Genomic DNA, 72089 nt, shown 5'->3' on the forward strand with positions numbered 1-72089 from the left:
AACTCCAACCCAGTGCCGCCACCAGGATAATGGGCCATTATGTTACGTTATGGGCCAAGTTAAAGCTCTTAATATTTTTATTTAATTTCGGATTTGAAGGGTACAGGATGTCGCCTAAATCGTGGCAACTCTTATTTACTGATTCAGTGTGGTCCTCTGTCATACACACTTGTACTTCGTAAGATTGTGCCTAATGTATAGTCGGATTGTCACTGAACTGTATGCAAAAGAAAATTCACTTTACTGAGATACACATGACAATAAAGTACAAACTGAACCATTTTCTCCTCTATTTTATCCAATTTATTTTGGTTGAAAGCATTCAATGCTCGATCCTTCTTTCAGGCCTGCTTTATCCAAAATCCTTCTCCTCCCCACATCATTCTACATATTCTTTTAAGTTAATGCTGTCTTTTCTTGCTTTCATCTTAATTACATGACCTCCTGACCCTTGTTACTTCCATTTGGCACTTTAGAATAGATATTCATTTACAATTATTGCCTAGGAAAGAAAACTGCAGATGCTGGTTTAAATCGAAGGTCGACACAAAATGCTGGAGTAACTCAGCAGGTCAGGCAGCATCTCTGGAGAGAAGGAATGGGTGATGTTTCTGGTCGACACCCTTCTTCAGACTCTCCTAAGAGACAATTATTGTCTCTTAAGTATCTCATTATGATGTTTCTGTTTGGCTTTCTACCACTGCTATTCTCAGCAAATTATCTCAGTTCCATGACTTAGCAACAAATGGGGAAGTCAGTCTGCCGACATAACACTGTGCCATTGTTGATCCAGTTCAAGTTCATATGGAAACAATTTGAAATGGTGAGTTAAATTAATGTGATTGAATGTAGAGCAAAGAACAGTACAGGACAGGAACAGGCCCTTTGGCCCAAATTGTCTGTGTCAAACATGATGCCAAGCCAAACTAATCTCATCTGCTTGCACATGATCCATATCCCTTCGTTCCCTGCACATTAATGCACCCAACTAAAAGCCTCTAAAATGCCACTATCATATCTGCCTCCACCAGTCACCCATCACACTGTGTGTGAAAAAAAATCTTGCCCCGCTCATCCCCTTTAAACTTTGCCCCTTTCACCTTAAAAATGACGCCCTCTTCTTTTTAACAATTCCAGCCTGGGAAGAATATTCTGACTGTACCCGATCTATGCCAGTTGGTGCTGCGACCTTTGGATGAAGCAGGTAGCCTGGCTGTTCTCTCCAATGGGTATTCTAAATACCATGGCACTGTCTTGACATGGGTCTAGCCCTCTTGACATGGGTCTAGCCCTCTTGTCATGGTTTCAACCAACATCATTAAAGTAGGTTATCTGGATCTTGTGGAGCCCAAGGAGCACTAATTATTCAACACAATTCTCATATTACAATGATGGCATGATTCGGGACTAGTTTCATCCGCTGCCCGCAGTTTGGAGATTTTCTATATGGTAACATGCTCAGCAGCTGACTCTGCTGAGAAACCTTTAGTGCTGGGGGGGGGGGGGGGGCCAAGATGAGAGGGAGTGTGTTGTAAACAATGGTGTCTGGATGCAACCCTTTATTTTCCATCTCATGGTATCTAATACTTTAATATAATTTAATTTGCTTGATTTGTATTCTAACGCCCTTAGAAAATCTTCCCATTATATTATGGCTGACTATGGGTGCTTGGTAGTACGGAGTTTGTACGTTCTCCCCGTGACCTGCGTGGGTTTTCTCCGGGATATCCGATTTCCTCCCACACTTCAAAGACGCACAGGTTTGTGGGTTAATTGATTTGGTATGATTGTAAATTGTTCCAAGTATGTGTAGGATAGTATAAGTATGGGGGGGGGTCGCTGGTTGGCGCGGACTCGGTGGGCTGATGGGCCTGTTTCCGTGCTGTATCTCTAAACCAAACTAAACTAATTATGCAATATGCAACAGAATGTGCCTGTGTGGGTGAGTTCAAACAAAGTAAAACACGCATTAATGAGAAACATTAAAGGCTGGAAATGATAAGCAGTTCAGGTAACATGCAAAGATCAAAGTGGAGTTAATGATTCAGATCAATAACTGTTCGTCATGAATAGTCGTAGGTTTGAAACCTTTGCTCTTAACACCGTGCCGATTCATATACATTTGAAAACAATTTGAAATGATGAGTTTAATTGAGGTATTTATTCACAAAATGCTGGAGTAACTCAGCAGGTCAGGCAGCATCTCGGGAGAGAAGGAGTGGGTGACGTTTCGGGTCGAGACCCTTCTTCAGACTGCCGAGTTACTCCAGCATTTTGTGAATAAATACCTTCGATTTGTACCAGCATCTGCTGTTATTTTCTTATACAGTTTAATTGAGGTGATTGAACATAGAACATTGAAAAGTATGGCACAGGAATAGGCCCTTCAACCCACAATGTCTATGCCAAGCATGATGCTCTCTCTCCTGTTTCTCTCCCCACCAATGCAATCAGGAGTATTTCTTGGACTTTTGTTTTTATTTCAGACTTACAGCATCTGCAGTACATCATTTCTACGTAGCAAACGTCTACTTGAAAAACATATTCAGTTGGATGGTTTAATCCAATCTATTGGGCAATTTGCATCAAAAACTACATTTGCCATTATTGAATTAACCAATCTGAGTATTAACTTCTTTAAATAGCAGTTAATGCCTTAACCTGCATCATAAAATCAACAATTCACTTCAATGATGTACTCAGTGAGGTGTGTAATAACGTAACGAGTCCATTGAGTCTTGCAGGTAATGAATTTTTGATTAACTGACCTGAATTAAGCTGGAAAGGCAGAGCTCCAGAATAAAAATAAGGGATTAGGGAAACTCAGGACCATGTTGCAGTTTTTTCATTAGTTGGTTAGCAATGGAAAGTGAGTAGTTTCAAATTCCTGGGCGGCATGGTGGCGCAGCGGTAGAGTTGCTGCCTTACAGCGAATGCAGCGCCGGAGACCAGGGTTCGATCCCGACTATGGGTGCTGTCTGTATGGAGTTTGTACGTTCTCCCCGTGACCTGCATGGGTTTTCTCTGAGATCTTCAGTTTCCTCCCACACTCCAAAGACATGCAGGTTTGTAGGTTAATTGGCTTGGTAAATATTAAAAAATGGTCCCTAGTGGGTGTAGGACAGTGTTAATGTGTGGGGGATCGCTGGTTGGCTCAGACCAGGTGGGCCGAAGGGGCCTGTTTCTGCCCTGCATCTCTAAACTAAACTAAACTTCAGATGACCTGTCCTGGGCCCAACAAATAAAGGGTGGACAGACACAAAATGCTGGAGTAACTCAGCAGGACAGGCAACATCTCTGGAGAGAAGGATTGGGTGACGTTTCAGGTAGAGACCCTTCTTCACACTCTGTTTTGAGTCGAGACCCTTCTTCAGACTCCAGAGATGCTGGCTGTCCCGCTGAGTTATTCCAGCATTTTGTGTCTATCTTCGGTGTAAATCAGCATCTGCAGTTCCTTCCTACACGTAAAAGGTGTGCCTGTCTCAGGGTATTTTCTCGGTTATTGACATGAAATGTTAATCCTGTTCCTCGTTTCCCAGCTGTTGTCTGACCAGCATTTTCTGTTTTTCTCCCTGTCCACAGAGTCTGGTGTAGTGATCGCATTTGTAATGATTGCTCAACCTTTGCAATGGTCCTCTCTCAGGTCCCAAAATCAAACCCTCCCAACCACAATTCACAAGACAAAAGAGCAGAATTAGGACATTCAGCTCATCGAGTCTGATTCACCATTCAATCATGGTGGATCTATTTTTTCCTCTCATCCCTATTCTCCTGCCTTCTCCCGGTAACCTTTGATGCCCTTACTAATCAAGAATCCGTCAAGCACCGTTTTAAAAATACCCAATGACTTGCACTCTTTTCCCAACTTATCCTCTTTCTTCAAGCACTGATCCATTGGTCATCCAATCTCTCCCACATGATCCTCTCCCCACCCCCCCCTCTCCCCATTACCACTCTAACGGCCACCCCTCCATCTTAATTTTTTCTGCTTCCAATAATTCTTCTGCTTAACCCCCTCCTTCAACATAAATTCCCAATCCACAACCAATTGGCCATTGGTAGAAAGGCAAGAGATGCAGCAGCAACTGTAACTCATAGTCTTACAGATCGTAGGACAGTACAACTGGGATAGTAGACAAACCAGAAAATACCCTGCAACCTCAGAATTTCAATTGCACTAAAAAGCAGACATAGAAAAAAAATTATTCCCAAAGAAGCAGCATTTTTTTTATCAGCTTTAAAAACTCTTTGTTTTTCTAAAAAAGAAAAATCCAACATTCTCAATTAATAACACCTTTCAGAAACAAAATATGAAGTGGCAAACAAGGCATAATATTCATTTGACTGTTTACATATGAAAGTTAATAAAACATATTAATAATTCCAATAGTACATTAAATTGTATATTAAAATTTACTGGTGACCATTTTATTCCAGTTTTATTGATGCCAAGAAATCAGGATTATTTTATGATGGAGGGGATGAATTTGATGTTGCCTGGTTACTTTTTATGTATTTTTAATCTGATAGTGTAGACAAAAACACCACGCTGCCTGGAGGTTTTATATTCCTGCTTGACCTAAGCTTAAATTGATTTCATCTTGGTGCTCCTTGCTTGGAAACTACTGCTGGAAAGAAAGGAAACAAAGAGAAATGATAAACTTCATCCACTGGGGGAATTTGTATGCAAGAAGTTCTAAGCAGGCACAGTGTCGTTCTTGGTTCTTGGTTCTTGGTCCTCCAAATTATTCCAAATGGAATTTAAACTGGAGGTGGCGAAGTATGGACTTGAATCAATTCAATTTCATGATTATTCAACAATCTAATATGAAGATATTTAGTTTAGTTTAGTTTAGAGATACAGCGTGGAAACAGGCCCTTTGGCCCACTGAGTCCACAGCAACCAACAATCACCTATGCACCAGTTCTGTCCTACACACTCGGGACAACTTACAGCAGCCAATTAACCTACAAACCCGCACATCTTTGGAATGTGGGAGGAAACCGGAGCACCCGGAGGAAACCCACGTGGTCACAGGGAGAACGTGCAAACTCCGTACGGGCAGCACACATATTCAAGATCAAACCTAGGTCTGGCGCTGTAAGGCAGTAACTCTACCGATGTGTCACTGTGCCGCCCTATATTTTTCAAGATCAGTGAGTGAAAGGAAAATCTGAACTTAATTAAAATCTAAACCTGCAAATAGCGATAACCTTCTGGCCTGGCAGAAAGGAGATGTTTGAGTATATCCTTACTCAATGAAGCTTAGTGCCTGCACTGCTATAAGAGACTAAAACTGATGCCACGCACATTATTTATATATAGCTATCCTCCCCTTGATTTCCTGAGTAATTACTCTCCTATTGCTGGGAGACGCTGGTGTGCTTTCAGTTTCCTCCACTCTTTAAAGCTTGTTACCTGAGTAAATTTAGTTTGTTTGCTGTGCAACAGACCATTTGATGTGAGCCAGGTGCCTTGGCCACCTCCAACATATTTATTGACAAAATCACGTGAGCCAAAGCTCAGGAAAAGGGTTTCAAGGGCTCTCAGTCATGCAAAAAGCTCTGAAAGCTTTCAAAGGGCTAACAAAGCTATTGGCAACTCCGGTTAAAGCCAATAGATGGAGAATTAAGTGACAGGAAGATGACAAAAAAATACCACATGCAGGCTTCAGGTTGGTGCCGACTCACAATCATTGCATCATCAACCTTATGCTTCATATTCATTCAGCAGCTAAACATTATTCCCTGCTGACTCATACACATTGGGACCACTTTCCCACAGTTGCCAATAAGTAGAAAAGATCTTGACTTTAAATGTAATTGATACCTAGGTGGAAGGTATCACAAAATGCTGGAGTAACTCAGCAGGGGGTCAGGCAGCATCTAGGAGAGAGGGAATGGGTGACGTTTCAGGTCGAGACCCTTCTTCAGACTGATCTTCGTCGAAGAGAGGAGGAGAACCTCTTCAAAGTAGACATACCTTGAGGAGAAATCGCAGTGGAGTGGCAAGTTGTGTAGGAAAATAACTGCAGATGCTGGTACAAATCGAAGGTATCACAAAATGCTGGAGTAACTCAGCAGGTCAGGCAGCATCTGGGAGAGAGGGAATGAGTGACGTTTCGGGTCGAGATCCTTCTTCAGACTGATGATACCTAGGTGGATGCAGCCGAAGATGGATCGGGCAGATATTCGGGGGCAGAAGCAAGGAGTCTACCTGGACAGTCCACCATGGTTCATGGGCAGAAGGTAGAAGTGAACAAGACTTACAATAGACTTTAGACTTTAGAGATACAGCAAGGAAACAGGTCATTCAGCCCTCTTGGTCTGCACTCACCAGCGATCACCCCATATACTAGCACTGTCCTACACACTAAGGTTAATTTACAATTATACCAAAGTCAAACCTGCGTGTCTTTGGAGTATGAGCAGCCGGTACCCACGCGACACAGGGAGAACATTCAAACTCTGTACAGGCAGCACCCGTAGTCAGGATCGAACCCGTGTCTCTGGCACTGTAAGGCAGCAACCGTATCCTGCTGCGCGTTCTGATAAGCCTATAATATGGTTCCAATAAATGATTCAGTATGGCATCTGGCAAGGTTTTTGCTCATGTTACTGACATCAGACCATCATCAGCAGGGATGTAATGCTGAAGCATTATGAGGTATTGGTCAAACCGCATTTGGAGGACCACTGCGCATTTGGAGGACTATTGTGAGGAGGAGTTTTGGAATGTCTGAGGAGGGATGTGCTGGTGTTGGAGAAGGTCCAGAGTAGGTTTACCAGAATCATCCTGGAGATGATAAGGTATGATGAGTGTTTGACTGCTTTGGGCTTGGTCTCGCTGGAGTTTAGAAGGATTGGGGGGGGGGGGGCTCATTGAAACATACCACATAATGAAAGGTCTGGATAGATTAGATGTGGAGAGGATGTTTCCACTAGTGGGAGAGTCTAGGACCAGAAGACACAGAGAATAAAAGGATGTATCTTTAGAAAGGAGATGAGGAGGAATTGCTTTAGCCAGAGCATGGTGAATCTGTGGAATTGCTTTAGCCAGAGCATGGTGAATCTGTGGAATTGCTTTAGCCAGAGCATGGTGAATCTGTGGAATTTATTGCCACAGATGGCTGTGGAGGTCGTTATTGGGTATTTTTAAAGCAGAGATTGACAGGTTCTTGATTAGTAAAGGTGTCAAAGGTTATGGGGAGAAGGCAAGAGAATGGGGTAAAGTAGATCAGCCATGATTGAATGGTGGAGTAAACTCGATGGACCGAATGGCCTAATTCTGCTCCCATGTCTTATGAACTTATCACAACCTACCTTCAGGGTTGGGCCACGGACTCTGTGGACTGCGAGTGGCATGTAGGGGGTACAAGTAAGTGAGCACACAGCAGTTTTGTGTATCCTGTTCTCTCTAGTTCACCCCCTGTTCCTACCTTCGACTTTCCCAGCCCTTCTTACAATGGGAATCATACTGGGAAACTGAATTATGCCATTTATAATGTCAAGGGCAAAAAAATCCCGTAAGATGGATACAGAATGAAGAAAATGGAGACTGCACATTCTCCCCATGGGTTTTCCCCGGGTGCTCCGGTTTCCTCCCACATTCCAAAATGTTCAGGTTTGTATGTTTCTAGGTTAATTGGCTTTGGTAAAATTGTTAAAATGCCCTGAATGTGTAGGATAGTGTTAGTGTTTGGGGATCACTGGTCAGCGCGGACTTGGTGGGCCGAAGGCCTGTTCCATGCTGTATCTCTAAACTAAAACTAAACTAAACTAAAAGTGGAACAGAGTAGGGTCAAACCTGTCAAATACATATTACGTCTGATGTCTTAAGGTTGAGGTTGAAAGGTTGCAAAGTGTTATTGAATATATCAGTCTATCTTCGGTGTAAACCACCAACTGCAGTTCCTTCCTACACATTGAGCGGCACGGTGGCGCAACGGTAGAGTTGCTGCTTTACAGCGAATGCAGCGCCGGAGACTCAGGTTCGATCCTGACTACGGGTGCTGTACTGTAAGGAGTTTGTACGTTCTCCCCGTGACCTGCGTGGGTTTTCTCCGAGATCTTCGGTTTCCTCCCACACTCCAAAGACGTACAACAGGTATGTAGGTTAATTGACTGGGTAAATGTAAAAATTGTCCCTAGTGTGTGTAGGATGGTGTTAATGTGCGGGGATCGCTGGGCGGCGCGGACTTGGTGGGCCGAAAAGGCCTGTTTCCGCGCTGTATCTGAAATATGAAAATATATATATAAATAAATTATTATTATTAAGAATGGCGTGGTGGCGTTGTGGTGGAGCCACTGTCTTACAGCACCAGAGACCCGGGTTAGATCTTGTCTACAGGTGCTTGTCTGTACGGAGTTTGTACGTTCTCCCTGTGACCTGCGTGGGTTTTCTCCGAGATCTTCGGATTACTCCCACACTCCAAAATAGGTTAATTGGCTTGATATAAAATGTAAATTGTCCCTCGTGTGTGTAGGACAGTGTTAGTATGATCACTGGTCGGTGTGGATTCGGTGGGCCAAATGAAGACAATTCCGTTGACAATGATCACGGTGAATGGCGGTGCTGGCTCGTAGGGCCGATTGGCCTACTCCTGCACCTATTGTCTATTGTCTATTGTCTATTGTCTATTGTCTCTATACAAATAAAATTATTCTAATGATATCGTGCAAAGAAGCCTACATTACGAATATTTGGGTGATGTCTGGAATGCATTCATATGCTTCGATAAAGAAACTGAGCACTTTAACTCCCCCTCCCATTCCCAGTCTGACCTTTCTGTCATGGGCCTCCTCCAGTGCCATAGTGAGGCCCGCCGGAAATTGGAGGAGCAGCACCTCATATTTCGCCTGGGCAGTTTGCAGCCCGGTGGTATGAACGTCGACTTCTCCAACTTCAGATAGGTCCTCTGTCCCTCCCTTCCCCTCCTCCTTCCCAGATCTCCCTCTATCTTCCTATCTCCACCTATATCCTTCCTTTGTCCCGCCCTCCTGACATCAGTCTGAAGAAGGGTTTCGACCCGAAACGTCACCCATTCCTTCTCTCCCGAGATGCTGCCTGACCTGCTGAGTTACTCCAGCATTTTGTGAATAAATCGACTCTTACCTGTTTTAACTTACTCGCCCCATCCATTTGACTGGCAGAAATATGGGGGATGGATAGAAGATGGAAGGTGAAGCCTCTGGTCTTTGCTAAATAAAGTAGATCATTTATTGTATAACGAGGTGTCATAGGTGTCACATTCAGTCCTTTTCTTTTTGGTTTGCCCATGAAAAGGTGCTACATTGCAGCGAAAAGACAATTGTACCACCAGAACGAACAAATAATGGGAATGAGAAGGCATTAGTTTACTCTCCGTCTCCCCTGAAGGAATAATTGATAAGAACGGGTTTGCCTGTTTGTCAAGGAAAGGTCAGAATTTTTCAAAATAAACCATTTTTTCAAGGAAGTGATAGGTTTGTTGAAAGAAGCAGCTCGGATGAGTTGTGTCTGAATAGCGGCCCTAGGCTTTTCAATTTATTCTTTCTAACTATATTCCCATGTAGGGTGAGGTCTCAGTGAAGCCCAAGTATTTGCTTTCATTTAAAAAAGTAATCTTCAGTGAAAGATTCTGAAAAAGAACAAGATAGAATCCCAATATATTTTTACTATTTTTGGCACAAAAAGAGCGTTAGGTGGCAGAGTGCATTAGTCATTTGGCAATCTAATTTATCTTATCTTGCTTTTCAATACATTTTATTTACCTGATAAATTTCCTGCTCAGCTTGGAGAAGAGATGAGAGTGACTAAAAATAAGGTAATATTTCACTGAATGTAGGTGTCCAGGTAATTCTGATGTCAAAGGAAAATGTGGTCATTGTTGGAGGTCAGTTAAACCAGCCCCAAAGACATTGTTGGCAGGAGTTTCTCAGGAGAGTATTTTCCGAGTCCATCCATCTTCATCTTCTTCATCGTTGAACTTTATTCCGTGACAAAGTTATGAACAGGGATGTTGGTTGATGCCTTAATTCCATTCACAACTCGGCACATGTTTCTCAGCAAATCTTTGCCACGACTAGAGGCTCTGAACTATAGGGAGAGGTTGAGCAGGCTGGGACACTATTCCTTTAGACCACAGGATGATGAGGGGAGATCTTATAGAGGTATATAAAATCATGAGAGGAATAGATCAGGTAGAAGCACACAGTCTCTTGCCCAGAGTAGGTGAATCGAGCACAAGAGGACATAGGTTTAAGGTGAAAGTGAATAGATTTAATAGGAATCTGAGGGGTAACTTTTTCACACAAAGGGTGGTGGGTGTATGGAACAAGCAGCCAGAGGAGGTAGTTGAGGCAGGGACTATCCCAACATTTAAGAAACAGCTAGAAAGGTACATGGACAGGACAGGTTTGGAGGGATATGGGCCAAATGCTGACAAGTGGGACTCGTACAGCTGGGACATGTTGGCAAGTTGGCAAGCTGGGGCAAGTTGGGCCGAAGGGCCTGTTTCCATGCTGTATGATTCTATGACTCTATAAATGAACCAGTCCCTACCTGCACTGTAGTTCATTGCCTAGAGCATTGCAACAGTATCTACAAAACGCACAACCGCTGCCACTAAGTAGAGCAATCAGCACATAGTAGGTTCCACTCAGTCCATATTCCCCGCCATGCTATCTTGCAAATATATAGCCATCTCTTCATCATCACCATCATACTACACTTGGGAGTTCCGTCATCTGTAAATGGTTCAAGAATGTAGCTCACCACCATTTTCTCAATGGCCATTGGAGATGGGCAATCAAGGCCCAGTCCCTGAAAGTGATGAATAAATAAAGAAAAACATGAAGAATAAATGAAGAAAAGTGACATTAGTGTTTTCCTTTTTAACCCATCATAGAAATCGGAGATCCACATGTTTTTTGTATATATAACTCAAAAAGTAGATTGTAAGCCCTGACAACCATTACATCCCACCCAATCCAGATATATTATTCAGAATGTTTGTTGGATTTGTATCCTTCTTTTGGGCAACTACAGGCAAAAACAAATTATGAGAGAACCATCTGAATTTTTAACAGCAAGTGTGAAGCCATACAAGACAACCATTTTATGGTTAATATAATCTTACCTATTAAAAGAAATTAATTTACAAGAAACCACCACATATTTCTGAGCAGATAATCAAACATGTGACTGGCCCTTTCTCATTTTCTTAAAGGAGTAGAGAGGTATAAGGGTCGCATTTAAACTAGTCTAAATCTCTAGTGTTAGATCTAGTGCCAGACAAGTGCCATGCCTGTAGTGATTGCCCTTGCACTGTGTGAAAAAAATAAATGACCTGTTAGGGGCAGCATGGTGGTGCAGCAGTAGAGTTCCTGCTTTACAGTGCCAGAGACCCGGGTTCAATCGTGACCACGGGTGACGTCTGTACAGAGTTTGTACGTTCTCCCCGTGACAGCGTGGGTTTCCTCCCGCACTCCAAAGACGTGCAGGTTTGTAGGTTCGTTGGCTTCGGTAAGAATTGTAAATTGTCCCTTGTGGGATCGCTGGTCGGTGCGGACTCAGTGGGCTGAAGGGCCTGTTTCCACGCTGTATCTCTAAACTAAACTAAACTAAACATTATCATTGGACCGAGTAGTCACGTCGCCTATTTGTAAATGATCCAAAGAATTGTAGCTTGAAACTTCATTTAAAAAATGGCAGGTAAAATGAGTTAACAAAATAGCATTCATATAAAATAGGCTCATCAAAATCTTCATCTTAATTATTAAAATTGGCTTCATATTTAAATACACCTTCACAGTCAGTGCTGCTCAAGCCCCCTTATTTTGAAATATTTCCTTCATGAAATGAAACAAAAGATAGATTGTGCTTCAGAGAGGCACAATCGTACAACAGTGAGTTGAGAAAGATATTGATAGATGTTCGTATTTTATCAAATTAACATTGTCATAATCTTCCCTTAGTTGCTTAACACACTAATAGACAAAAAGAGTCACACCAAAGATCTTTACAGAGATTGTCTCAAACAACTGGACTGAAAATGAAGAGTTGACCGACGAGGTCGGACCAAGTGGAATGAGGACTCCGCTGCCGAGGGAAGGAACAATGGAGGACCCAGGGTGGAGGGACCGCCGTGAAGGATGGGGAAGAATAATGGAGGACCCGGGGTGGAGGGACCACTGTGAAGGAAGGGGAAGAACAATGGAGAACCCGGGGTGGGGGGGTTGCCGTGAAGGAAGGGGAAGAACAATGGAGGACCCAGGGTGGAGGGACAACCGTGAAGGAAGGGAAAGAACAATGGAGGACCCGGTATGGAGGGACAACCGTGAAGGAAGGGGAAGAACAATGGAGGACCCGGTATGGAGGGACCGCCGTGAGGGAAGGGGAAGAACAATGGAGGACCCGGTATGGAGCGACCGCCGTGAAGGAAGGGGAAGAACAATGGAGGACCCAGGGTGGAGGGACCGCCGTGAAGGAAGGGGAAGAACAATGGAGGACCCGGCATGAGGGGGGCGCCGTGAAGGAAGGGGAAGAACAATGGAGGACCCAAGGTGGAGGGACAACCGTGAAGGAAGGGGAAGAACAATGGAGGACCCGGTATGGAGGGACAACCGTGAAGGAAGGGGAAGAACAATGGAGGACCCGGTATGGAGGGACCGCCGTGAGGGAAGGGGAAGAACAATGGAGGACCCGGTATGGAGCGACCGCCGTGAAGGAAGGGGAAGAACAATGGAGGACCCAGGGTGGAGGGACCGCCGTGAAGGAAGGGGAAGAACAATGGAGGACCCGGCATGAGGGGGGCGCCGTGAAGGAAGGGGAAGAACAATGGAGGACCCAAGGTGGAGGGACAACCGTGAAGGAAGGGGAAGAACAATGGAGGACCCGGTGGGGGGGTGGGGGCGCCGTGAGGGAAGGGGAAGGGAGAAAGCTCAAAGGTAGACCTGGTGCGGGATACTTGTAACTTTGTAAGTGCTCTTAAGATGGCGACTATTTGCATACCTTGGGCATGGAAGCAAAGTGACAATAAAGTATTCATTCATTCATTCATTCATTCATTCATTCATTCATTCATTCATTCATTCATTCCATTTCTCTCTCAGTCACAATCATGTCCCAAGTATGTGCGCTGTAGAAGGCTAATGAAATAATGTCAGCGGATTTTGCTGAGATTTCCAAACCCGATGTTGTCATCAAGTGTCGTCTGAAGAAGGTTATGAACTGTCTTTCTCTGTTTGCTGAAGATTAACTTTGGCACCCCTCCCCTTATCGCAAGAGCAGCTGCAGTTCCCTTTTGCCGTCTTCCAGTTTCAAAACAATACCATCCAGTGAAGCACTAATTTGCCCCTGAGCCAAGGAACACTGCAATGCTGTTCCTCTGATGCTTGGTATCATTCAGTTACTGAGGGCTTGAATTATTTAGCACGATTTGACCTACATAGAATCATTGCTTTGCCGAGACATTATTTGCAATCCTCAGGCTGTGCTGCTGAGTAGTTTAATTTCAACTTGATGAATCAAATATTTATTTTACGGATTGGCCCAGGAATTCTTTATTATCTCAGAATATTAAACCCATTCATTTACATTTACATTTGAAATATGCATATGTAATCTAGACCTGGAACTCTAAGTTAAAATATCACCATGGCAGCTGGGGAAATTATATTGTTAATTAAATAAATCAGGGATGAATAGCTAATATTAATAATATTAACCATGATAAGGTCAGAATTACATCTGTTTTACTAATGGCCGTTAGGTAAGGAATTCTACTAGCCTTATCTTTTCTGGCCTTTGTATAACTCCAGACAACCAAAATGGTTGTCAACCAAAATGGTTGGAGATAAATGGGTCTACTGTGGATAGGGTGAGCAGTTTTAAATACTTGGGAGTCCACATCACAGAGGATCTGACATGGGCAACGCACATTGCCGCACTGGTGGGTAAGGCAAAGCAGCGCCTTTACCACCTTAGACAGCTGAGGAAATTCAGAGTGTCTCTGAGGATCCTTCATTGCTTCTACTCTGGGGCTGTAGAGAGCATCCTGTCCGGCAACATTACAGTCTGGTTTGGGAACAGCTCTGCCCAGGACAGGATGGCCCTGCAGAGAGTAGTGCGTTCGGCAGAACGCACCATGGGAACTACACTCGCCCCCCTGCAGGACCTATACATCAGGAGGTGCAGATCCAGAGCAAGTAAGATTATGAGGGACCCCTGCCACCCCAGTAACGGACTGTTCCAGATGCTACGGTCAGGCAAGCGCCTCCGCTGTCACGCTGTGAAAACGGAGAGGATGAGACGGAGTTTCTTCCCACAGGCCATCAGGACTGTCAACTTTTATAACTCCAGGGACTAAATTTTGTCTACACTATATTAACTTTATTAACTTTATTTATATGCTGTAACTGTAATTCTTTTTTGTGCACAATCCGCAGGCATTGCCACTTTCATTTCACTGCACATCGTGTATGTGTATGTGACAAATAAACTTGACTTGACTTGATGAAAATCCAAAAGAACTACAGAGGCATCATGGAGGCTCAGCGGTAGAGGCATCATTGGGGTACAGTGGTAGAGGCATCATCGGGGCACAGTGGTAGAGGCATCATGGAGGCACAGTGGTAGAGGCGCTGCGTGGGTTTTCCCTGGGATCTCTGGTTTTCTCCCACTCCAAAGAAGTACAGGCTTATTAATGATGTCTCTTAATTCATTGTTGTCCTTTCTTGATATTGAGAGGACCCTACTGAACCTCCCACATAGTTTAAAGTTGTGTTTAAGGTTTGAAAGTTGCTTCAGATTAAGGAAATCGTGAAAAGCTGACTCCGTTGGTTTCAATTTTGAAGATAGTCGACTGGATATATTTGTGAAATGGAAAATCCATCTGAATAATCACTTGCACTGAAGGAGAAAAGGATGCAGCGGGATTGTGAAGCGTTGTGAACTGTAAGAGTTCATTGCTGAAAATCTATTTGGGGGGTTTTCAGTAAATAGGCAATCTCCTGCTTCAAGTCTTCCAGTGACTGGCAGTTAGATTAAGGAATGGAAGTGAAAGGCATTGACCTTAAATTTAAGCTTTCTTTTTGTTCCTAGTTCTAACTTGCCTTCACTGGATTGTACTGGATTTCTAGAGAGAATTACAAATGCCAGAGCCGTTTTTATTTTTCTTTACCATTGAAACACTGAAGGAGAGAAATGTAAAAACTAGCACAATTGTTGACATTATTATTACCTCCCTATCTCAAATTGACTCAATTATTTTTGTCACTGAATTCAACCACGACTGTAGACATTCTATAAGCAAACCATTGTAAAGAGTTTTCTCCTCATGCTGTGAAAATATATTCACTGATAATATACATTTAACAAGTCTATTGCCTATTTTGCAATGATTTTCACGTGTTACTGGGCAAGAAGAATCAAATATCTAAGCAATTCTTCTTCTTCGGAATTCCCTTGGGATTGCAGAAGATGTCCTTCCCTTCCGGTTTAATGGGTTCTGCCGTGGCTAATGTGGGAACCACAGATTCCACCAAGGATGGGCAGGAGGTGGGATGAGTAGGGAGTTTGTGAGGTGAGGCACTCCCTCTGCCACTTATGCAGGGCTTCTGTGTGCTCCCGGTGCATGGAACCAAGGTTCTCAATCCCATCACAGAAGCCATTTCTCCACTTCGTGTTTGTAAGCCAGAGGCTCCCAGAAGACAATGGAGATGTTGTTTGAGCACATCCTTAAACGTTGAGCACATCTTTAAATTATTTTCTCTGTCAACCTGACAATCTCCTCCCTTGACAGACCTCAGAATACATTGTCTGTGTCAGAAAGCTGCAGTCACTTAAGATGCCTTGGCCAACTGAGAGTAACTCAGCAGGGAAGGTGGCAGGAGGTGAAAGCTGACATTGATTTATCCCAATTATTTTGTAGAGGTAGAGTTGATGGTATTTTTCTATTGCCTTGAGATGCATGGGACAGGTAGTCAAGATAGAGTCATATAGCGTGGCAACAGGCCTTTCAGCCCAACTTGCCCATGCCGACCATGCCCGATCTACACTAGTTCCACCCTGACTGCTTTTGGCCCATATCCCTCTATACCTCACGGGCATCCAGTCTGAGAAGCAACATTCCACCATTACCCTCTGCGTCCTTCCATGAAACCAATTTGCTATCCATTCAGCTATCTCTCCTTGGATCCCATGCGATCTAACCTTCCAGAGCAGCCTACCATGTGGAACCTTGTCGAACGCCTTACTGAAGTCATGTGTGACCTGCGTGGGTTTTCTCCGAGATCTTCGGTTTCCTCCCACACTCCAAAGACGTACAGGTATGTAGGTTAATTGACTGGGTAAATGTAAAAAATTGTCCCTAGTGGGTGTAGGATAGTGTTAATGTGCAGGGATCGCTGGGCGGCGCGGACTTGGTGGGCCGAAAAGGCCTGTTTCCGCGCTGTATATATACGATATGATATGATATGATATGATACACAACATCTACAGCTCTGCCTTCATCAACCTTTTTGGTCACGTCTTCAAAAAAATCAATCAGATTTGTGAGACACGACCTCCCACATACAAAACCATGCTGACTATCCCTAATTCAGCCCTTGCCCATCCAAATGCCTGTATATCCTAGCCCTCAGATTACGTTCCAGTAACTTACCAACTACAGATGTTAAGCTCACTGGCCTATAATTCCCAGCATTTTTCCTGCAGCCCTTTCTTTGCACAAGATTTACTGCAGCAGCAGTAATCATATTGATTTGCCTTCACAGTTAAAGCTTGTCCCTAGGTATTTCACAAATGTGTAAACAAAAAATGCTGGAGTAACTCAGCGGGTCAGGCAGCTTCTCTGGAGAGAAGGAAAGGGTGACGTTTCAGGTTGAGACCCTTCACAGATGCACAGATGCATAAGGTGAATGGATGCCAAGAGAAAAGGTAAATATGAAAATAACGAAAAACTTAATCAAAAGAGCTTTTCCAAGGAATGCCTGAAAAAGTGAGGTAGACAGGTAGTGGCTGAAGGATTGACCATTAATGGTAGGGCTGAAGGGGCAGAGGATGCATTGAAGCAAGTGAGATGAGTCTCAAAGCCATGAAATGAACTGGTCCGAGTCAAAGGTTGCAGAGCATTCGAAGAGAAAATGGAGTCGTCACCAATTCAGATGGGAAAAGCACTGCATGGGTGCAGTTGAGAAAATTGTGCTTCTGCAAATTGCACTCTCAACCTACAATTCTGAAACATGTCAAGCAATTTAAAGTCTTTATAAATGCTTACGCATGATAGGTTTCAGGTGAAATCATTGTAAGAACATTTGCAATAGTTAACTGGTACTTTAAAAAAAAATGAATAAACACTTCGGAATGTTAAAACCAGACAAAAGTCTGACGAGTTCAAATAGCCCGAATTGCCACACATTGGTGGTCAATAGACGAAAGTCCTGGCCATTATACTTGATACCGTCATGAGAGGCAAAATGGGAAGAGATCCTTAACATGCAAGGAAGCTTGATGCTGCAGTGTAAAAAGGAGTAAATGCAATTTATTGCAACGTTTGCCTCATCCCATAATGGAGAGAACATAAAATCACACTGAGCAACCATGCAGATGATTAGTAGATGGAACATGTTCAGTGGCTCTGGTTGAACTTTGGGTGCAGCTGAGGATATTTGACAAACGGATGTAGTGAGCAAATAAAGGTTCTTATATATCATCCGCAAGAGCAGACCTATGAACTGCCCATCGCTCAATTTCTTCTGTTCCAGCGATCATCTCTCCATGGAATCCCTTCCGCATCAGAGGCCTGGCTGTGAGTAATTACCTTCTGAAACAAACAAGGGTTCAAGACATTGCATAGATACAGTTGCTGTCTGATTCGTCTTCCTTTCAAATTTACCAGGGATTGCTTCCGTCAATTCATCTTTCATTGCATTCACTGTCGTTAACACAAAATACACCAATGCTAATCCACGGGTCAAATCCCATTCAAGAGTTGCTCTGCTGACAAATAAACCAAGTGATTGGATAAGTGTAAACATCATCTATGCTCAGAAAGAAAGAGTTGAGGGGACAAAAAGAGTGTAGATTGAAAATAAATCAAAGACGAGGGTGTAATGTCCCGTCAGATCTGTTAGTCTTGTGTCATGTTCTGTGTTTAGATTCTCATTTCAGGTCCCTTGACTTCCTGCCATTGTAATTGTCAGCCCCGCCTTGATTGTTTCCACCTGTGTGCCCTTACCTCATGTATATATAGTCCACGCCTCCCTTTGTCCTGTGCCAGTTCGTATTGTGATTCATGTGCTCTCGGTCGTAGTATAGCTAGTAAGTAAGTTTTGTAACTAATGTTTTTGTAGCTGAGTAAGTTTAGAGTTTTTGGTTCGAATCGCAGTGTTCTTTAATGTGAAAATTAAAGAACGCCTTTATTTTCTCCAAATTGACTCTTGTGTGTGAGTCGTGCGTTTGAGTCCAGTTCCTGTGTGCCCCAGAGCATAACAGAACGAACTGGCCCCAATATGGACTCAGCCGACTCTAAGATTTGGAAATCAGCCCTTGCCAACCAGGGCACTAAGATCCAGCACCAGGAGGAGCAGCTGCGCTCAGTCAGTCACGGGGTGCGCGAGCTGAACGATAGACAAAGCGAGTTCCAGTCATCAGTGACGACCCAGATTAACCACCTCGCTGTACAACTCCATCAGGTTCTGGCTCGTCTCGACCCAACCTCGGCAGCTTCTCCACTGGCTCACGTTGAACCTTCAGCCGGCCATCCGCCTGCTGTTCCGGCCACACCTGCGAACCCCACGCTGATTCTACGCCTGGCTTCACCAGATAAGTTCTCTGGAGACTCGGAGAATTGTAGATCATTCTTTGTACAATGTGATCTCCACTTCAAGCATAACCCTGCACACTTCCCCTCAGACCAGGCCAGGGTAGCATTTATTGTGTCCCATTTGACGGGACGAGCCGCAGCATAGGCCACTGCGGAGTGGTCTCAGGGCTCCACAGTCTGTCAGGATCTAGACCTCTTCCAAAGAACATTTAGCAGTATTTTTGATCACACTTCCTCTGCTAAGGAAGCTTCCCAAGTCTTACTGCAGCTAAAACAGAACACTCGCCCAGTGATAGACTATGCCATTGACTTCCGAACCCTTGCAACAGACAGTGGGTGGAATATGCCTGCACAAGTGGATGCATTTATGAATGGGTTGTCGGAGGCTATAAAGGACAGACTTTCACCTTTTGAGTTACCCAGTGATCTAGAGACATTAATTACCAGGGCTATTCGTGTCGATAACAGGATAAAGGAAAAGGAAAGACACCAGGCTGCTGATCGTCCTCCCAATCACCAGGGGCGCTCCTCCGGGTCCTTCACACCGAAGAAGTCATCGTTCCCTGTCCATCGTTGGCCGGAGAAAACAACGTCCTCTCAGCCGTCGGAGGAACCCATGCAGCTAGGACGAACCAGGCTGACTCCGGAGCAGCGACAGCGCCACCTGAAGGACGGAGCCTGCTTTTACTGCGGTCAACAAGGACACCGTCTGGCCGACTGCTCGGTAAAAGGGGGTGGCTCACCAGTGAAAAGGAGGACACTGGTGAGCCAATTCCCCGTTTCGGACTTACCTCCTCGACCTCTGACACAGGCCACCCTCACTCTGAATCAGCAAATTGTGACTCGGGGGGTTTTGATCGACTCCGGAGCCGACGAGAGTCTCATGGACTGGACTCTAGCTCGATCGTGTAAGGTTAAATCTGTGCCCTTGTTGCAACCTATTGTGGCGAGCGCTTTAGATGGACGTCAGTTGTTTGAGATAACTCATCGTACAGAACCTGTCAAAGTCATGTTCAATGCTAACCATGTGGAGATAATGTCTTTTCACTTGTTTGACTCAGCTCAACATCCCTTGGTCTTTGGTTTCCCTTGGCTGCAGAAACACAATCCTCAGATTGATTGGCGATCTGGTAAGATCAGACGATGGGGGGTTGAGTGCACACAATCATGTCTTGTTGAACCAGTGAACAAAGGGGTGAGTTACGGGAAGATCGGGGCGGTTTTGGGAATAAATGTTCTTAAATCTGAAGAAATAAAGATTTCTAATGATGATGATGACTATCCCGATCTGTTGAAGGTTCCACCCTGTTACCATGAACTGAAGGAGGTGTTCAACAAGTCCAGGGCCACCACCCTACCTCCTCATCGACCTTTCGACTGCGCTATCAACCTGCTGCCGGGGGCCCCTATTCCCAAGGGGCGACTGTACTCCATATCCGGCCCCGAGAGGAAGGCGATGGATGAGTACATTGAGTCCTCCCTGAGGACGGGCATTATTCGCCCGTCCTCCTCGGCAGCAGGCGCGGGGTTTTTCTTTGTGGGCAAGAAAGATGGGTCACTTCGTCCCTGCATAGATTACAGCTTCCTAAACGAGATTACGATCAAGAATCGTTACCCACTTCCTTTGATGTCTTCTGCTTTTGAACTGTTGCACAAAGCCAAAGTATTCACTAAACTAGACTTAAGGAATGCATACCATCTAGTGAGAATCAGAGAGGGGGATGAGTGGAAAACTGGGTTTAACACCCCTAACGGGCACTACGAGTATTTGGTGATGCCGTTTGGGTTAACCAATGCCCCCGCAGTCTTCCAAGCTTTTATGAACGAGGTCCTCAGGGAATTTCTCAATGAGTGTGTTTTTGTCTACCTTGATGACATTCTTATCTTCTCTCCAGACATACAGTCTCATGAGCGTCATGTCAAGTGTGTGTTGCAGAAGCTATTAGCTAACCGTCTGTATGTGAAGGCCGAGAAGTGCGACTTCCACGCAGACACAATGTCCTTTCTGGGCTACATTATATCGGCCGACCACATCCAGATGGACCCTGGTAAGGTCAGTGCGGTGGCCGATTGGCCCACCCCCACTAACAGAAAGAAGGTGCAACAGTTTCTCGGATTTGCAAACTTTTACCGACGTTTTATTAGAGACTTCACTGCTGTTGCTGCTCCTCTGCACTCTCTCACGTCTTCCAAGACCCAGTTCCAGTGGAATCCTCAGGCCGAAGCCGCCTTCCAGCGCCTCAAAACATTGTTCACCAACGCTCCTGTTCTGACCATCCCAGATCCCCAGAGACAGTTCATTGTGGAGGTGGATGCCTCCAACGAGGGGATTGGGGCGGTACTTTCCCAGAGAGCGGAGAAGGACAACCGGATTCATCCCTGCGCCTACCTGTCACGTAAGTTGATCCCCGCAGAAAAAAATTACGATGTCGGAAACAAAGAACTGCTGGTGGTCAGAGCCGCATTGGGGGAGTGGAGGCACTGGCTGGAGGGGGCCGAGCAGCCTTTTCTGGTATGGACAGATCACAAGAACCTGGAATACATCCGTAAAGCCAAGAGACTCAACTCACGTCAGGCCAGATGGACTCTGTTTTTTAGTAGGTTCAACTTTTCTCTGTCTTACAGGCCCGGTTCCCAGAACACAAAACCAGACGCCCTGTACCGACTTTATGACCCTGAACCTGATACCAGAGAACCCGAACCCATCCTGCCACTTAACCGTGTGGTAGGAGCGGTGTCTTGGCAGATCGAAACAGATGTGAAGCAGGCTAATGATGAGACTCCAGCACCGAGTGGCTGTCCTACTAACTGTTTGTTTATTCCTGTGACATTGCGCCCCCAGGTAATCTATTGGGCTCACACGTCCCTGCTCACATGCCATCCAGGTGCCAAGAGAACTGTTTTTGTGGTTAAACAGCGTTTTTGGTGGCCTTCACTTGAGAAGGATGTAGCTGAATATGTGGCCGCCTGCCCTGTCTGCAAGGAGCAACCCCTCCAGACAAGCCCAAGCGGGCCTGCTGCACCCACTTTCAGTCCCTCAGAGGCCCTGGTCCCACATCTCCATTGACTTTGTTACTGGGTTGCCGGCCTCCAAAGGTAACACAACTGTCCTGACGGTGGTAGACCGATTTTCAAAGATGGTACATTTTATCGCTGTGGCCAAGCTCCCCTCTGCCAAAGAGACGGCAGAGGTAATGATGTCTCACGTTTTCCGTATCCATGGTTTCCCTACAGACATTGTCTCGGACCGAGGTCCTCAGTTTGTGTCCAAGTTTTGGAGTGAGTTTTGTTCCCTCATAGGTGCCACCGTCAGCCTGTCTTCTGGTTACCATCCGCAATCCAATGGCCAGACTGAGCGGATGAACCAGGAGCTCGAGACCTGCTTGCGCTGTCTGATCGCGCAGAACCAGACCACCTGGAGCGACCATCTCATCTGGGTCGAGTACGCACGCAACACGCTTCCTAGGGCTGCCACGGGACTCACACCCTTCCAGTGTGCCTACGGCTACCAGCCCCCCTTGTTCTCGGCTTATGAGGGTGAGGTGACGGTGCCTTCTGCCCACGCCATGATCCGACGCTGTCGCCGAATCTGGGACGGAGCTCGGAGGGTTCTACTCCGGGGTCAGTCCCGGATGAAAGCGGCAGCCGACCGCCACCGCAGATCCGCTCCGCATTATCGCCCAGGCCAGAAGGTATGGCTGTCTACAAAGGACTTGCCACTTCACGTCCACGCCAGAAAGCTGGCTCCAAGGTTCGTGGGTCCATTTCCCATTTCGAAAGTCATTAACCCTGTTTCGGTCCGTCTACAACTCCCCAGGTCATTAAGGGTTCACCCTGCATTCCACGTCAGCAAAATAAAACCGGTCAAGGAAAGTGCACTCGTGCCCGCCTCCAAGCCCCCTCCACCCCCCCCGGCTCGTCGACGGTGGTCCGGTCTACACAGTTAAGGCACTTCTTGCAGTCCGCAAGAGAGGTCGCGGTCGCCAGTTTCTGGTCGACTGGGAAGGCTACGGTCCTGAGGAGAGGTGCTGGATTCCTGCCAGCTTCATTTTGGACAAAACTTTGATCAAGGACTTTGACAAGACTCATCCTGACCAGCCTGGACCGTCAGGAGTCGGTCCTAAAGGGGGGGGTACTGTAATGTCCCGTCAGATCTGTTAGTCTTGTGTCATGTTCTGTGTTTAGATTCTCATTTCAGGTCCCTTGACTTCCTGCCATTATAATTGTCAGCCCCGCCTTGATTGTTTCCACCTGTGTGCCCTTACCTCATGTATATATAGTCCACGCCTCCCTTTGTCCTGTGCCAGTTCGTATTGTGATTCATGTGCTCTCGGTCGTAGTATAGCTAGTAAGTAATTTTTGTAACTAATGTTTTTGTAGCTGAGTAAGTTTAGAGTTTTTGGTTCGAATCGCAGTTTTCTTTAATGTGAAAATTAAAGAACGCCTTTATTTTCTCCAAATTGACTCTTGTGTGTGAGTCGTGCGTTTGAGTCCAGTTCCTGTGTGCCCCAGAGCATAACAGAGGGATTGTCTAGCTGGTCGGCCGTCATCTCAAAAGGAGCAGAGGGACATCAGAAAAAGTATGAAGATAGACGCAAAATGCTGGAGTAACTCAGCGGGACAGGCAGCAATCTCTGGAGAGAAGGAATGGGTGATGTTTTGGGTGGGACACTTCTCAGACCCGTTCTTTCTCTCCAGAGATGCTGCCTGTCCGGTTGAGTTCTTCCAGCCCTTTGTGTCTATCTTTGGTTGAAACCAGCATCTGCAGTTCCTTCCTGCACATTTTATCGGGAAAAGTGTGGTGGCATGAGCATGTTCACTGTGTAATTAGATCACGGCCGACCTGTTTGTTAAATCCACCTCATCACCATTATTTCGTAGTCATTTATATCCCTTCCCACACTACAAACTATCAATCTCAGGATTGAACTTGTCAATTAACATCCCCCCCTGTTAGTTATTGGGAGAGTGTGATCATATATCCAGGACCTTTGTGGGAAGTGCTTATTAACATTACCTCTTAACGATTCAGTTCCGATGTTAGAGTTGCCCCCACCTCATGCCCCTGCCAACAGCTCCCATGAAAGGAAATAGCTTTGCTCTGTTTAATCTCCTGAATGATTTAATAATCACAAACGTTGCAAAGGCTTCATCCCTTTCATTTCTGTACCCAATGAAATTAAAGGCTAAACTACATTAATTTATTTCTGTCTAATCCTTGTAACGTTATCAAAATGATAATTCTACCATTGGAATAAAAAGTCTTCTTACTTCTAATAATCCATATACAAAACCCTTTTCATTTTCTTTTCAGATGCCGGTGATCCTCTACATTAGCAGCCATTTGATTTAATCCATGGCATGAGTTGAAATATTTGGCATTGTTTTTAGAATGCTTATTCATCAGAGACCTGGCTGCAATTACCTTACAGTAGATGAGAGGGGAAAGATTTAATAGGAATTTGAGGGACAACCTTTTTGCACAGAGTGTGGTGGGTATATGGAACGTGCTGCCAGAGGGGTACGTTGAGGGAAGTACTATAACAACATTTAAAAGATATTTGGATAGGTGCATTGGATAGGAAAGATTTAGAGGGAATTGGGCCAAAAGCGTGCAGGTTTCTTCCCACAGGCCATCAGGACTGTCAACTTTTATAACCCCAGAGACTAACTTTTTGTCTACACTATAGTAACTTATTAACTTTATTTATATGCTGTAACTGTCATTCTTTTTTGTGCACAATCCGCAGGCATTGCCACTTTCATTTCACTGCTCATCGTGTCTGTGTATGTGACAAATAAATTTGACTTGACTTGACTTGAGGTGGGACTAGTGTAGATGGGGCATCTTTGTCGGCATGGGCAAGTTGGGCCGAAGGACCCTTTTTCATGCTGTATGACTGTGTGACTCTAGATCTAATCGATTAAAAAATGTTGATTGCCCTGTTTGATGGCTTAATGCTGGCGCAACTGAGCTCATCTTCTTTAGCTTCCATCAGTAGATTTAAAACCACACCCCGGTGGCTAACTCTAGCTCAGTCCGGTAACATGGTAGGAAGGTACTGCAGATGCTGGTTTAAACTAAAGATAGACACAAAATGCTGGAGTAAATCAGCGGGACAGGCAGCATCTCTGGAGTGAAGGAATGGGTGATGTTTCGGGTAGAGAACCTTCTTCAGACTGATGTCGGGGGAGAGGGAGATACATAGATTAGGAAGTGTAAGGTGTGAAAATAGGACAAAGGGAATGGATATCAAGGAACATGTAGAATAGATCATTGTTAGCTGGGAGTAGGTAACAACAAAGCAAACAGAGATAAAATGTAGTCGGAGACAGTAAGACTGGTTGGAGAATTGGGACGGGGGAGGGATGGAGAGAGAGAGAAAGCAAGGGTTAGCATGGTCTCAGGTCACCATGCCTTCAAACTCACTTTCACCTCCTGCATCCCACCAATCATCTAAACCGCTTCCTTTTGTCTTTGAACCTTTAAACATTACCTATCTCTGCTTCTATTGCCAAAACCCACAACTTCCTTGACTTAACGTTAAACATCTCTTTAATTTCTCGTTAGTCTTCCCTGCCTGAACAGATCACAAGCTGCATTTCTTCCAGATATTTGAAGACATGTTTCAATTCCCATGCTCCCTCCAGCCTGATAATTTCTAATTCCCATTGATTTACAATCCCTCCCTATAACCTTCATTGGGTATGCTTTTAATTTTCCATTGAATGCCTCTCCCCTTTCCTCCCTTTCCTTTTCTCCTTATCCAGTGCCCCCTTCCTTTTGTTGCCCCTGACATCATACTGTGAATTGTAACCATTATTTCCTGTTAAAATAATTGACAGAGGATGATTTGTTTGAAAGCCAGCAGTTGTTTTTGCTATAATTATTTGCTGGGAATATTCCAAGTGAATTATTAAAAATTTATTAATATGAATTCCAAAAAATTCTCATGGACTTCATTTCTACAGCTGTGACAAGGCTTCAGGGCAGAATGGAGAATGTATAGTGTAGTGATATTTCTACTGACATCAGCAGGAGTTGTTTTGGCCTGGTGCAGCAATAGAGTTGCTACCTTACTGTGCCAGAGACCCGGGTTGGATCCTAACTACGGGTGCTGTCTGTACGGAGCCTGTACATTCTCCCTCTGACCTGCGTGGGTTTTCTCCAGGTGCTCTGGTTTCCTTCCACAATCCAAAGACGTGCAGATTTGTAGGTTACTTGGCTTTGGCAAAATTGTAAATTGTCCCTAGTGTGTAGGATAGTGCTAGTGTACGGGTTGGGGCCCACGTTGTCGACCTCCCCGTGGTGAGCCCTGTCAACTGACCTCAGTCAGGCGAACGGCAACAAACAGAGACAGCAGAAGCAGAAGCAGCTTCATAACTTCTGCAAGAAGAAGAAGAAGTGTATGGGTTGAGTGCCAGTCAGCACGGACCCGGTGGGCTGAAGAGCCTGTTTCCGACCTGTAAGTCAGAAAGTAATCACATCGAGAACTTAATTTTCCTTGAAGATAAAAAACATCTATTGCAAGGAAGGAATACGTGTCTTTATTTAAAATGTAATCATACTCAGAAAACAGAGTATGAATTAAGAGTATAATGGCACAAAACTAAGATGAGCAGGTGGCCAGTACAGTGGAGCAAACATCCTCCTGGCCAGCTTGTGGTCAACCAGTGGCTAGAACAATAACAGGAAAACTGCACCATCGGCTCTATTATTGGAATTCACAAAATGTTAATGTAAAATTTACATTGAATTGAACATGATGAGGGGTGGGGGTGGGGGAGGGTGGCTGAGTTGATGGGAATATGAAGGCAATAAAAAGGCGTGAGCGGAAAAGATGATGGTCGGCACGGCCTCGATTTGGACAAAACAGACAAAATGGCGTTGTGAATGCGGCGACTCTTGTGTACGTATCTCAACGTAACCTAGTGATCCCAACCTACAATCTACCTCATTGGAGACTCTCAGACTATCTTTAATTGGACTACCACTGCTGCTTTCTGTGGTAAAGAGTCTGAGTGTAGAAATGTCTCCCAAGATATTTTACGTCTTATGCTTCGACTTAACTTAACTGGAGAGTGGTCCTGAGCTACTAACTACCTGTGCAGGAAGGAACCAGATGTCGGTTTAAACCAAAGATAGACACAAAAAGCTGGAGTAACTCAGCAGGAAAGGCAGCATCTCTGGAGTGAAGGAATGGGTGACATTTCGGTTCGAGATCCTTCTTCAGACTTCGTCTCCCATTCCTTCTCTCCCAAGATGCTGCCTGTCCAACTGAGTTACTCCAGCTTTTTGTGTCTACTAACTACCTCACTGGAGACCCTCGGACTATCTTTAATCAGACTTTACTGGACCTTATGTTGCACTAAACATTATTCCCTTTATCATGTATCTGTACGCTGCAGATGGGTCGATTGTAATCAATATTGTCTTTCCACTGACTGGTTAGCACGCAACAAAAGCTTTTCACTGTACCTTGATGCACGTGACAATAAACTAAACTAAACTATTTGAGCATGATTGTGCATCCGAATGGTAAGATTTTTACTGAGCAATATGCAAAAAAGGAATTTAATGGTACTTAGATACATGTGACAATAAAGTATCAATGAACCATTGATGGTCAACAGGCCCAGTTTCTCTGCTGCATGGCTCTATGGTTCTACAATACTGCCAGCTACTTGCAAAGGCACCAACAACTGCAGGTGTGCACTGCTTTCAATAACCATTTATCCATATGGCTTTATTAGGTCATTACTGATTTCAAAATTTTAATTATTTAGAAGTTCCAGATGTCAATATGATTAAACACCATATTCAAGAAATATCAAACAAAACAAATGTATTGTACTTTAAACTCAATTGTTAAGGTAATTGGCAATTTAATTTGTGCAATATAGCACCTTGACACAATTCCTCAAATACAATTTGCCAGGTGACCATGAAGTAAAAACTAATTAACGCCTGCCTCTTTAATTTTCCATTACACAATTCCATGTTATAGTTTGGGCAGAAGTGGCTCAACATGCTGGTGTTAATGGCTAGATGACACAAGCTTGGGATTTCCAGGTGGTCATGGGGGGGGGGGGGAAGCTTTACAACTGTCAAAGGAAGTTAAACTCACAGCCGCATCTTCCTACAGGCGGCTCCCCTGAGTCTGGACTGAGCAGACTGTGGCATTTTCACAGTAATTTAATCGGCAGTAATTTTGACCACTGCTTCAGAGAGGTTCAGTGTCCCATTAGTTCCGTGCTCAGGAGGACGTCATGGATTCAGCGCTCAGTTGGAAGCCATCAATTGCTCGGCACTGTTCAGGCCGAGAGAGCCATTTGTGAACCTTTCCGATGGAGACTGTTTCTCTTTATCATCAGTAGGGACAGCTGTCTTGTTGCAAACGCCACAGGCTAAAGCCAAGAGGTAAAGCTATGATCATCGCATTAGCTTCCAATATGTGTTCACTGATTATGCTATCCTTGCTTGGCAATAACTTTAGAAATATTACCTTCTCACGGCATTAATAAACTGGAGAGATGATTTCCACAACTTACTCCGTGTAATTAAGTTATAATCTGTTCACACAAAACAGATTGCTGGGCACAGCGAAAATTCTACCCTACACGTACCCAACTTCCCCCATTGTGATCAGCAGGTAATCCTTGAAAAGTGGTGGGTCTGAGTAATTAAAAAACATTTTTTCTTTCCTAATTTACTTTCACCTCTTTCTTTGCAGTTTACTGACCAGCTTGTTTGCAAAGTGCTCTGGGGTCACATGTGCTCTTTAATATCGAACTGAACTATAAAAATAAGTCAACAGCAAAAAGTTGGAGTAACTCAGCAGGTCAGACAGCATCTCTGGAGAAAAAGACCAGGGGATGTTTCGGGGCGAGACCCTTCATCAGACCCGAAACGTCGCCTATTCCATTTCTCCAGAGATGCTGTCTGACCCGCTGAGTTACTCCAGCTTTTTGTGTCCATATTTGTTTTAAACCAGATTCTGCAGTTCATTTTCCCAATAATAAAACAGGCACCTGCTTTGTAAAATATCAGAGAAATTCAGTTAATAAATAATCTAACGATGTACTCTTGCAAACCATTTCCATTATTCAAATGTCAGTGATATATTATTAAATACAGTATTCTTTAAATAGCAACTGCCTTAGTTACTTCTATACTGAGCTTCTTTTAATGTTTTAATACCTTTAAAATATCTTTCAGATCTTGCATACAGGAAGGAACCCCCTACTAGCTTTTAGTTTAGTTTTGAGATACATCGTGGAAACAGACCTTTCAGCCCACCGAGTACTCGCTGAGCAGCGATCCCTGTATGACAGTTCTATCCATTGTCCTAGCGACAATTTACAGAAGCCAATTAACCGACAAACCTGCGTGTCTTTGGGATGTGGGAAGCAACCAGAGCAGCCGGAGAAAACCCAAGCGGTCACAGAGAGAGCGTAACTCCATACAGACAGCACCCATAGTCAGGATCGAACCTGGGTCTCTGGCACTGTAAGGCAGCGAGTCTACCACTGCACCACCACACGCCCTCATCATTCCTTAAAACTGAAGGAAAAGTTTAATGAAGATCTCTCATCCGCTCATGATTTAATGTAATTGGAATGGCCTATTCGTTGATGATTTAATGTGCATACATTAAAACATGGCTACCGTTTTGCAGTCACTGACTATGTCATATTCTGATTTTATAATGTGAAGTTGTGGTTAAAATTGGGGAATCGAATCCACTTTTTCACAAAAATAATAGATCAAGCAGAATTTGCAAAACCGGGTTAACATTTGAGCACCAAAATCCAGAAAAAAGATGGAATAAGGCTTCCATTGCCATAAGAAAGGAGCAACATAAATTTTATACATGACTCCTGCAATGATGAAAGCAGAATTATAGTAAACATTTGTACTTTGCATCTGATTTCAGGCAACTGAATCGTCGTACCACAACCAGAGAGCAGTGCTGAACCACTATCTACCTCTGATGTCCCTCGGATTATGCTTGACCGGACTTTGCTGGCTTTACCTTGCACTAAACGTTATTCCCTTATCATGTCATCAAGAACCAACTAAGATGGGGCGGTCATGTTGTTCGGATAGAAGACGAGCGTCTACCAAAGCAAGCCTTCTACTCCCAGCTTAATGAAGGAAACGTAAAAGAGGCAGACAAAAGAAGAGATTCAAAGACGCCTTAAAAGCCAGCATGAAGAAATGTGAAATCGACATCGAAAATTTGGAAACTAATGCCAAGGACAGGAAACTCTGGCGAACCATCATCCAAAAATGAATGGTGACCTTCAAAGCCAACAGATGCACAGAATTAGAAGAAAAGAGAAGTAAACGGAAAGAGAGGCAGCAACAACCAAAGCCCGATATGACATCTGGAATTACTAGCCCTGAATGCCAAAGAACTTTCAAAGCCAGGATTGGACTCAGATGCCACCTGAGAGTTCATAAAAACAATGGAACGTAGACCATCATCCTCGACCTCGAGGGATAGCCACGACGACGACGATCAATACACTGCAAATGAATTGATTGCAATCATGTATTGCCTTTTTGCTGACTGGTTAGCACGCAACAAAAAGCTTTTCACTGTACCTCGATACAAGTGACAATCAACTAAACTGAAACTGAAACTGATTTGTAACAGTCATGTATTTTTTTCTTTTTCAAAGAAAATCCCAAAACTTAATTGTCTGACTTGTTTTTCCTCCCCATTTCTACAACTTTCTCTCCTATCAGCCTAGAGTGTCAGTTCATCCAATGCTGGGTTATTGCAGTTGACAGACTAATGTGTTGAAGGATTCAACATAACTGCCAGAAGTCTGATTATTATTCATACAATTGGGCGCAGAGAGTAAACTTTAAATTGAGCAAGAAAACAAAAATGCGCTTCTAAAAACAAAAACTTTGGCATTTTACAAATCGATAGTCATAAGTGAACTGATGCATAAATTGAACAAGCATTTGGATTGTTGTCATTTGTGTCTACTTGCTCATCTCAGTGATATCGTGTGACTAATGGGACGAGCTCTGCATTTTAAAGGCAGTTCCTGTTGGTCTCATAAGGGAATTCATTGTTTTGTAAACACATTAGCATATAAACTCAACAGCACACACTGGATCAGTGGAACTTAATCGATTCCATCCCTTTAATATAGTCTGAGTCCCCTTGCTCGCAAACTCTATCAGGGCACTGTATACGAGCTGTTGTGGAGACAAATACCAAGGAACATTTCTGAGGTCATGTGTCATAGAAACATAGAAGGTATCACAAAAAGCTGGAGTAACTCAGCGGGTCAGGCAGAATCTCAGGAGAGAAGGAATGGGTGACGTTTCAGGTCGAGACCCTTCTTCAGACTAAAGTGCTGGAGTAGGCCGTTCGACCCTTGGAGCCAGCACCGCCATTCAATGTGGTCATGGCAGATCATCCACAATCAGTACCCCGTTCCTGCCTTCTCCCCAGATCCCTTGATTCTGCTTGCCCTAAGAGCTCTATTTAACTCTCTTTTGTTAGGCTTAAGCTCAGGGGTGACCGCGCATTTGCGGTTGCAGCTCCTAGACTGTGGAACAGCATCCCTCTCCCCATCAGAACTGCCCCCTCCATCGACTCCTTTAAGTCCAGGCTCAAAACCTATTTCTACTCCCTAGCGTTTGAGGCTCATTGAGGAGGCGCTGTGAACTGTTTGCGTGCCACTGTATGTTTCATTTTTTTCCTTAGTACCTAATCAGATGTACAGCACTTTGGTCAACGTGGGTTGTTTTTAAATGTGCTATACAAATAAAATTGACTTGACTTGACTTGACTTTGAATGCATCCAGTGAGCCGGCCTACACTGCGTTCTGAGTCAGAGAATTCCACAAATTCACAACTCTCTGGGTGAAAAAGTTTTTCCTCGTCTCAGTTCTAAATGGCCTACCCCTTATTCTTAAACTGTGGCCCCTGGTTCTGGACTCCACCAACATCAGGAACATGTTTTCTGCATCTAGCTTGTCCAATCCCTTAATAATTTTACATGTCGTAGAGCCATAGAGATAGAAACACGCCTTTCTGCCCACCATGTCCAGCAGCAATCTATACGAATAACGCATTTCCAGTCTCCATCAACCATCTCCCATCTCCATCCCGCATCCTGGTTCTCCTGCCACTACCTATAGTATGGGCAATTTACAATGGTCAATTAACCTACCAGCATCTCTTTGACGGGTCATAGAGAATCTGCTGTGTTTAAAGGGAGAGGGAAATATGCCCGCACTTCAGACCCTAGGTCTAGCTCTGGCACATATGCTTGCCTGCACTCTTGGTCCCCTGGGTCACATTCTGGATTCATGAGTGAGTCAGATGCCAAAAAACAGGATTTCCAAGGAGTGAGACACTGGATTCATGGATTCGGATCACTGGATTTTACTGTGTTTGGTTACATGTACAATGCTTGACTTTCATATTTTCTTCAATGATCGCTTCATCCTTTCTTCGCAAGTTAATCATTTGATTTGGGCGACACAGTGGTGCAGTAGTGGAGTTGCTGGCTTTCAGTGCCAGAGACCCAGGTTCGATCCTGACTACTGGTGCTGTATGTACGAGGTTTGTACATTCTCCCTTTGACTACATGAATTTTCTCCGGGTGCTCCAGTTTCCTCCCACACTTCACAGACGTACAGGTTTGTAGGTTAATTGGCTTCGATAAAATTGTAAATTGTCCCTCGTGTGCAGGATGGTTTTAGTGTACAGGGTGATCACTGATCGGTGCGGACTCGGTGGGCCTGTTTCCGTGCTCTATCTCTAAAGTCTAAGATTTGCGGTCACCATGAAATCAATTCATTATTCATGTTACGTGCACAAAAGATAAGGAATTGATTGATATTAAATATCACTGAGTTACAGTTGTTAACAGTCATTGAACATGTGGAAAATTTGGTCAGAGATAATTGGTGTTGACTTGAACAGGAGTGAATCTAGTCCAAGCTTTCTGGGTCAGAGGGATCTATTACAGATTTATGAGATTTATTCAGTTCTCCGCAATTAGTAAATTATTGAAAGATATAAAATGCTTAACATATAATTAGTCCATAGCCATATGTGAAGAATTGGATTAAACCCACCAACACTTTCTGCTAAGGGACAATATTAAGTGCAAGCACATGTTGCCATTTAATGGCCAAATTATAGTGATTTATTTTCAATAGTGTGACAATATTTTTTTGGTGGCTTTCTTTACACAGTCCACCTGCAAAACAACACACGTCTCTGCTGAAAATGATTTAACAATTTTCCTTTGTATTCCTTTTATTTCTACTACCTCAGTAAGAATACAATGAGGGGCTTGGTCCTTCACCCTGCCAAGGGAACATAACTTACCCAGCTGTCTGTTGGTGATATGCCAATCATTTAGTTTAGCTTAGTTTAGTTTAGTTTAGTTTAGTTTAGTTTAGTGACACAGAACGGAAACAAGCCCTTCGGCCCATCGAGTCCACGCCGACCAGCGATCCCCGCACATTTATACTACCACATATGGGGACAATTTTACATTTAAACCAAGCCAATTAACATACAAACCTGTGCATCTTTGGAGTGTGGGAGGAAACCGAAGATCTCGGTCACGGGGAGAACATACAAACTTCGTACAGACAAGCACCCATAGTCAGGATCGAACCCGGGTCTCTGGCACTGCAAGGCAGCAACTCTACCGCTGCGCCACCATGCCGCCCTTCTTTCAACCTTTCCGTGAAAGAGAATTTATTAATAATTTACCTGTTCGGCATTTCTAAGCTTAGGAACCCATGTTGGGGGCAACAGCACCTTATCTCAAGGAATGGCAGCAAACATTTGCCTCATCTCATCACTTAGAAGATTCCCTTTTGTTTCACATACACTGTTTTCACCAAAAGTAAAGTAATTGTTTACTTTGCTAAAAATCAGAGTTCAAGCCTATTGCCCTGCAAAGCTCATTTGTGCAAGGTAGGGCAACACCTCCAATTATACAGGAGCTCCACATTGCCCCATTTAGTCAAGTGTTACTAAAGGTAATCACTCTCATGTAGCCTTGAGGATTTACCTGTTTTGTCCACGTTTAGAGCAAGGCTGTAATGAGTCCTAGACCTAGACTTGGCAATACATAAATTAAACATCAATGAGTAGAACATTGGTGAATAAAAGCTCACTTGAACTCACTCTCAACAACATCATTTATCACACTGCAGATCATCGATAGTGGACTGACTGGGGCAAGATTAACCAGCTTTCAATTGTCCCATTTCTTTCTGGACAAACAGTACCTGGGCAATTCTCCGCATTGTTAGGTAGCTGTCACAATCTGCGAGAACAGATTGACCAGAGCAAAGCTGGTTCTGAAGCTAGAAGAAGATCCGAACTTCAGTACAACACCCAGAAGATGGCCCACTGTTTTTGGTGTAACTGGTGCCTTTAACAATTTCATTCTATCACATGGATAAACCAAATTGGCTTCAGGAGGGGGTGAGGGCACTTCTGTCTCAGGAGGTTGTAAATAATTCAGCTTCATCTCTAGCATTCGTATGCTAGCCCTTCTATCATTGAGGATAGAGATATTCTTGACGCGTCCTCCACCCATTCGCCATTTATTTGTCCACTTTTCATTCCTCCATGTGACAGGGCTGTAAAACATTGATCTGATCTAACAGTTATGTGAACTCTTGGCCACATGTATCGCATGGTGCTTTTCCAAATTAGTTTGCATGTGGCCCTTTGTTAACACCTCATTTTAGCTCTGCTTTGTGCTACCTCCAGCATGCCCTTCTGAGCTTCGCCTTGAAGCAGGGTCAATCCCCTGCTCACATATTGAGGGAGATGCAAGTGATGATCAACGTGGTTATGGCAAAATATAATTCTGCTGCTATCGGTGAGCCACAGTTCGTCATATATGCCAGGCTTTGAACTACCAGGTTTGTTCTACCTCATTTAACGTAAAGGTCGGACCGCACTACTTAATCCCAGGTTTAAACATAGGACATTGTATCGACAAACACTGCATGCAATACATAACCCCGTGACCACATGTAACAGAGAGAATGGTGAAAATGAAGTCGGTGGATTTATCCTATGTGTTAGTCCACTTTTCAATAGGTTGCAGACCCATGATGGTGTCATGAAGCCTTTCTTTGTAAAGGACATTGAAGTCCCCTACCAGGAGTACATTCAGTGCTCTTGGCGCTCTCACTGACTCTTCCAAGTGTTGTTCCAAAAGGATTCATCCACTGAAAGGTGATAGTTATAGAGCTGGCCAGCTGTGGAGGAAGGAACTGCAGATGCTGGTTTACGCCGAAGATAGACACAAAATGCTGGAGTAACACAGCGGGATAGGCAGCATTTCTGGAGAGAAGGAATGGGTGATGTTTCGGGTCGAGACGCCTTCATCAGAGCTGTCCAGCTGCAGGTATTAAATAAAAACTAGAGTTCAAACAGGGGGTATGGGGAGAAGGCAGGAACGGGGTACTGATTGAGAATGATCAGCCATGATCACATTGAATGGCAGTGCTGGCTCGAAGGGTTGAATGGCCTCCTCCTGCACCTATTGTCTATTGTCTATTGTCTATTTACCTTCAGTTTGCATACATTGTGCCTCTGAAAGCACTTTCAAATGCTCAGTTGATACTCTGGCCAGATCACCACATGCAGCTATTATTGTTCTGTATAGGCAGCTCAACACAGTACCCTGTAACAAAAGCTGAGTGAGAATATAATGCTGCCATGGGGCGGCACGGTAGCGCAGCGGTAGAGTTGCTGCTTTACAGCGAATGCAGCGCCGGAGACTCAGGTTCGATCCTGACTACGGGTGCTGCACTGTAAGGAGTTTGTACGTTCTCCCTGTGACCTGCGTGGGTTTACTCCGAGATCTTCGGTTTCCTCCCACACTCCAAAGACGTACAGGTATGTAGGTTAATTGGCTGGGTAAATGTAAAAATTGTCCCTAGTGGGTGTAGGATAGTGTTAATGTACGGGGATCACTGGGCGGCACGGACTTGGAGGGCCGAAAAGGCCTGTTTCCGGCTGTATGTATATGATATGATGATGATGATCACCTCCTGTCTGAGCAAAGGTTAGCGAAAAAATGGAGAGGTATTACTAGCAAATGATTTTGAGAACTGGTGGCTTGGTTTGACATAAGTTGAGTTTGTTCAATGGTGGTGTGCCAGTATTCCTTTTATGAAAAAGATTTAGTCACCTTTGGCAAATGTTATTGGGCAGTCAGCAAGATAAAAATGTGTCATTTTTTTGTTATTTGATTGCACTGTGTCGGTTGCACAGTATGTCCATGCCAAAGCAGTATATTCATTCCAACAGTGTAATGGGTAAGTTTTGTCCCTTGAAGTCCTGTTCTGAAGGTTATTTATGATCCTTGGAACAAAATTACTTTCAACTGGCAGGAGTTCTCATTCTGCCTGAGCACTGACCTTAACTTCCAGGCACGTTCAGATGGGGTTTCAACCACTTGTGTGATTACTTTTAGAAAACTGTGCTGGTAAACCCCTAGAGGCAAAATAGTTGTTGATTTTCACATAATAATGTCAAGTGCATCATTCCTATAATCTTAGTGTGCTGGATTCTATTTACTGAAACAGAGGCAGATGCAGGAACTTGGAGCAAAAACAAAACCCACTGGAGAAACTCAGCTGTTCCAGCAGCACCTGTGGAGGGAAGAGGGCCACCTCAACATTTCGGGTTGAGATCCTGCATCAGATCTGGTGGGGGGGGGGGGGGACGACAGAGCGGCTGGTGGTGTGGAGAGGAAAGAGGTCACAGAGTCATTGAATCATAGAGCGACTCACAGTTCACCCAGGTTCATACGACCTTGTCCAAGTCGACATACTGGCGCCCCATTTGCCTGCATTTGTCCCAGAGCCCTCTAAATCCTTCCTATCCACATAGCTGACCAAATGTCCATTAAAGTTGTAATGGTATCGACCTGTAGAGCTTCCTCTGGCAGCTCATCACAGATACGGACAACCCTCTGAGTGAAAAAAGTACCCCAGAGGTCTCTCTTAAATCTCTCCCCTTCCACCCTAAGCCTATGGCCTCTAATTTTAGAATCCACAACCCTGGGAAAAAGACTGTGAGCGTCAACAGTAGTTCAATCCATCACCGACGTACCTTAAATATCAAAAGACAATGTAAAAGTTCTTGCCAGTAAGAAACAGGTGAACAGTGAACTTTAAGTCTATCCTAGATCCAATGCAGGTCACTGCTGAATGGCAGTAAATAGGAGAGTGACGTTCAAATGACCCTTTTATTTGCATCAAGATTTGTGTGGTTTGGTTTTGGACATGCTGACATTTGTTGAGGTGAAAGATAGTAAGGAGTCAAAGAGGTTGTTGGAAGAGAGGTTTAGGTGTCAATTTAAGGAAAATGCAATATAGTCAATATCACAAAGTTAAGGAGAAATACCTTGAAACTGAAAGTCACCCATTGCGGAGGTTGTGGATGGAGTAATGGAGTATTAGCTTCTGTGTGTGTGTGTGCGTGCGTGTGTGTGTGTCTGTGTGTGTGTGTATATATGTGTGTGTGTGTGTGTGCATGTGTGTGTATATATGTGTGTGTATATATGTGTGTGTGTGTGTGTGTGTGTTTGAGTGTGTGTGTGTGTGTGTGTGTGTGTATATGTGTGTGTGTGTGTATGTGTATGTGTATGTGTATGCGTGTGTGTGTGTGTGTGTGTGTGTGTGTGTGTGTGTGTGTGTGTGTGTGTGTGTGTGTGTGTGTGTGTGTGTGTGTGTGTGTGTGTGTGTGTGTGTGTGTGTGTGTGTGTGTATGTATGTCTGTGTGTGTATGTGGCTGTGTGTGTATAAATGTATCTGTGTATTGGTGTGTATGTTTCGGTGTGTGTATATATGTGTGTGTGGCTGTGTATATGTGTGTGTGCATGTGCATGTGTGTATGTGTATGTGTGTGTGTGTGTATGTGCATGTGTCCATGTGTGCGTGTGTGTTGCCCTTCACTATGGCATAAGCTGAAACATCATAAAGTGTTTTCTACACTGCCCCATGTCATGGGGATTCTCATTCCTCAATGAAATACCTTGATCCACCACACCCTCCTGGCCCTGCTGGAACACAGGACTTTGCTCTTGGCATTTATTTCATTCATCAAGAACACTACACCCATCTATGTCTCATTTTAACAAGGGTTTCTGGCTATAAAACATCTCGGTGCAGTCCCAAGACTTGACTTTGGCCAATTTGTTGATTTCTCTTTTGCAGGGAACTTAAATCGATACCAGTACTAAATGTAATGATGCCTCTGTGCACCAAAATAGGTGCAGTCCAATTTCTAGGCAACTGTTGGCAAACCTCTCCTGCAGCGCAATGGAAGGGCGCTGGTAGAACTGCAGCTCCAATGACAGGTTCAATCCTGACTTCGGGCGATGTCTGTGTGGAATTTGCACGTTCACCTGACGTCTGCATGGGTTTCCCATGGGCACCCTGGTTTCCTCCAACATCCCAAAGACTGGTAGGTTAATTGGCTACAGTAAATTACCTCAAGTACATGTGGACAGTAAGAAAAGAGGGGAGAGCCATTTGAAAAAGAAAGGACTGCAACAAAATAAGTGTCAGAGGGGGAATTCATGAGTTTGCTCTCAGAGCCTTCACAGATTCAATAAGCTGATTAGCCTCCTTATATGTTGAAAGTAAATAAACATAAAATAAATTAAATGACTTGGAGAAGACCCAATATTGCAATAAATGTTGAAGCTTTCAATGAGAAAACCAATCATTCAACTGATATTCATGCTCATGTGCCTTAGAATTTCAGGTTGAGCAAGAAAACGATACAAATATTTAAATATCCACTATCAGATAAGATTTTGCATTTGCAACTTTATTTTAATTTTAAGTCCGTTTCTGTAATGATATTTAGCTGAGTGGTGACCTTGAATACACTTACACTAATGGGTCTATGAAAGCCTCCAAGGACTGCAAGGCAGTAATTATACTGCTTTCCACTGGGGGTTCGTCTGTTTAGTTTAGTTTAGCTTAGAGATGCAGCACGGAAACAGGCCCTTCGGCCCACCGAATCCACACCGACCAGCGATCCCCACACATTAACACTATCCTACGCACACTAGGGACAATATACACTTATACCAAGCCAATTAACCTACATACCTGTATGTCTTTGGAGTGTGGGAGGAAACCGAAGATTTCGGAGAAAGCTCACGCGGTCAGGGGGAGAACGTACAAACTCCGTACAGATAGCATCCGTAGTTGGGATCGAACCCAGGTCTCCGGTGCTGCAAGCGCTGTGAGGCAGCAACTCTACCGCTGTGCCACCATGTCGCCTTAAGTTTGTTCAAAGACCCAGGGCCAGGGCAACACCACAAACCAAGCTGGTATGACAACTTCAAGATAAACTTAAATGTTAAATACACATTTGAATTACAATCTGCCACAAGATCATAAAAGCTCCAGGAAGGTTGTTTTTTTTCTATGTGGTCATGCTCAAAAGGTGGAATCGTTTGTAACAATGTTAATATTAAAAGTTGAATTGTACTCAGCAGTAAAACCTTTTCAAATTAATTGAAGATAGACACAATGAACGATATGCAAAAAAGTAACGATGATAAAGGAAATGGGCCATTGTTGGCTGTGGGCTAGGTGAAAACGAGTTACAGACAGTGAAACTCACCAGAACGACATTGAAACTTTTACAACTAGGGTGGGGGAGGGGCGGAGATCTGGAAGGAGATCTAGTCCAGTCCATCATATGGAATGGACTTCCCAACATTAACTCCATCTACCTCGGAAAAGCACCCAACATAATCAAAGATTGTCCCACCCCAGTCATTCCTTCTTCTCCTTGCTCCTGTCCTGAGGAAGATACAGATGATTGAAAGTGCTTACTGCCAGATTCAGGAATAGCTTCTTCCCCTCTGATATCAGGCTTCTGAGCGGTCTTTCCATATAGATCACTGTTCGATTCACCTCCACCCCACTGTGGACATTGACCTTTGTCCATGGAACTGATGTGCTACCTTGTGCTACAATGCACAGAATTATATTCTGTGCCCTGTATCTTCCCCTGTCTATTTTACTTGCATTTGACTTCATTTTATTTATGTACAGCATTATCTAATCTGTTTGGATAGCATGCAAAACAAAGCTTTCCACTGTCCTTCGATACACATGACAGTAATAAACCTAACCCTGTATCTATGGAGCTGTCCCCTAATATCCAGGTAGAAATTGTCAACATTAAATGGAGAAACAGTAACAGTTTTGGGATTGGATAATTATGTCATCCTAAATTCTATCACGTTTATCTTTCTAACAAACATCAAACATTTGTTTTTACTAGGAATGCATGATATCAATTGTAATAATTTATTAAAGGATGCCTCAGTGATTAACATTACAGAAAACTTAATTACAGAAAACTTAACTTGCGATGTCAAATCAGCTCAAATTAGGGTAATGCGGCTTCTAACAGAAGTATTGTGAGGTTTTCCATTTCACTTTCAAGTTTAGTTTGATGTCCATCCTTATGACGTTTCCATTGGAATTGACACTGTTATTGTTAGATTGGTGGAAGACGATGTTTAGACTTGTCAGACATACCAGATCTCCTGCCTTCACCCAGTAACTTTTGACACCCGTACTAATCAAGAATCTCTCAATCTCCACTTTAAAAATACCCAATGAATTGGCCTCCACAGCTGTCTGTGGTAATGAATTCCACAGATTCACCACCCTCTGACTGAAGAAATTCGTCCTCACCTCGTTTCTAGAGATACACCCTTTCACTCTGAGGTTGTGCCCTCTGGTCCTCGACTCTCCCACTACTGGAAACATCATCTCCACATCAACTCTATCCAGGTCTTTCACGATTATGCTTGTGCATAAACAGATGGTCAGAGCTCTTTGACTGCCAGTCCAATTCGATTCAGATCCTTTGATAAGAGTCTGAGGGGACTGTAAATAAGATATTATGGAAGTGCAAGTTTGCAGGAGTCCTTGGACGTATTGACTAAACTTCATCAATATAAGCCTAGACTGTCAATCAGCACCGTTTAATCAACTTGAGGAGATGCCATTCTTTGAATGTTCAACTGCTTTGTGGTTTCTGGCACAGTGCCCTTCACAATAGAACCCAGTCTGAATTTCAATGAGATACTCTGTAGCTGTATGGAGTTCCTGTTCTGTTAGAATCGAGTCACATTATAGCTAAATCTATTGTTATCAATTGAATGCATTTGTTCTCATCTCTAACTTGTTGGAAAACAGGTCTGGACTTTTTGTTTTGATTGGTATTAGACCAAATACTGGGCAGCACAGAGATACAATGGTTGAGTTACTGACTCACAGTGCTCGAGACCCAGGTTCGATCCCGACTGCGGGTGCTGTCTGTATAGAGTTTGTACGTTCTCTCTGTGACCTGTGTGGGTTTTCTCCAGGTGCTCCATTTCCTTCCCACATTCCAAAGGGGCGCAGGTTTGCAGGTTAATTGTCTTCTGTAAATTGTCCTTGGTGTGTAGAACAGAACTAGTATATGGATGATCACTGGTCAGCGTGGACTCGGTGGGTGGAAGGCCCTATTTCCACGCTGTATCTCTAAACTAAACTAGTGGAGATATCCAGCAGCACAATCAATAACTGAATATTCACTTCTAACACTTATCAGAAGCAATGCTGATAAGTAGCCTTGTTATTTTTATTTTTGCAGGTACTGACATTTCCAGCACTGTCCCCATTAGGTTTTCAGATTTTCCACTTTTCCACTTTGTTTTTAATCTGAATTCTACATAACTGATGTCAGTCCCAGGCTTCAAAACCATGTGGGCATGAAGAAAGAAAATCCTAGTTATCTATATACTAAAACTCTCATTTGTTATCTTGTTTGTGACTGAACTTCAGCCAAAATGGTACACAATAGCGCGACAATTTTAGACCCACCTTACTCACCATTGTCACTTTAGTGATAATGCAAGTAGTTTTATTGAAATCGGTGTTATATTTTTTAAATTATTCACATTTTAAAGTTTAAAAGGAGAGGAGAGGAGAGGAGGAGGGAGGAGGGAGGGAGGGGGGAAGGGGGAAGGGGGGAGTGGGGGAGAAGGAAGAGGGGAGTTGAGGAGAGAGGGAAGGGGGGAAGGACAGGGTGCTGCACCAATGCAGGAGAGGTTTGGGCCCAACGGGTCCACTTGGTCTAGTGCTCACTAAATATCAACCAGCTGTGGATATCCGGGTCACAAAAGTCACAGTCATATAGCAGGAAACAGTTCGGTTCAGTTTATTGTCACATGTACCGAGGTACAGTGAAAAGCTTTTGTTGCGTGCTCACCAGTCAGCAGAATGACAATACATGATTACAATCATGCCATTTACAGTAAGATAGGCACAAAAAGCTGGAGTAACTCAGCGGGACAGGCAGCATATCTGGAGAGAAGGAATGGGTGACGTTTTGGATCGAGACCCTTCTTCATTTACAGTGTTTAGATACATGATAAGGGAATAACGTTTCAGGCAAGGTGAAGCCAGTAAATTTAGATCAAAGCTAGCCCGAGGGTCACCAATGAGGTAGATAGTAGTTCAGGACTGCTCTCTAGTTGTGGTAGGATGATTCAGTTGCCTGATAACAGCTGGGAAGAAACTGTTCCTGAATCTGGAGGTGTGCATTTTCACACTTCTACTCCTTTTGGCCGATGGGAGAGAGGAGAAGAGGGAGTGGCGAGGGTGTAACCTATCCTTGATTATGCTGCTGGCCTTGCCGAGGCAGCGTTAGGTATAAATGTAGTTAATGAAAGGAACAGGCCCTTCGGGATGTGGGAGAAAATTGGAGTACACAGGAAAACACATGTGGTCACGGAGAGAACATGCAAAATCCATAGAGCACCAGCATTCAGGATGGAACCCAGGACTCCAGAGTTCAGTAGAATCTGTGCTAACGTTTGCACCACTTTGACACCCCACATCAGCAATACAATTATACCAAGTCACCAAGTTATCAGCCCTTTTAACAAATGTCACAAAGGAGTTTAACCCGCCCTTATGTAAAAAACATGAAGGATAAGACCATAAGTGATTCAGTTATGGAACTTCATGATACGTCCAAAGACGTACAGGTATGTAGGTTAATTGACTGGGTAAATGTAAAAATTGTCCCTAGTGTGTGTAGGATAGTGTTAGTGTGCGGGGATCACTGGGCGGTGCGGACTTGGTGGGCCGAAAAGGCCTGTTTCCGCGCTGTATCTGAAATATGAAAAAAAATAATAATAATATGATAATTTTTCAATTCGCTCATTTTTAAGAAGTTAAAGATTACAAGATAATTCCATGATGTTTTGGCAGTTTTATAAAGATAAACACCATTCATCCCATCTGTTCTCAAGTTTTATAATCCATTCGTTGTCAAATAAGAGTAGGTTATAAAATGTCTCAATGTGTTGAATTCGAATTAAAATAATTAAAAAAATCACCATCATGACTTTATTGAAGGGTGGCATCTTCTGAATTTGGCAAGGGATTGAAAATGTACCCATGACGAATCGGCTGCTCCTAGCAAACGTCAACAAATGCTCAAATTACAGGTTAAATCAAATTCTGACAGTACCGTATCAGACATCATTAAAATGCTTTCATTTACAAAATTGGTTATTTCAACACTGACGGGTTTATAGTCCTAATTAATTTCAGCTGCACGGCATGTTTTCTTGGCCTAAATATAGCTTGAAATATATTAAAAATATTACATTATCTATTTAACTGCATACTTCAGCTTATGTTTTGCTAATTTTCTGGCTTGAAAAAGCAGCTTGCTCCTGAGGGAATGAGTCGCAACATATTTTCCCCAAAATAATAGTCTCTGCTGCTTGCTCGCCCCTGATAGATACATCTCCTTATCCTTCACCCTTCTCTCATCCTGATGTGAATGCCTCTGCCTTATTCATCTCTTCTGAGTACTGGATGCTTGCTTGTCTCACAAAGGATAGTTGTACAGTGCCTGGTGCTGGGCATATGGTGATGACCTGACTACGGATGAAATCAACTTCAACTCTTTACCCAAGAGCAAGATGATCTGGTTCTTTCAGAGCAGCTGGAAAACAAGTTTAATTTTCTTGGATTTTCTTTTGAAGAAACAGATTCTGAAACTCATGCAGATTTACTTCTTTATTTTATGGTTCATATATTCCTCTGATCAAAGCAACACTTAGTATCATGAGTAATAGATCCATGATGAGACTTTCAAATGAGATTACCTGATTACTTTGGAGCTGAGAATTACTGGAGAAGTGTTCAGGTAACGTTGAGACAGTTTATATCATTTCTCAAGCTGGCAATGTCAACTTCACCTACTTGATGTTAATGTGAAACATTTACACAGTTGATCCTCTTTTCAAAAGTGTTCACCTGTGTTTATTTGCAGTTAAACTCTTACTTGCTGCAGTTTTATATCATATCATATCATATCATATATATACAGCGCGGAAACAGGCCTTTTCGGCCCACCAAGTCCGCGCCGCCCAGCGATCCCCGTACATTAACACTATCCTACACCCATATGGGACAATTTTTACATTTACCCAGTCAATTAACCTACATACCTGTACGTCTTTGGAGTGTGGGAGGAAACCGAAGATCTCGGAGAAAACCCACGCAGGTCACGGGGAGAACGTACAAACTCCTTACAGTGCAGCACCCGTAGTCAGGATCGAACCTGAGTCTCCGGCGCCGCATTCGCTGTAAAGCAGCAACTCTACCGCTGCGCTACCGTGCCGCCCTATAGGCACATTAAAAGCAACAACAACGACGAAAACCCCCCAATAAATTATCCCTTTTGCTAAGTAAACTAGATCATCATAGTGCAAAACCCAATGTATGTAAAGCGACCATAGAAGTGCAACGTTCATGGTGGTGTGTATGAAAGAACTGCAGATGCTGATTTACACCTAAGATGTACACAAAATGCTGGAGTAACTTAGCAGGCCAGGCAGCATCTCTGGAGAGAAGGAATGGGTGATGTTTTGGGTCGAGATCCTTCTTCAGACTGAGAGTCAGGGGAGAGGGAGTCAAGGAATATGGTTGGGTAAGGTGTGAAAATGACAGATCAAAGCAGACGATGGTAAGAAAATGTAGAATGATTCATTGTTAGCTGAGGGGAAGGTGACAAGGAAGCATACAATCAGTAAAATTAATCAGAACAGTGAAACTAGTCGGAGAACTAGTGCGGGGGAGGGACAGAGAGAGAGGGAGAGCAAGAATTATTTGTAGTTAGAGAAGTCAATATTCATACTGCTGGGTTGTAAGCTGCCCAAGTGAAATATGAGGTGCTGTTCTTCCAATTTGAGTTGGGCCTCACTCTGACAGTGGGGGAGGCCCATGACAGACAGGGCATAGACAATAGACAATAGACAATAGACAATAGGTGCAGGAGTAGGCCATTCAGCCCTTCGAGCCAGCACCGCCATTCAATGCGATCATGGCTGATCACTCTCAATCAGTACCCCGTTCCTGCCTTCTCCCCATACCCCCTCACTCCGCAATCCTTAAGAGCTCTATCCAGCTCTCTCTTGAAAGCATCTAACGAACTGGCCTCCACTGCCTTCTGAGGCAGAGAATTCCACACCTTCACCACTCTCTGACTGAAAAAGTTCTTCCTCATCTCCGTTCTAAATGGCCTACCCCTTATTCTTAAACTGTGGCCCCTTGTTCTGGACTCACCCAACATTGGGAACATGTTTCCTGCCTCTAATGTGTCCAATCCTCTAATTATCTTATATGTTTCAATAAGATCCCCCCTCATCCTTCTAAATTCCAGTGTATACAAGCCTAATTGCTCCAGCCTTTCAACATACGACAGTCCCGCCATTCCGGGAATTAACCTAGTGAACCTACGCTGCACGCCCTCAATAGCATGTGTGGGAATGGGATGGGGAGTTCAAGTGTTTAGCAACCGGGAGATCAGGACAGTCTAGGCCGACTGAGCGGAGTCCATAGTAGTTCAGTGCTGAGGCTGTGCAGGTAATGAAGGAAACTACTTAGGATGGAGAACTAGTTGTGTGGTAAATCTGGTGAGGGAATTGATTGTTATGACTTTCAGTCATGGCTTAAATGGCAGGAGGGAAATGTAGAAGTTAAATGGAAAGTTAATTTACAACAGATGACCTTACAGCAGTGATCTAAACACAAGGGGTTTCATTTATTTATATACTAGGCGTTTATCTTGACTTGACTACATGACTTGACTTGACTACATGAGAGGTGTCATTATTTCTGTACTAGGCAAAGAAAAGTCCATGGCCATGTTAAAGATACAGAATTAGCAGAAGTCAACGTTTGTAATTCAGTATTAATTGAAACAAAAACTCAAGACTTTGAACTGAAATTTGAAAATTGCAGTTAGTATATATAGCATTATTGCAGTTTAAGGTCTAATTCATGATGTGTAAACATGTTTTTCATGAATATAAGGGATGCATTTGGAATACCTTGGTTAACAGAATAAAGAAGTAAAGTTTTATATTAACTGTGAGAGTAATCATTAAATTAATTTACAATGGTAATATCTAAGTGACTGTTCATGAAATTAATATTCAGTGATAATACGTTTGATGTAATCAACCTGGATTTGAAGTAAATAATCTCCATACGATTTTATTCTAATGTTAGCAGGTTCACTCATTGTCTGGAAATAAAACCCAGAATGAATTCTGGGTACCTGATGAGGCATCTTGGTCGGCCTGGGCATGTTGGGCCGAAGGGCCTGTTTCCATCCTTGATTACTCTATGAATACCGACTTGCTTAAAGTAACAGCAGTGCATTTTACTAGTAAGATTAAATGAGAACTTACCAGTTCGAAGTTTGATCTGTATTTTATGAGGAGTTACGATGAGGGATTACGTGAAGACCCCGTCCAGCACGCATGCGCGACATTCTTCAAAGCAGCGGTGTGGATTCACAGAAAAAACACAACGATTGAAATAAATATAGTAAAGAAAGAATAAGAACTTAATTACCAGTTGATCTGTATAAAAGAGGGTGGGAGCGGAGGGCACGTAATCCCTCATCGTAACTCCTCATAAAATACAGATCAAACTTCGAACTGGTAAGTTCTCATTTAATCTTACTATTTTATTTCGGAGTCACGTGAGTGACTACGTGAAGACTTCAAAGCTCTGTGATTCCGAACCGTGTACCAGCTCATGCTTCACTCACTGTCTGAAGACCTTAGAGGGAGGAAGTATGTTATCGCAATCAAGAAACCTGTTTGTGAACAAAAAAGGTTTATTAATGACAACAAAAACAGAGAGCTCCCCAGGGCTCAAATTAAATATTATCTGCAGACTCTAAAATTCTGTCTGCAAATGTAGCAGGTTGCGCCAGCGGTTTATTATAAAACCTTTGGAAAGTTCTTTCCGAGGACCATCCTGCTCTGGCCAGAATATGGTCCATAGGCACGTCCATTCGACTAGCCGCCGACGTAGATGCAGCCCTGGTGGAGTGAGATTTGTAAACATTCGTATTGACTCCCGCGGACTTAAGCACCTGCTTGAGCCACCTTGAAATGGTTTGGCTCGTCACCTGACCATGAGGCTTCTTGTGGCTTATCCATAAGGCTTTTCCTCTCCCTCTTAAGTTGTATGTTGTGTCTATGTAATTGGCGAGATGGGTCTTGGCACACAGCCGTGGGTCAGATGAATATGCCCAGAACTCCATGACTGGAGGCGTGGTACCTGGTCTAGTTTGTTTGACCAGTCCCTGAATATGGAATGTGAAACAGTCCAATGACTCTGTCATGCTGTCCAGCCTCAGAAGGTGGAGGGACTGTACCCTTTGAGCTGACACTAGTGCCATGAGCATGACTGATTTCAGTGTAAGTTGTTCCAGCGTGAGTGCCCTGGGCGGTGGCCATCCCCTAAGGTACGTCAGCACAATGCTGACATCCCAGATCTGAGTGTACCTTGGTCTGGGGGAGTTAGTGTTAAAAATGCCCCTCATGATTTTGATTACTAGTGGATGGGACCCCAAAGCCAGTTGTCCTGCTGCTGGAACCAAATAAGCTGACAACGCACTCCTGGCTGTATTTATGGCGCTGTAGCTGAGTCCTTCTCGATGTAATCCAACCAGGAACTCCACAACACTGGTGGGTGTCGCTGTAGTGTAGGTAGTTCCTGTTTTGGAGCAATACCGTTCCCATTTCCTTATGTTGGTCAGGTATTGTCTCCTGGTGGACTCCCGGTGGGATGCGGTCATCATGTTGATGGCGTCCTCAGACAGTCCCAGGCCCAGTAGAGGTCTTTTTAGAATCTGCAAGCCAGGAGATTGACTCTGTCATGGCACGGGTGACTAATGCCTGACACTGGGTGGATTAATAATTCCGGACTGCTGGGGAATTCCAACGGTGTTTCGACAGCCATGTCGAGGGCCACTGGGTACCATGGCTGTGTAGGCCAGTCGGGTGTTATCAAGATTCCTGAAGCGGAATCCAATTGAATCTTGCGTAATACCCGACTGATGAGGCAGAAGGGAGGAAAAGCATAAAAGAACATTTTCCCCCAATACAGCGTGAATGCATCAACTGCTGCTGCCTCAGGGTCTGGTTCCCAAGCGACATACGTTGGTACCTGGTGATTCAGCCTGGATGCAAATAGATCGATATCTGGTGTGCCATATTGCTTTGTAATTTCGGCAAATACTTTGGGATTTAACATCCATTCGATGTTATCGTTAAATTTGCGTGACCTGGTGTCTGCCACTGTATTTTGCTTACCTGGTAGGTAAGTTGCTGATAACCAAGTATGTCTTTCGACACACCATTGCCAGATTAGGTTGACCAATTTGTCACACGATATCGACTTTATACCACCCATGTGGTTGATATAAGCCACCACCGTGGTATTATCTAGTTGCAACCGGACATGTGCATGATGCGTATTAGATGAATATGCTTTTAAACCATAAAACGCACCCAACATTTCTAAATAGTTGATACCCAGTGTCTGTAGGCAAGATGATTCAGAATTAGTCCATCTGCCCCCTGTGCTGGATTGCATGTTAGTTGCTCCCCAGCCCAAAGCACTGGCATCCGTTTGAATGGTTAATACTGGGTTGGTGATTATTATGGGACTGGAACTGAGCCTAATGTTCCTTGTCCACCATTGTAACTCTGGAATGGATTCAGCAGTTAAATACATAGCTCGGTCAAAGTGACCTGAGTTTTGCTTTAGTGCGTGCACTTTTGCTCTTTGTAAATTTTGGTAGTGCAAAGGCCCAAATTGTACAGCTGGAAAAGCTGCTACCATTTTACCAATAACTCTAGCTACCTGCCGTATGGTTGGCTGACGTTTATGCATTAGTTCGTGGCATGATAGTGCCAATTGTGATGCTTTCCCCTTCGGCAGAGTTACAAACATGCGAACAGTATCAATCGTAAATCCAAGATAGTCCATGGTAGTGGATGGTGTAAAATTGGATTTATCTGGATGTATGACAAACCCCAAAGTTTCAAACAAACGTTTGGTGGCTGCTACTGCCAAAATAGCTGTCTCCAAGGTTTTCCCTACTATTAAAATGTCGTCTAAGTACGCCATGACTATATGCTTTTGTTTCCTCAATAATGCCAAGGCGGGTTTTAAGATTTTAGTGAACAACCTTGGAGCGGAGGTTAGTCCATTTGGTAAGGCTTTAAATTGCCATAGCTGTTTCATCCAGATAAACTTTAAGTATTTACGATGCTCCTTGTGTATGGGTACTGAGTAGTAGGCATCTTTTAAATCAATGCCTGCTAGAAAGTACCCTCTAGAAATCAAAAGTCTGGCGGTTTCAAAAGTTTCCATCTTAAAATGTGTATACTTAACTGACTCGTTTAACGTAGTTAAGTCAATGATGATGCGACATCCACCATCTTTTTTAGTTTTAGTGAAAATATTAGACACAAATTCCAAAGGTTCATGTTTTGTTCTTTCAATGACACCTTTTGCTAGTAGCCTCACAAGTTCAGCTTGACCCTCTTGTTTCTCTCTGACTGAGAGGGTGAATACCCTTTGGGGTATATGCTGAACTGGCGGAATGTTTTCATGAACAAAGTCAATTTTATAGCCATGAATGCAGCTTAGTATGTACTTGTCATTAGTGATGGTTTCCCATGCATCCAAAAACAAGTGCAATCTCCCCCCTGATAGTATAGAGTCCCTACTGCTCATATGCTGAGAGGTACCAGACCCACCTACCTCCATGGTTACTGGTGTTACTTCTGCCTCTTCGCTGGACGATGAGGTGTCTGCTGGGCTGTAGAGGGCTGCTGTTGACGTTGATGTTGTTGGGGGTGGCGCATTTTCCATGGGGTCCGCTCTGGGCCCTGGCCTAAAAAAGGCTTACGGGGAATGGTTGCGGACCCCGAGCTTTCACCAGTCCCATATGGTGGTCTACGACTGGTGGACGCCGTGGGGTACTACCGCCTGGGTTTGTTAGGTCTGCTCGGTCCCAAACCTGCCCTCACGAGACCAAAGGTCTTGGATTCTTCCTCTAGGTCTTTCACCTTTTTTGGAAGGTCCTTTCCAAAAAGCAGAATTGGAGGTTCTGAACCCGGTGTTTTGCAAAGTCCCGCAAACTTAGGGTTGAGGGCAGGCTTGATGATTTCCTTCCGTAAAATGTTTATCTGATATTGAGTGGTGCACAGCAGAGCTAATGTATCTTGCTGATTTGTGGAGATGTCCACACCATCAATGGACCGAGCATATGATGTCATCCCTGCAGTCAGGAGTTTAAGGATTTTCTGGAGCTTCAACTCCAGGTTCCTGATGTTCTGCCCCAAATGTCCCCAAATTTGGCTGTTTACAGCTGGTACATTCAATGATGTACAATTTTCTGGGGCTGTATATAGTTCAAGAGCCTCATTGACCACCCGTTCTTGTAGGGGTTTTGAGGACAGGTGGTCAATGCTGGCTGCAAGTTTCGGCTCTAAAGGCCGACCCCCTCGTGGAATGACCACGTAGCGGTTGACCACACCCAGCAGCTCTTCCTGATCCTGTACACTCTGCGTACTCCGGACATCTTCAGCCAACAACCCCTCTTCTTGACCAGCCCAGACCTGGTCGCCAATGCTGCCTTCAAAAGAAGGTGAGGCAATGGCCAGTGCCGTAAAGGGCACTGCGGGAGTACCTGGGCTCCCTTGGCGAGTCTGCTGCTGCTCTCTCAGCAGATCTCGCTGGAGCATTTGCTCCATAAGCCGTTCCATTCGGCTTAGGCGGCTGCCAGTGCCGCTCTCGAGCGGTGTGGCATCTTCATCCGAATCGTCGGATACTACCGCCCGGTTCTGGCTGCAGGTACCTCCAGCTCGCTGCTCAGGCTGCACTAGCGGTGCTGGGCTCGGCTCGGTAGTTAATGCTGCCGCCTCTTGCCCCCCCTCCAAAGAACGTTCCTCAACGGAAGACGAACGGGGGCGAGCTGCAAATTTCTTCCCTCTGGTCTTGCTCATTTTCTTGGAACCTAAAGCAGACCACAGAGAAAATACTCACGGCCACGGTAAAACTTACCTGTCGGCCCGACTTTTTAATTTGTAGCGGGAGCACCTTGAACTCCCGTTCGTCGCGGGTGCACTGCATGAACGCTAATGTCGCGCATGCGTGCTGGACGGGGTCTTCACGTAATCCCTCATCGTGACTCCGAAATAAAATCTACCTCCTAACGTCAGTCTTGTGCAATGAATTTTAGAGAGAGAGTTCAACACATGTCACTACAAAACTGTAGGCACCGCAGAATGGAGCGAATTTCAAGGTAATGTGATCTCCGTGAAATTAGAAAAGAAGGATTTTTATCCTGGGGCAAGTTGAGGCTTAGTTTAGTTTAGTTTAGTTTCGTTCAGTTTATTGTCACGTGTACCAAGGTACAGTGTAAAGCCAATCAGCGGAAAGACAATACTTGATTACAATCAAGCCATCCACAGTGTACATCCACACGATGAAGGGAATAACATTTAGTGCAAGATAAAGTTTAGTAAAGTCCAATTAAAGATAGTCCAATGAGGTAGATAGCAGCTCAGGACTGCTCTCTAGTTATCGGTAGGATGTTCAGTTGCCTGATAACATCCTGGAAGAAACTGGCCCTGAATTCATTCGTTCTACCCCTGCACGATGAGAGTTAGTGAATGCCAAAGTGTAAACATAAGCAGGGTTTTCTTAGCAAAAGGAATCAAAACTGACTGCAGCAGCAGTGTGATGTATGCTGACACAGAGGAGTTCTGTTACTTCAGTTATTTCCCCTTTAAATTCTGTACACAGCACATAAACAAGAATATACTTGGGTAGATATCAAATCACTTCACACATACCAGCTCTCTTATCTGAGAGGAAAAGGCCTCATACAGCTTAAATGTTCAATCTCACATCTCTCGCTGTCTGCTTCTGACTCATACTGATTAGCCACAAAAATCGTGATGGAATTCTAATAGGATGCATTATTTTTCTCCTCGTAGCTTCATTACTTCCACTTGCACATTCAAGTTCCACCAGAAATTTGGTATAACATGAGAGGGAAATGTGTTGGCAAGTTTGAAAGAAGCAAGTTCTTCCAATCTGAAAAAGGTCCCGACCCGAAACATTGCCTGTCCATGTCCTCCACAGTTACGGCCTGATCGATTGAGATACTCTAGTACTTTGTGTTCATATCATATCATATATATACAGCCGGAAACAGGCCTTTTCGGCCCACCAAGTCCGTGCCGCCCAGCGATCCCCGTACATTAACACTATCCTACACCCACTATGGACAATTTGTACATTTACCCAGCCAATTAACCTACATACCTGTACGTCTTTGGAGTGTGGGAGGAAACCGAAGATCTCGGAGAAAACCCACGCAGGTCACGGGGAGAACGTACAAACTCCTTACAGTGCAGCACCCGTAGTCAGGATCGAACCTGAGTCTCCGGCGCTGCATTCGCTGTAAAGCAGCAACTCTACCGCTGCGCTACCGTGCCGCCCGTGTTCTATGCAAGATTCCAGTATCTACAGTTCCTTATGTCTCTGTGTTCCGCCCTACACCATGGGAATGGGAGTAAAACTTTAGTTTAATTAAGTTTAGTTTAGAGATACTGTGCGGAAACAGGCCCTTTGGCCCACCGAGTTTGTGCCGACCAGTGATCCCTGCACACTTACACTATCCTACACACACTACGAACAATTTTACAATTATACCAAGCCAATTAATTTACAAACCTATACATCTTTGGAGTGTGGCAGGAAACCAGAGCACCCGGAGAAAACCCACACAGGTTACGGGGAGAATGTACAAACTCCGTACAGGCAAGCACCCATAGTCAGGATCGAACCTGGGTCTCTGGCACTGTAAGGGAGCAATCTACTGCTGCGTCACCGTGCCACACTAAAGTTGCCATTCAGGGTGGAGGAATGTGTGTATTGATTCTCCACAAGAATCAGTCCTTGCCTCCCATTTGTTTTACTGTCCTTCTTCAAAGCAGTTCAATTGATGAGAATTCTCATATTTCGCAATTGATGAGATTCGTTTTACCATATTTTCTTACGACATTTAATAGGTGGTCAGTGCAGACATAGTGGGCCGAAAGGCCAGTTTCCGTGCTACACGTCTCCATGGCTCTGTAGAAAGAGGCCACTCATCTCAGAGCAAACCCATCTATTCCATTCCACCACCTATTTCTGATGAGTTTAACTTACACTCATCGGAAGTAGAGCAGAGTTCTCATCAACATTGCAAATACAGCAAAAGTGAATATAATGGACTGCGTCAGAAACCAAACTGCAAGTTTTGAAACAACAGAGTCAAGAGTCAAGAGTGTTTCATGGTTGTGTCCCAGATAGAACAATGAAATTCTTACTTGCTGCAGCACAACAGAATATGTAAACATAGTACACTAAACGATATGATAAACGAGAGAGAAAAAAAAGTTCAGTGTGTATTTGTACACATACCCACAATTACACACATATATATTCTATGTGTGTATATACACCGATCAGCCAAAACATTATGACCACCTGCCTAATATGCTGTTGGTTCTCCGTGTGCCGCCAAAACAGAGCCAACCCGCCGAGGCATGGACTCTACAAGACCCCTGAAGGTGTCCTGTGGTATCTGGCACCAAAACATTAGCAGCAGATCCTTCAAGTCCTGTAAGTTGCAAGCAGAAGCTGCCGTGGATCGGACTTGTCGATCCAGCACATCCCACAGATGCTCAACCGGATTGAGATCTGGAGAATTTGGAGGCCAAGGCAACACCATGAACACTTCATCATGTTCCTCAAACCATTCCCGAACAATGTGTGCAGTGTGGCAAGGCGCATTATCCTGCTGAAAGAGGCCACTGCCATCAGGGAATAACATTACCATGAAGGGGTGTACCTGGTCTGCAACGATGTTTAGGTAGGTGACACGTGTCAAATTGACGTCCACATGAATGGCCGGACACAGGGTTTCCCAGCAGAACATTGCCCAGAGCATCACACTCCCTCCACCGGCTTGCCATCTTCCCACAGTGAATCCTGGTGCCATCACTGCCCTCGCGCATTGATGAGCCTTGGGCGCCCAACACCCTGTCGCTGGTTTGTGGTTTGTCCCTCCTCGGACCACTGTCGGTAAGTCCTAACCACTGCTGACCGGGAGCACCCCACAAGCCTTGCCGTTTCAGAGATGCTCTGACCCAGTCGTCTGGCCCGAACAATTTGGCCCTTGTCAAAGTCGCTCAGGTCTTTACTCCTGCCCATTTCTCCTGCATCCAACACATCATCTTCAAGAGCTGACTGTTCACTTGCTGCCTAATATATCCCACCCCTTGACAGATGGCATTGTAATAAGATAATCAATGTTATTCACTTCACCTGTCAGCGGTCATAATGTTTTGGCTCATTGGTGTATATATTTATGTATATGCAAATCCAGCTCTATACATTCACACACACACAAACGCACACACACATATATATATATATATATATATATATATATATAGCTCTATTAATTTTTCAGTCATGAAATGTTTGGAACAGAATGAATCAATTTTTGATGCTACATTAGACTGTGTACAGAAGGAAGCAAACCTTGCCATAATCATTATTCTGAAGATTTCTGATGCAAACAGATCAAACTTGATACTTATCTGAACAAAGTAGTTACAGACCATTGCACACAATGTAAAATTTTAATTAATTTTAGTTCTAAAGGAGATGACAAACAATATAAAGGAAAATTATTTTTCTCTGTTGTGTACAGTGTGCAACGTTGACACAGTAAAGTAGCAGCACTGTTTCACAGTTTGAGTCTCCTGGTTCTGTCTGTGTGGAGTATGCATGATGTTCTCCCTGTGAATACATGTGTTTCCACCAAATTCTTTGGTTTCCTGCCACATCCCAAAGATGTGTTGGTAAATAAATTACTTACTGTAACTTGGCCTTGGTGTAGGTTGTGGAGGGGAATTGAGGGAAGTCGATGGGGAAACAAGGAACTACAGCTGCTGGTTTACAAAAAAGGACACAAAGTGCTCAAGTAACTCAGCAGTCCAGGCATCTCTGGAGAACATGGATAGGTGGCAATTTTTTCAGTCCAAGGACATGTGAACAGACACCTCAGATTGCAGTGCTGCTGCATTCTTCATCTCTGAGGTGGTCTAAGCATGGTGAAGTACATGCCCCAAACAGCATCAATCGTGCTGAAGTGGAAATGTTTGAAAGCTGTAGTTCCAGGGCATTAATATTACGAACAATCTGCTGTGGAGGAACCACATTGATGTGAGAGCCAAGAAGACAAGTCAATGCCTCTTTTTCCTGAGGAGACTGAAGAAATTCAATATGTCTCTAACGACTCTTACAAACTTCTACAGATGCACCAAAGAAAGCGTACTGTTGGGGTTGCTTTGCAGGATGGTTTGGAACCAGCTCTATCCAAGACCACAAGTAATTGCAGAGGGTTGTAGATGTAGCCCAGTCCATTACACAGATCAGACTTCCCACCTTTGAGTCTATCTACGCTTCATGCTGCCTCCGAGAAGCAGCCAACATAATCAAAGATGTGTCCCACCCTAGTTATTCCTTCTTCTTCCTGCTCCCTTGCGGCGGAAGGTACAGAGGCGTGAAAGAACAGCTTCTTTCCCTCTGCCATCAAGCTTCTCAATGGTCTTTCCATAAGCCAGGGTACTGTCCGATTCACCCTTGTCCCATTTTGGACATTGGACTTTGTCTATAGAACCGATACGCTACAAATCTGAGAACTATATTATGCACTCTGTATCTTCCCCTTTCCACCACCTATAGTACATGAATGTGACTTGATTGTATTTAAGTACAACATTACCTGATCTGACTGGTGGCATGCAAAACAATGTTTTTTCACTGCACGCATGACAATAATAAACCTAAACTTAAACCACTATTGAGCTCCACTATTCTTTTGTGAAAGCCTTGGAAACACAGTATACGAGATGAGCAATAATCTTTTACTGTAATATTTTTTGATGCATCATGGTTTCCAAAAGGATTACTTTGTTTAAGGCACATTTTAGATTTGCAATGAATCACAAGTAAAATGCTCGCAGCAAACCAATCCTTCAATGGAACGAAGGCACTGAATGTAATTGGCTGGGCTATGATATTTTTTAGGTTTGGACTCGGACCATTAATAATGCTATGAAAATTGGGTTTTTTTCCACAGGAAGAGCTGTTTATTTTTTACTCAATAAATTCTGCACATGAAAAGCGAGCTTCTGGAGATGCTCTTGCAAATTGCAGTAATTAATTACCTCCTTCGGGAACAAATACTCTGTTCAGCTATTGATGTACCTAAAGATACATCAATAGCGGAGAACTATTGCCATTACTCTGATGATAACATACATTGGACTCCTATTATCAGAGATGTCCCCCACAATTAGAGGGTGGATTCTGAGTTCATATGTATAACAGTATAACAGAGCTTTATTTGTCATTCGGTACCGAAGTACCGAACGAAACTACATAGCAGTCATAGAAAAAAAGAACACAAGACACATAACCCCAACACAAACGTCCATCACAGTGACTCCAAACACCCCCTCACTGTGATGGAGGCAACAAAACTTCCACTCTCTTCCCCACACCCACGGACAGACAGTCGTCCCCGACCGACCCGCACAGTCCCCGCAAGGGGATGGAAGTCCCCGCGGCCGAATCGCACCGGGCGCTGAAACGTCTCGCGGCCGAGCCGGGCGATGAAAGGCCCCGCGACCAAGCCTTGCGCAGCTAAGTCCCGTGGCCGAGCCGCACCGGGCGATGTTAAGTCCCACGGCCGAGCCGCACCAGCGATGAAAAGTCCCGTGGCCGAGTTGCACCGGGCGATGTAAAGTCCCGCGGCCGAGCCGCACTGGGCGATGTTAACTCCTGCCGCCGAGCTGCACCGGGCACTGTTAAGTCCAGCGGCCAAGCCGCACTGGGCGATGTAAAGTCCCGCGGCCGAGCCGCACCAGCGATGTAAAGTCCCGCGGCCGAGCCGCACCGGGCACTGTAAAGTCCAGCGGTGAAGCCGCACCGGGCGATGTAAAGTCCCGCGGCCGAGCCGCATCGGGCACTGTTAAGTCCAGCGGCCAAGCCGCACTGGGCGATGAAAAGTCCCGCGGCCGAGCCGCACCAGCGATGTAAAGTCCCGCGGCCGAGCCGCACCGGGCACTGTAAAGTCCAGCGGCGAAGCCGCACCGGGTGATGTAAAGTCCCGCGGCCGAGCCGCATCGGGCACTGTTAAGTCCAGCGGCCAAGCCGCACCGGGCGATGTTAGGCCCCACAGCCGAGCCGCACCCCGCGCCGTGAGGAAGAGAAAAGTTTCCCCCACCCCCCCCACCACCCCCCCACCCACACCACCACCCCCCCCCCCCCACACATACACAACCAAAAAAAATACAATAACCATCCCAACACCGACACACAACAAAAAAAAAAGGAAAAAAGACGAACAGACTGCTAGCGAGCCGCAGCCGTTAGGCGCCGCCACTTCCGCTTTGTGTAATCATGTTTCAACATGTTGACTTGCTGGCTGCCGCCATGGGTTCCAAAGGGAATTGGGGGGGGGGGGGCAATCGACATTCCATCATTAGAATGAATGCAAGTCCTAGATTGTACCTGGGGGACCTACAAAGTCATGGCACCAATACTACACATTACAGTTGGAGTCCACCACTGTGGATAATTGTTGCATGCTATCCAGTCAGCCGAAAGATTACACATAATTACAATCAAGCCGACCACAGCATACAGATACAGAATAAGGGGAATAACGTTTAATGCAAGGTAAAGTCCAGTAAAGTTCAATTAAAGATAGTCCGAGGATTTCCAATGAGGTAGATGTATGTATACCGTGTGCGGCACGGTAGCGCAGCGGTAGAGTTGCTGCTTTACAGCGAATGCAGCGCCGGAGACTCCGGTTCGATCCTGACTACGGGTGCTGCACTGTAAGGAGTTTGTACGTTCTCCCCGTGACCTGCGTGGGTTTTCTCCTAGATCTTCGGTTTCCTCCCACACTCCAAAGACGTACAGGTATGTAGGTTAATTGGCTGGGTAAATTTAAAAATTGTCCTAGTGGGTGTAGGATAGTGTTAATGTACGGGGATCGCTGGGCGGCACGGACTTGGTGGGCCGAAAAGGCCTGTTTCCGGCTGTATATATATATGATATATGATATGATATGATATGTCAGGCCCGCTCTCTAGTTGGTAATAGGATGATTCAGTTGCCTGATAACAGCTTGGAAGAAATTGTCCCTGAAGCTGGAGGTGTGCATTTTCACACTTTTGTATCTTGTGGCTGATGGGAAAGGGGAGAAGTGGAAGAGGGAATGTCCAGGGTGAGACTGATCCTTGATTCTGCCGGTGGCCTTGCCAAGGCCGCGTGAAGTTTAGATGTACTCAATGAAAGGGAGGTTGGTATGTGTGATGGTTTGGGCTGCGTTCACAATTCTCTGCAATTTATTGCGGTCTTGGATGGGCCTGTGCCCAAACCATGCCATGATGATTCCAAATAAAATGCTTTCTAGTCAATAGTCGTTTATTTGTCACATACACATAAATGTGTAGTGAAATGAAACGTTACCCGCAGTTCAACAATAAGACCAATAAGAATAATCAATAAAAATGCAATAACACATACATTCATAAACTAACACCAAACAAAAGAAACATCCATCACTGTGAGTCTCCTCCAGTCCTTCCTCACTGTGATGGAAGGCCAGAATGTATTTTTCTCTTCCCTGCCGTTTTCCCCCGCGGTCAGGCTGTTGGAGTTGCCACGTCGGGGCGGTCGGGGCTCCCGACATTGAAGCCCCCACCGGGCGGAGAAAATCCCGCGGCCTATTTCAGGCCACGCCGGACGGTGAAAGGTCCGCGGCGGGCCGACCCAAACCCCACGATTCGGGGCGGGCGACGACGCTACCGCTGCCGGAGCTCCCGATGTCGGCCCCCACCCAGGTCTGTAGCGGTCAGTGAGTGTTGTTGGGGACAAGCTGAAATTCCTAAACCTTCCAAAGAAGTAGAGGTGGGGTTTTTTTAGATTTTTTTTAGAGATACAGCGCGGAAACAGGCCCTTCAGCCCACCGAGTCCGTGCCGCCCAGCGATCCCCGCACATTAACACTATCCTACACACACAAGGGACAATTTTTACATTTACCCAGTCAATTAACCTACATACCTGTACGTCTTTGGAGTGTGGGAGGAAACCGAAGATCTCGGAGAAAACCCACACCGGTCACGGGGAGAACGTACAAACTCCGTACAGACGGCGCCCGTAGTCGGGATCGAACCTGAGTCTCCGGCACTGCATTCCTTGTAAGGCAGCAACTCTACCGCTGCACATTGTTTCGATATGGCTGGTCCAGTTCAACTAGTTGGTGATAATTACTTCTAGGAACTTGAAGCTTTCAACCATCTCGACTTCAGCACTGGGGGGGGTGGGGGGGGGGGGGGGGGTGGACTGCTTCCCTTCCTGAAGTCGATTAAAATCTCCTTTGTCTTGCTGACATTGAGGGAAAGGTTGTTGTCTTGACTCTAGGTTATGAGGTCCTCAATTTCCTTCCTGTACTCCATTTCGTCATTATTTGATATCCGGCTCACTACTGTGGCGTCGTCTGCGAATGAGTGAATTGAGTTGTATTTGTATTTGGCTGCACAGTCGTAGGTGTATAAAGAGTAGAGAAGGGGGCTGAGAACACATCCTAGTGTTGAGGATTTTTATAGAATATTAAACAAGTAAGACCTGTTTTTTTTCCATTAAGCTAGCAAGCTTGGTAATACTAATAAATAGCTCACTAGAATGTTTTCATAAAGATGAAGAAAACTTTGTCCTTAAAGCAATTAACTTCAGCAGGAATGTGGACTGGTGTCATAGATTTGTGAACATATAGAGGAAATGCAAGTATCAATAACAGTCCTGTTGAATACCCATTTCCGTTGGGGGATGTGACATTGATCGAGCGGTTGAATCAAATGGATATTTTGTTTCACCTACATACATAACAGGGACCGCGGGTCTCGAATTAAAGTGGTCAAGAATATGTTCACTTAAAATTGTACGGTACAGGTCACAAGTAATGATGCTTGGAGTATAGTGGGACTGTAGAAAATAGTGATGTTAAAGTAATATCACAACTCTGGATCTGGGTGATTTCTTATCACGAGCGAATAACTCATTGAACAGAGGAAATTGAGTCTTGACTGATGATTGCGGGATGCAGAAGTTACAGAACTCCGACAACACCGCAATGGAGTTGTGGTGAACGGTAACGGTTCAATAGCCACTAAGCGCTAATCCACTTCAGAGGGCTGTTAAAAGTCAGAAGCTCCGAGGAGCAGAATTATACGCAATCTAGACCTGACAAGGATGGCAGGTTTTCTCTCTGTAGGATTCTGCCCCTACTTTCTGAGAGTGGTCACAACATTTGGACAGACGATTTCAGTTAATAGAGCCGACCGTAATTAAATCACATAATTGTGCAGAAAGGACTTTGAAAAGAGAGTAAGTGGAGGAAAACAATGGAGATTTCTTAAAAGCGTTTGACAAATAATAGGTTGGACTGCAGGAAGGAAGAGAAACGTGTGTCCTTGCATTGTGTCAAGGATTCTAAATACAACAGCACTTGTTTCATGGAAATGTCACTATCTGATCATGCAAAAGTGAATAACTGATAATATCCACTATAGATTTTCATATCAGACATATTCAAAAGACATGTATATGATGGGGGATGTTTGTATATAACACCTTGCAAAGTAGATGATACAAGAATAATTAAATCACTGGAGTATTAATCCAGAGCTCAGACCAACAATCCAGAATTGCCGTTTTTTTAATGTTGTCATTAAATAATCTGGAATTTAAAATAAAATACAGGTTTCATTAAAAGTGACTGTTAAAGAATAAGATTGTTGTAAACGTTAACATTTTCACTGATGGCTTTCAAGGAGAGAATTAGCCATCTTTACCTGGTTAGCCCTACAGCTCTTCTGAAATAACCTAGAAAGCCATTCAATTGTCTCAAGCAATTATATTAAAACAGGAAAAGGTTAAAACGAGACAACCTGGTTGGCTTCAATCCAGCAAGAAACTGGAAAATGGCAAAGTCTCTCTCAATCCAATTGACCTTGCAAAATTCTCCTCATGATCACCAGGGGACTTGGAAAGTTATAGTCAAGTTTAATCCAGCAAACAGCCCAATATCATCATGCTCATCGATTCACAAATTACAGACAATGTGTCAGAATCCTTCTTTCTAACGCCTGAGCATGTCCTGTCTCACTAAAATCCCTCCAGCGGTGGTGGCACTGTGATATGCAGGAGGGAGGGAGAGGTCCTGGAAGTTCTCAGCAGTCACTTCCAATCCCACGGGGCGGCAGCACGGTGGTGCTGTGGTAGAGTTTCTGCCTTACAGCATCAGAGACCTGGGTTCGATCCTGACTACGGGTGCTTGCTCTACGGAGTTTGCACGCTCTCCCCGTGACCTGCGTGGGTTTTCTCTGGTTTCCTGTTCATTGGCTTGTTATAATGTAAATTGTCCCTAGTGTGTGTGTGTGTGTGTGTGTGTGTGTGTGTGTGTGTGTGTGTGTGTGTGTGTGTGTGTGTGTGTGTGTGTGTGTGTGTGTGTGTGTGTGTGTGTGTGTGTGTGTGTGCGTGTGTGTGTGTTGGATTGTGAAAGTGTGCGGGGGTTGCTGATTGATGAACTGACCATTCTCATGGGCAGTGGACATCTGTGGACAATGGTGGTGAATCTGTGCAATTCATTGCCACAGACGGCTGTGGAAGGCAAGTCATTTGGTACCTTCAAGGCGGAGATTGAAAGAATCTTGATTAGTAAAGGTGCAAGGGGTCGTGGGGAGTAGGTAGGAGAATGGAGTTGAGAGGGAAAGACAGATCAGCTATGATTGAATGGTGGTGTAGACTTGATGGGTCGAATGGCCTAATTATGCTTCTATAATTTATGAACATATGAACTTAAGGGCTGTAAATGCTGTGCCTGCCAATTATGCCCACATTCTGAACAAAGTATAAAATATTTATATTTAATATGCAACATTTATAATAATTCATGTATTTTATTCAGATGTGACAATTTTTTTGAAAATACATCACCCAAAACCTATGGCAATAGTTATAAAATTCCAGCCAGGGACACAGCTCAGAGGTGAAAGAATCGGGGAAAAAAGGAGACTGCGATTAGGAATCAAAAATTATTTGTAATCCATCATTCTCTTCCAAAATATTTAAAAACACAAAATCATCGAACCTTTGATCAAGAGAAAGAGAAAGAATCGTCATACCATCGTCATTCCTTTGCAGGAACTCTCTCTATTTAGCCCAGTTTCCAATGCTTTCTTTGTAACCTTTTACATTAGACTTATGAATTATTTAAGCACCTCTCTTCTGAAAGCTATTATGGATTCTGTTTCAAGACTGTTACTGGCAGAGCCTTCCACATCCTAACAACCATCGGAACAAAAATGAATTCTCCTAAACTCTCCCTTTGGCTTTGATAATAATTGTATGGCCTCCAGCAATCAACATGCGTGCTGGTGGAATTGAATTTTCTCCATCAAAAGCCCTCATAGTTTTGAGCATCACTGAAAAGACCTTACCTTAATCTTCTTTTACCCACGTAAGGTAAAAGAGGAAGAACTTTTTCACCCACATAGTTGTGAATCTGTTGAATTCTCTGCCTCAGAAGACAGTGGAGGCCAATTTTCTGGATGCTTTCGAGAGAGAGATAGATAGAGCTCTTAAAGTTAGCGGAGTCGATGGATATGGGGAGAAAGCAGGAACGGGATATTGATTGTGGATGATTAGCCATGATCGCAGTGAATGGCGGTGCTGGCGTGAAGGGCCGAATGGCCTACTCCTGCACCTATTGTCTATTGTCTATTCAGTGAAATGTGCCCAAATTACTCACTGGATTCCTCTCTCGGTACTTTAGCAACTGGGAAGTTCAAGGCAGGTGAACTTGATCTTTACCTATCCACCCAGACTTGTCACCCACTTACTTTTGATGAATGCAAAGAATTGAATGAGCTGCCCACCCTAGCTGCCCAATACTCTGCACCCCCCTGTCTGAAGGGTCTCGACCAGAAATGTCACCCATTCCTTCTCTCCCGAGATGCTGCCTGACCCGCTGAGTGTTACTCCAGCATTTTGTGGCTACCTCTGCACCCCCAACACCTAACAGTCTGAAGAAGGGTCTCAACCCAAAATGTCACTCAGTTTGAAGAAGGGTCTCGACACGAAACATCACCTTGAGTCTGAAGAAGGGTCTCAACCCAAAACGTCACCTATTCCTTTTCCCCAGAGATGCTGCCTGACCTTCCAAATTACTCCAGCTTTTTGTGTCTATCTTTGGTGTAAACCAGCATCTGCAGTTCCTTCCTATGCCTAACAGACTGGGCAGACCAGGCTCCAAGCAATGGCGCAGCGGTACAGTTGCTGCCTTACAGCACCCGAGATGTAGATTCGATCCTGACTACAAGTGCTGTCTGTACGGAGTTTGCTCGTTCTCTCTGTTGAGTTTACTCCAGGTGCTCCGGTTTCCTCCCACACTCCAAAGACATGTAGGTTTGTAGGTTAAATTGGCTTCTGTGAGTTGTCCCTAGTGTGCAGGATAGAACTAGTGTACGGGTGATCGTGGTCAGTATGGACTCGGTGGGCCGCAGTCACAGGGAGAACGTACAAACTTTGTACAGACAGTCAACCCGGGTCTCAGGCTCTGTAAGGCAGCAATTGTACCACAGCGCCACTGTGCAGCCCTGTGTTTGTGATTGTCAGAAACATACATCTGCATTCAGTGATGCTGACAGCTGGTCGGTCCAAGGAGCTTTTCAAAGCAATTACAGAGGTAGGATCTATCAGTGTCACCCACAAAGGGCCTACATTGTCCTGGCCTCACTGTCTGGATGAGACCCAGCTACCCTACACTGTGAGTAGTTTTAGTTTAGTTTAGAGATAGTTTAGAGATACAGCACGGAAACAGACCCTTTGGCCCACTGAGTCTGTGCTGACCCCATACACGAGCATTACCCTACAGACTAGGGACAATTTACAATTACCAAGGCCAAATTAACCTACAAACCTGTATGTCTTTGGAGCATGGGAGGAAACTGGAGCGCAAGGGGAAAACTCGTGCAGTCACGGGGAGAATGTACAATCTCCATACAGACAGCATCTGTAGTCAGGATCGAACCCAGGTCTCTGGCACTGTAAGGCAGCAACTCTACCGCTGCGCCACCGTGCCGCCCCAATGCCACAAGTAAAGTTGACCTTTGAGGAAATGCTCTGGTGATGGAAGATCCAGACTGTTACTTGCTTTAAATCCAAACCAAAATGTCTTTGTTTGACACCATCAAAAAGATAAAAGGTTGGTGAGAATTTAAACATGCGCGTTTCTTGCTTGAAAAATGACAGAGATAAAATGTATTCTGTTAGTAATTTTACCACAACAAGGTGGTGAGATTTAGAAAACCTGAAGTTTAAAGGAAGCCCAATTATTGAACCCTTTGTTCATATTTACAAGTGTGGCACATAGTTTGTGTGCTTTTCACTTGCCAACTTCTTTCCTTCCTCAGATCTGTCTTGATCTTCTGCGAGATTCTCAAAGCATAAGTCACTGTTCCCATACTGTCAAAAGCACTTCTAAAATATCTTGCGGCTGACACAGATTGTCCCGTTGGCACGCTCCGTACAGTCAGGCTTTTAGAGGCTGCTGTGTAAAGATCCGTGGAACAGTGCTGTGCCTCTGTATGGGTCCGCCTGCTATTTCAGTGATAATGATCAGACAATAATAGATTCAAACACTTTCAAACCCACCATTGGCAGTTGGGCCTTCGAGGTTCCCATTCAAATCTTGAGAAGATCTTTATTTAAAGAGCCTGTAATTGATTCATTGTTGACAATCCACATTTCCTCACCAGAATAAAACGAGTTATTTTTCCTTCCGACAGGCTGTAGATTTGATTTTATTCCCTTAAGTAACACAAACAAAAATCACAGGCATTAATCAGCACCAGTAATTGTCAAGAGCTGTGACATTTTGCTCTCCTCCAGCAACCATTAAACATTTACTTTCCATTCCATTCCTCTGATTTTGACACATATTATCTGCACTTATTGAACTGAATTTTTTAGCAAAAGAGATAAAGCGTCTTCGGCAGAAGACGGTCGTAGCGAAGTAATCCCAGGTGAATTACACTTGCACGTTCGATGCTGTCAGTTTTATTTAGTTTTCAGTTAAAAGTAACTTTAATTTAACAGATTATTTTTAGGTAACTTATGAGCAGCAAACGCAGGATAAATCATAATATTAGCTCTATTAGAATCCACAGTCCAATCATAATCATTATTTTTTTTCTTGGCTGCAATAACAGTCAGAAGTTGGTGAATCTGTGGAATTCATTTCCACAGAAGGCTGTGGAGGCCAAGTCAATGGATATTCTTAAGGCGGAGATTGACAGATTCTTGATTAGTAAGGGTGTCAGGGGTTATGGGGAGAAGGGAGGAGAATGGGGTTAAGAGGGGAAGATAGATCAGCCATGATTGAATTGCAGAGTAGACATGATGGACCTAATGGCCTTATTCTGCTCCTAGAATTTATGAACTTACAAACATCAAATCTTCAATGTTAAGGTAAAAATAGCCATTTCTTTTGCTATTGAATATTTACTTGGCACAAGTATGAAAGATTGCATGATCATATTCAGATTCTGTTGGAAGTGTAGCGGCTTAATTATAACAACCTTATTATGTTTATTAAGTTGTTTACTGAGAAAGTTGGAGAAAACCCACGTTAAATTTGTGAAAGGCAGGTCAACATCAGTCGCTTTTTGCCACCACATAACAAATAAAAACAAAGGCAAAATTGTAGTTGCATCACTGCCATAATGAAGGATCTGATCTGAAAGTATATTTTGAGGAGTATATTTCATATTCTTTCTAAAAGATATTACGAGTTATTACTTACCAATGTGACTACAGATTTGCTCATTTTCTCCAGTCAACTGAAGAGGTGAAACAAAGTATTCATATCGACTACAGCTAAATGAAAAGAAAATTAATCAGCCAGGATTTTCTTATGTTCTTTTTTTTAGATTTTTTTAGATTTAGATTTAGAGATACAGCGCGGAAACAGGCCCTTCGGCCCACCGAGTCCGCGCTGCCCAGCGATCCCCGCACACTAACATTATCCTACACACACTAGGGACAATTGTTTTTACATTTTACCCAGTCAATTAACCTACATACCTGTACGTCTTTGGAGTGTGGGAGGAAACCGAAGATCTCGGAGAAAACCCACGCAGGTCACGAAGGGAACGTACAAACTCCGTACAGACGGTGCCCGTAGTCAGGATCGAACCTGAGTCTCCGGCGCTGCATTCGCTGTAAGGCGAATTTCTCATTAAAATTCTTTAAGATAGCAGATAAAAGATTTATTCTCTCAGAGCTCTCACATGACAAGTTTCTGCAGCTAACCATCATGGGCTACTTCATCAGTAACCTTTGTTCTGGTACATTGGCCTTCGTCAGTCAGGGTATTGAGTATAGAAGTCTGAAGAAGGGTCTCAACCCAAAATGTCACCCCTTCCTTCTCTCCAGAAATACTGAGTTACTCCAGCTTTTTGTGTCTATATTGCGTATAGAAGTTGGATGTTATGTTACAGATGTACAAGCTGAAGGTGAGGCCGCATTTGGAGTATCATGTTCATTTTCGGGCACCCTTCTATAGGTAGAATGTTGTTATGCTGGAAAGAGTGCAGAGAAGATGTATGAGGATGTTGCCAGAACTTGAGGGCCTGAGTTATAAGGAAAAGTTGAGTAGCAGGCCATGACTTTATTCCTTGGAGTGCAGGAGGTTGAGGGGTGATCTTACAGAGGTGTGTAAAATCATAAGGGGGTGGATAGAGTAAATGCACAAAGTCTTTTGGCCAGAGTAAGGGAATCAAGAAACAGAGGACAGGTTCAAGTTGAAAGAGGAAAGATTTAATAGGAAGCTGAGGTGCAATCTTTTCACACAGAGGGTGGTAGGTATATGAAATGAGCCTCCGGAGGAGGTAGTTAAGGCAGGTACTATAACACATTAAAAGATATTTTGGACAGGTCCATAGATAGGAAAGGTTTCGAGGGACATGGACCAAACAGGGCAGTTGGGACTAGCGTAGATGGGGGCATCTTGGTCAGCTTTGGCAAGTTGGACTGAAGGGCCTGTTTCCATGCTGAATGATTCAATTTGCGATACCTCGGTACACGTGGCCCTAATAATGAGCCTAAAATGATTGCAGTGTTAAAATAGTAGATTTCTTTAGAGGCAGTACACACATGGTCGCCATGTTTCCGTCATTCTCCACCGCCGTTCCTCTGCTCCATGCTTCTGCAGCCTGCATCTGATCTGGGCACTCGTCTGACCTCTGTGGGGCATTCAGTGGCGCCTGATCCACGTGATCCCCCAGTTGCTGCGGGGCCTCCAGCGGCCCACTCCACCGACACCTCAACCCGTGTACATGCTGTCCTCTCGCCTCTTGCAGCCACTGCTTAGCCTCACCTCCTGGCATTGCCCTAGGGCATTTCCTAGGGCACTTCCAAGCGTGCAGGAGGCAAGTTCACAGCCCGTTAATCGGCACTGATCTCCTTTGTCCGCCGCTGCCGCCATCCCTTAGCTGAGGAGCCACTGTAGATTAGATGTTGAATTGCATTTATGGTAATGAGAATTCATTGTTTTTAGTTTTTAGTTTTGGAGATACAGTGCGGAAACAGGCCCTTCAGCCCACCGATTCCACACCGACTGGCAATCCCAGCACATGAACATAATCCTACACTCACTAGGGACAATTTACACTTATACCAAGCCAATTTACCTACAAACCTGTACGTCTTTGGAGTGAGGGAAGAAACTGAAGATCTTGGAGAAAACCCACGCAGGTCACAGGGAGATTGTACAAACTCCATACAGACAGCAGCCGTAGTCAGGATCGAACCCAGGTCTCTGGTGCTGTAAACGCTGGAAGGCAACAACTCTCCTGCTCCGCCACCGTGCCACCATTGATATTCCAAAATGCAGATCAACAACCACTGCATTGCGCTCTATAGCACGACTCAGACTTTCAAGCAGTTACATATACCTTACTGAACAAGCAGGAAGTTAGCATGGCTCCACGGATTCTACACCTGATCTCACATGTGGATTTGAAATAATTGATCAAACAAGTTGAGGAACTGTTTAAACCACTGCCATCCTGTGAATGGTAGGGGTCTGAATTTTCCAAAGCATTTTACAGCCAGTGCTGTATTTATTATATATGATCACTATCGTAATGTGGAGATTCTGGTTACTGATTAAAACCCAGGACCTTTCCAGGCAATGAGTGTCTATTTTTATTTTGTAGCAAACAGTCAATACACTTGCATTGGTATTGACAAGCCATTTGGGAAGTCAAGTGTGACTATTCCGGCAGTTCATTTAATTCCATCATTGCGAAAAGCTAAATGAATAGAAATTAAAATCTGAGAGCAATGGGATTTTCCTCATTAAAAGCATTATTAACAACATGAACATAATAACAAGGAACTGTCAAAAAACATAAAGACCAATGAGTGTAATTAAGATTTATTTTCTATAGAATTATTGTTTCAAGAACCCTGTAAGGCAACTTAGGCAGAGAATGGAATGAGGTCGTTTGGTTGGTGTAGTCAATAATGTAAATGATATAAATTTCAGTTGCCAACTCCAATAGCATATATTTAAAAAACAGCTTTGCATGGAGAGGCAAGCAGTGATTACTCAGAAAAGACACAAAGTGTTGGAGTAACTCAGTGGGTTGAGCAATATCTCTGGTGAACATGGAGAAGCGACGTTTTGGGTCGGGACTCTTCTTCAGACTGGTCGTAGTTGGGGGGAGAAAGCTGGAAGAGAGGTGGGGGTGAGACAAAACCTGGCAAGTGATAGGTGGATACAAGTGAGGGGGGGAGGGTTGATTGTCTTCTGGTTGGACAAAAGCCAGAGATGAAAAGACAAAAAATGTGAAATGAGGAACTAGGGATAGGCATGAAATTAAAAAAAGCCAACGGAGGGGATATAGGTGGAAGGGGATGTGTGGATAGGCGAGGGGAAGAGAGCAGTGGGCAAGCATTCTGGTTGGGAACCGGGAAGAAAGGCAGAAAAAACGCAAGGGGGCATTTGTAGTTTAGGTGCCTAAAATTTAAGAATTCAATGTTCATATTGCTGGGTTATAAACTACCCAAGCGGAAATATAAGGTATGTTCCTCTAACTTGCATGTTGACCTCACTCTGGCAATAGGGGTGACCCAGGATGAAAAGGTCAATATTGGAATGGGAATGGGAGTTAAAATGGTGAGCAACCGGGAGATCCAGTATGCCCAGTCTACCCTTGGTCTCCCCAATGTAAAGGAGGTGGTTGAAGTGGTTAGAAGCAGATAACACCTGCATTCAACTCAAATTTGATACTTGAATCTTGTTTCCTTGGTCCAAGGAGTAAGTTAAAAGGGCCAACCTTCCCATACGTTATTATTGTCATTGGAGACTTCAACCAACACTCCTTTAGCACATCCAATGTTTGATGGTAAAGGCAAGATAACATCAAAGTTTGTCTCTTAATTCTACAGACTAGGAAGATCACCAAAGAGGGAGAAGATGTAAGCGATAGTGAACAATTTAGTTTATACTTTGTAGTAACTATAATTTTTCTCATTTGTTTGCAATTTCAAGGGGGACAGATTTTCAGTTTAGTTTAGTTGTAGTTTATTGTCACGTGTACAGTGAAAAGCTTTTGTTGCATGCAAACCAGTCAGCGGAAAGAATATACATGATTACAATCAAGCCCTGCACAGTGTACAGACACATGATAATGGGAATAACGTTTAGTGCAAGATAAAGTCCAATAAAGTCTGATTAAAGATAGTCCGAGGGTCTCTAGTGAGGTAAATAGTAGCTCAGGACCGCTCTCTAGTTAAGTTAAGTATAGACATAAAGTATATAAGGAGGAATTTCTTCACTCAGAGTCTCTACCACAGAAAGCAACAGGAGCCAAACCATTAAATGTGTCCAATAAGTAGTTGGATATAGTTCTCAGGGCTAAAGGGATTAAGGGATCGGGGAGAAAGCTGGAGAAAGGCATTTGGGTGATTGGCCATGACCAAGTTGAATGGTGGACAAATAGTCCACTCCTGCTCGTAATTCCCCAGTCTTGGAGAATCGTTGGTGTAAACTATTGAGCAAGATTAGCCGTGATTCAGCAGAAAACTGAAGTATTATTAAATCTACGTTTGATGAAAAGTAAGTCTCTATTAGCCAGGTTTCAGAAAAAAAAACAAGAGATTCTTTGTCAGGTGTAAGGATGTAACATGACACTGCAGTGGGCATTTTCTACTTACTACTTGGTAAGTACACAGCACACCATACAGCGTTGGGAATTACTCTCAATGAAGAGCAGGGTAATAGCTAATAAGTGGTGCTACAAATAAGTCACACAGTTGCACGATACCGGGGTTCATGATGTAGTCATTAGCAATTCTTTGAGGGGAATTATTATATCATCATAATTTGGCATGGTGGGGTTCTAATGGTGTCCTTCGTTAGTTGAACTTGTAATTCATATATTTAATTGCAGGTGTATGATCGTACAGCTATGTTAACCTACTTGCTCCATAAGGTATGACTGTCTGAATTGTGCCATAGAGTGCAATGCAGTGGTTATTGATCTGCACTATTTTGGAGTATCAATGAATTCTCACAACCATAAATGCAATTCCATGTCTGATCTCCACTAACCACATGTATTATTTGCATTTTCAGCACAACTATTTTGTCAGCCCCTTGTGCTAATACATTCCATGGAATCAGAGTTAGTAGTCAAATATGTTAGTGACTGATAATTTACCAGCGTTTCCGATCATAATTCAGCTCTTATAAACTAATCAACTGAAAAGGTATACCCTCCATCTGAACTGTTCCTCACCTGTGCCACTTGTCCCTGTGCCACTTGTCAAGTCAAGTCAATTTTATTTGTATAGCACATTTAAACACAACCCACGTTGACCAAAGTGCTGTACATCAGTGCAGGTACTAAAAAAGAACATACAATAGCACACAAACCTAACAACATATACATAAACAGTTTACAGCGCCCCTTCAGAGGGCCTCAAACACTAGGGAATAGAAGTAGGTTTTGAGCCTGGACTTAAAGGAGTCGACGGAGGGGGGAGTTCTGATGGGGAGAGGGATGCTGTTCCACAGTCTAGGAGCTGCAACCGCAAAAGTGCGGTCACCCCTGAGCTTAAGCCTAGACCGGGGGACAGTCAGTAGCCCCAAGTCTGCCGACCTGAGGGACCTGGAGTTTGAGTGGTGGGTTAGAAGATTTTTGATATGGGGGGGGCAAGCCCGTTTAGGGCTTTGTATGCAAATAGGAGGAGCCTGAAATCGATTCTATACCGTAATGGGAGCCAGTGGAGAGAGGCCAGAATCGGGGTGGTGTGGTCCCTTCTACGGGTACCCGTCAGGAGTCTTGCTGAGGCGTTTTGGACCAATTGCAGGTGGGACAGGGATGATTGGCTGATCCCAGTGTATAGGGAGTTGCAGTAGTCCAGGCGGGAGGAAATGAATGCGTGGATGATTTTTTCTAGATCGTCAGATTGGAGGAATAGTTTGATTTTAATTATGGTACGAAGCTGGAAGAAACTGGCTTTTACCACAGAGTCCCTGTGCTCCTCTGTGTTTCAGCCATTGCTTAATCTGGAGTCTCAGCCACCTTTCTCTCTGAATCAGCCAGAAGATTGT

The sequence above is a fragment of the Rhinoraja longicauda genome, chromosome 17, assembly GCF_053455715.1.
Source record: "Rhinoraja longicauda isolate Sanriku21f chromosome 17, sRhiLon1.1, whole genome shotgun sequence".
In the NCBI taxonomy this organism is placed as follows: Eukaryota; Metazoa; Chordata; class Chondrichthyes; order Rajiformes; family Arhynchobatidae; genus Rhinoraja; species Rhinoraja longicauda.